The sequence below is a fragment of the Phoxinus phoxinus genome (assembly GCF_949152265.1).
Source record: "Phoxinus phoxinus genome assembly, chromosome: 2".
Classification (NCBI taxonomy): domain Eukaryota; kingdom Metazoa; phylum Chordata; class Actinopteri; order Cypriniformes; family Leuciscidae; genus Phoxinus; species Phoxinus phoxinus.
Window position 1 is genome coordinate 1,715,370 of NC_136877.1, and position 72,089 is coordinate 1,787,458.

The 72,089-nt window shown below is 40.7% G+C and overlaps 3 protein-coding genes and 1 long non-coding RNA gene across 6 annotated transcripts; 2 read left to right on the plus strand and 2 right to left on the minus strand.

Moving 5' to 3' along the window:
* Positions 1–9,151: 9,151 nt before the first annotated feature.
* On the plus strand, positions 9,152–21,480 carry LOC306994481 (polyunsaturated fatty acid 5-lipoxygenase-like; the record flags this gene model as incomplete). Its single annotated transcript, XM_079605004.1, has 14 exons — positions 9,152–9,273; positions 9,398–9,510; positions 13,411–13,571; positions 17,776–17,974; positions 18,107–18,185; positions 18,872–18,979; positions 19,092–19,201; positions 19,288–19,460; positions 19,639–19,773; positions 19,896–20,099; positions 20,360–20,446; positions 20,637–20,806; positions 20,931–21,043; positions 21,473–21,480. The coding sequence occupies 14 exons, from the start codon at positions 9,152–9,154 to the stop codon at positions 21,478–21,480; spliced, it is 1,782 nt and encodes a 593-aa protein (XP_079461130.1).
* A 3,426-nt stretch (positions 21,481–24,906) lies between these two features.
* Positions 24,907–27,061, plus strand: LOC306988431 (uncharacterized protein). The gene is made up of 2 exons (XM_079593433.1): positions 24,907–25,120; positions 25,693–27,061. Exons 1-2 carry the CDS (start codon positions 24,940–24,942, stop codon positions 26,958–26,960), a joined length of 1,449 nt encoding a protein of 482 aa, XP_079449559.1. The 5' UTR covers positions 24,907–24,939; the 3' UTR covers positions 26,961–27,061.
* A 516-nt stretch (positions 27,062–27,577) lies between these two features.
* LOC306988409 (uncharacterized protein) lies at positions 27,578–30,905 on the minus strand. 3 transcript variants are annotated; one of them, XR_013795394.1, is made up of 5 exons: positions 30,584–30,905; positions 29,639–30,072; positions 28,987–29,128; positions 28,394–28,469; positions 27,578–28,316 (listed from the first exon to the last, which is right to left on the minus strand). XR_013795394.1 is itself a non-coding variant. In XM_079593383.1 (4 exons), the coding sequence occupies exons 1-4, from the start codon at positions 30,896–30,898 to the stop codon at positions 27,690–27,692; spliced, it is 1,518 nt and encodes a 505-aa protein (XP_079449509.1). In that variant the 5' UTR covers positions 30,899–30,905; the 3' UTR covers positions 27,578–27,689. The 3 variants fall into 3 exon arrangements, 2 of the variants coding, with proteins under 2 accessions (XP_079449509.1, XP_079449510.1); XM_079593383.1 differs by lacking the exon at positions 28,394–28,469; XM_079593384.1 differs by having other exon boundaries at positions 27,578–28,469.
* A 13,637-nt stretch (positions 30,906–44,542) lies between these two features.
* Positions 44,543–47,381, minus strand: LOC306991228. The gene is made up of 4 exons (XR_013796057.1): positions 47,270–47,381; positions 46,831–46,991; positions 46,646–46,710; positions 44,543–44,767 (listed from the first exon to the last, which is right to left on the minus strand). It is a non-coding gene; the product is annotated as an uncharacterized lncRNA (long non-coding RNA).
* Positions 47,382–72,089: the final 24,708 nt, after the last annotated feature.

The following is a 72,089-nucleotide window of genomic DNA, read 5'->3' on the forward strand; positions in this document are numbered from 1 at the left end:
TGCTCAGCTGCAGATAAACAACTTTCTCCAAAATTTTGGAGAGCAAAGGGAGCTTGGAGATAGGCCGATAGTTAGAGAGCTCAAGTCGGTCCAGACCAGGTTTCTTTAACACTATAGGTGGCCTTGAGGTGGTCGTTTATGGCATCCTTGGAGCAGGTGAGGCGGCCAGCCCTCTTTTGGCCAAGGAGCTGCTTGGTCAACTTAAATGGGTTGGCCAAGAATGCAGCCCTCTTCCTGGCTCTCTCCTTCCGCCTCCTTCTGTGGAACTCTGCCCTCCGTAAGGTCAAGAGTTGTTTCCTTAGGATTGCTCTCAGATCCGCTAGGCCGGCTCTCTCGACTTCCCCCGCTGATTTGTATTGCCTCTTTAGCAGCCGGAGTTCGTCCCTGAGGCACTGAATTTTCCTTACTCTGTGACTTGGAGCATATGCAGATGAAGCAGGCTTGGGTGCCTCGGTTCCAAATCGCTCAGCTGCGATATTCACTATAAGGGTGGTCATCGTTCTCAATCGGTGGTCCACGTCACCCTTGACTGTCCCTTCCAGGACCTGGCTAACATCTTCATCAAATTGTTGCCACTCAACTCTCTTGTGGGATTTGGGCCACTGGATCTTTAGTTGGACCGCAGGGGCACAGCCAGTTGTTATGGCTGCAGCTTGCTGGCTTTGGAGGCCATGTGCATTGTCAGGAGATGCTGTCTCTTGGGTTATAGTGGCAGATGAGCTGCTGGCAGCAGGTATTGGCGACACTAGGAGGCTCTGGGCACTGTGGGTTGACTCCGGGCCTGGCTCCTCCTGCGTCTTATCAGAAGTTGCTTCTGTGCGTTGTGTCGTCATTGCTGCTGTCAAGCATCTCATTCTGCCTTGATGGATTTTTAAACCCCTCTCGTTCTTGTAGATCCTACCGCATATGCACTGTATTGTCGATGTCGTTATTCCTTTATTCTGTGTCGTTGTCCTTGAGTCCGTCCTGTTGGGGTGCTCATCCTCCCCCCCTCTCGGGCACCCCTGGGGGTATTTTTCTTTTGTGGGTTTTGTAGCTTGCTGTTGGGTTCTTCCTTACGGAAGAAGTGGTTTGGGCTGCCAACCCTCTCCACCCCGGGTTGCCGTCTCTCCGGCCGTCATCTGTCTCTCCAGATGTCACCACATATTCATTTAGCTAAAGTATTTGTAACAATACTGTACCGTGCTGGTTTTACCCCGTGTGTACCTCCTTGCCACCTCATACATTAATATGATTTTTAAACTAACAAACCACCTTTATGATTTATTTTCACACAAAATCTGTTTCTCCAATTTTCAAACATATATTTTTCTGCAATCATACACTATGAGAGTAGTGAAAAGCAAATGTTTCTTAGGGTGTGCCTTGTAACCTACTATACTAAGGTACTATTCATTTAGATTTGACCTCATTTAGATAATTTATAGTATATTAACTTTTATTATGTATAATGTTAATATGGTCTCATTAAAATATTAGAAATATGATGCATGTTATACACACAGTGATATAAATAAGTATGGACACCCATGCTAAAGTTGCCTAAAAAGAGGAATAAAAAAAATCATCTTTTGGAAATTGATCTTAATGCCTTAATTAAAAAATAATAATAGGAAAACTCCAACTTTTAAGGACACCAATTGTCTTCGTGAATTAATAATGTATTGTAAATAAAAAAATGTTCTTCCTTAAAATACAGGGTGCATAAGGCAGGACACCCCTATGTTAAATTCCCATAGAGGCAGGCAAATTTTATTTTTAAAGGCCAGTTATTTCATGGATGCAGGATACTATGATCCTGATAAAGTTCCCTTAGCCTCTGGAATTAAAATAGCCGTACATCATCACACACACTTCACCATACCTAGAGATTGGCATCATCACACACACTTCACCATACCTAGAGATTGACATAATCACAAACTTCACCATAGCTAGAGATTGGCATCCTCGCTCACACACACTTCACCATACCTAGAGATTGGCATCATCACACACACCCCTATGTTAAATTCCCATAGAGGCAGGCATATTTTTTTTTTTAAAGGCCAGTTATTTCATGGATGCAGGATACTATGATCCTGATAAAGTTCAATGCAGCGGCCCGTGAAAAACTCTGAAAGTGCTGAAAATATTTAGGCAAAATTTTAACTGAATTCTTGATATCCACAGATTAGTAGCCTCTCTGCAAATGGGATGTCTGAAGTGATTAAAGGGCACCTATTATGGAATTTTGAAATTTACCTTTCATGTAGTGTGTAAAATGGAAGATCTTTTTCACCACCTAAATCTACCTAATTACCTAAATCACCACCAAGACTTATCAAAATTAGACAAGATAAGAAACTGAATCCAGATTTAATTTTTAATGATCTGATCGCTATAAATTGGGACAGATACCAACTTATACCTAATGTTCAAGACGCATGGGATTTCCTCTATACCGAGTTTATTGAAGTTCTGGATAATCCTCCATGCTCCTTGGAAATCTGTCCTGTTCAAGGGTAAACACCTCCCTTGGATTGACCCTGAACTTATTAGTCTCTTTAGGCAGAGGGATAAAGCATGGTCAATTTTTCAGCGTACAAGGTCTAATGTAGATTGGGAAATATACAGGCAGCTGAGAAATATGAGTAAGACTAAAACCCGTAATGTAAAATCCAACTACTATAAGGATAGCTTCAGTAATGATTTTAAGAATCCAAAACAATTCTGGAAAAAAATTAAAACTATTACTAATACATCAGAAAAACATTGTATTAACCAAATACGAGTTTCAAATACAATTCTACATGACTCTTTATCTATTGCTGAAGCATTTAATCATTATTTCTCTTCTGTTTGTTCTACCTTAATACCCGAATCTGATCTGGGTACTGTTTTTTTAAATAATACTTTGCCCAACCACAGTTCTTTTTATTTTAGGAAAATTCAACCAGATGAAGTGCAGAATGTCATAAATGAATTAAAAGGGAACAGTGGTGCTGGACTGGATGGTTTAGATAATAAGTTGATCAAACTAGCATCCCATATACTTATGTATCTGTCACAGGTCGAGGTGGGCCAAGCCAGACTGCACCCACCCCTGGACCAGGATCACCCTGAGGAGCGCGTCAAAGGAGGAGGCAGGAGACAGGAATAAAAGAATAACAACTTTATTTAATGTCTAAAAGCAATTGGAAAATCCTAATCTAAAATCCTCTTCTTTCCTTTCCCCAGGAATCCAAAGCAACACCGTGGTAAGTTATGGACAGGTAGGTATCGCAGGTGAGTAGGTAGGACAGGGCTCACTTCCTTCTGGCGCTGGTGCCAGACTCACAGTGGTGAGTGACGAACAGGTGGGTATCCCAGGTGAGTAGACGGTCGGAGCTCACTTCCTTCTGGCGCTGGTGCCAGACTCACAGTGGTAAAGGACGAACAGGTGGGTATCCCAGGTGAGTAGACGGTCGCGGCTCACTTCCTTCTGGCGCTGGTGCCAGACTCACAGTGGCAAGTGACGAACACCACACAAGGGGCCTCCAGGCCACAGCAACCTCAGGGTCGTCGGCGGAGCAGAACTCTTTTTGAGCAGGCCGGATCAGGACCTCCAGCAGAGATGTACGGTTCTCACGTAGGTTGTAAAGGGCGGGCACATCACACCATACAGGTGGGTTTCAGGGCTGCAACAGACTCAAGTCACAAGCTGAGCGGGGCTTTCGCTGGGGCAGACAGCATAACACTTCAAGCAGAGGTAAACCGTTCTCACGTGTGTTGCAGGGACAGAGTCACAAGCTGAGCGGGCCTTCACTGGAACAGACAGAATCAATACTTCAAATGGAGGTGAACAAGCTCTCACATGGGTGTCAGGAGACAGAGTCACAAGCTGAGCGGGGCCTTCACTAGGGCAGACAGCATAACACTTCAAGCAGGGGTAAACCGTTCTCACGTGTGTTGCAGGGGCAGAGTCACAAGCTGAGCGGGCCTTCACTGGAACAGACGGAATCAACACTTCAAATAGAGTTGAACAGCTCTCACATGGGTGATCCAATGATCGTCAGAGTTGGAACAGATGTTGTGAATAATTTCCTCACCACTACAAGCAGGCTTCACTTCGCTATTTCCAATGGTCAAGGAGGAGGCGAGAGATCGACAAGGAATCAGTATATTTCACTCAGTGCGATGTATACCTCGTGATCCGAGCACTCCAAACCAGTATCCAATTTAGTGTAGAAAACGTGCGTTTATGAGATTCAATTTGTCAATCACTCATCTCACTCTTTTCCAGTCCAGGCGACGAATTCCACTCTTCAAAACTGCCCTCGGATCCCACAAGCGACACTCCTCTTCTTTCACGATGATCCTTCAGCTGCAACACTCTACAAACATTTCCCAACGGGAGAGAACCACACCAGATCGACGGGGGAAGACAAAGAAACAACAAGCCAACACGGAGAGAGAACGCTCAGCCTTCTCTTCCCCTTGTGTTTTATCCTCTCCAAACACTGGCGCCACCTCAATCAGACACTCGGAGTGAAGTCCCCACACCTGTTGCCAATCTGCCGTTTAGTTGTCATGACAACAGACACACACACCGGCCCGGGGACAGTGTTACACTAAAAGTGCCCCGGCGGGAACACTTCTCCGGTGGGAATAGTTCCGGGGATTATTTGTCACCCCGTGACATATCCATTTACTGATTTATTCAATCGCTCTTTGTCTTCATGTGAGCTACCAGCTATCTGGAAGTGCGCACGCATCACTCCAATACATAAAGGAGGAGATGTACTAGATCCTAACAATTACAGACCCATATCTATTATATGTTCTATTGCTAAAGTGTTTGAAAAACTAATTTATAATCAACTCTCACATTTTCTTAGTGCAAACAATATATTATCACCATTTCAATCTGGCTTTAGATCTAACCACTCTACTTCTACTGCCCTTCTTAAATTCACCAGTGATGCCTTCTCTGCTGCAGATAATGGCAAACTTACAGGTGCAATATTTATTGACTTGACTAAAGCCTTTGACCTTGTTGATCACTATCTTCTTTTAGACAAGCTCTATGCTACTGGCCTGTCTAAAAACGCAGTATTGTGGTTTAGTGCATACCTCCATAATAGAAAACAATGTGTAATCATACATGGAAATAAATCTAATCTGCTAACTCAGCAAAGAGGTGTGCCCCAGGGCTTAACTTTGGGACCACTCCTTTTTTCGATTTACGTTAATAACTTACCATCAATTCTTAATAACTGTTGTGCTCAACTTTATGCCGATGACACCGTTTTATATACATCTAAACATGATCTTCCTCAAATTCAAGCGTGTCTTTAGTATGATTTAAAAATTTTACAGGATTGGCTTTTTCATAACAAATGATTGCTTAACAAAACTAAAACATATCTCATGATTTTTGGTACTAGACAAAAACTAAAATCTGAAACCAATTCTTGTGTAATAACTTGTTCTGACGGTACTCCTCTGCCTCAAGTTGAAAAATTTAAATATCTTGGTGTATGGCTAGATTCTGAGCTTTCTTTCAAAATTCATATTGGTCATATCTTACGTAAAGTCAATTATGGAATTAATGTTTTATATCGGTCTCGTAACTGCTTCACTTATAGTGTTCGCAGGAAACTCGCCTCTCAACTTATACTTCCGATTTTTGACTATTGTGATGTTGTTTACCAAAACTCTGTAAAATCAGACCTTTCCCGTCTTAAAACAGCTTATAACAGACACTGCAGATTTGTCCTTGGATGCCCTTTTCTCACGCATCATTGCACAATGTATTATGCCCTGAATTGGCCATCTTTAAATATAAGAAGACAAAAGCACTGGCTTCAACTAATATTCAAATGTATCCATTTCAATTACCTGTTTTATTTAAAACAGTATTTTGTTCCTATTACTTCAAATTATCATTTGAGGCACTCTGTTCAGCTTTATTTTTCTGTCCCCCGAGCCAAGAAGACAGTTGGCAAAAGAGCTTTTATGTTTAAAGCCACTTTAGACTGGAATAACTTACCTTCCGATATTAGATCCATCACTTAATTTGGGATGTTTAAGCATACCTTGTCTTCTTACTTTGTGATTGACTGCTCTTGTAATGTATGATGCTGACTCAATGTGAATTCTTTTTTAATTTTTATTTTTATTTAAATTAATTGTATTATGATTTTGTGATCCAAATACACACATATACATATATATATATATATATATATATATATATATATATATATATATATATATATATATATATATATATATATACACTTTATACATTCAATTTCAAATGTATTTCTGCCAATTTGATGTAGTGGTTGTAAAGTTCGGTATATTTCGGTTAATATTATTGTCTTTTTTTTGTGTGTGTGTTTGTGGTTCTGTATGTATTTGTTTGTCTAGTATGTATAATTGTACTTTTGTTCTTTTGTGATGGTCGTGATGTACTTTAGGACCCCCTTGAAAACGAGATGATGCATCTCAAGGGGTTTATCCTAATAAAATAAATTTACTCAACATAGATCTAAGTGAACAAAAACATCCTGCAAAGTTTGAAATATGAAAGTTCACCGTATATAAAGTTATTGTCTTTCAAAAGTAAGAGTCGACTCTGAGTCATTTTTATGAATCGTTAGAAGACCGAAGCTTTTTCTTTGACTAGATGACGTCAACTTGTCAAGTTATTTGAATACGATACGCCCACTTATTGCGCTCCAAGGCCAGGGGAAAACTTGAAAACATCATGGCGACGAGAACCTGTGTTCTGAAGTGCGACTCAAAAGCCAACTTTTTTAATCTGCCCAAGGAGGAGCATTTGAAGACTAAGTGGCTACAATTCATATATACAACTATACCACAGAAGTATAGTCCGAGCCTTGTGCTTTGTTCGCGCCATTTTGAAGACGATTGCTTTACCAACTTAAATGCAATCAAACTTGGATCCGCGAGCCGGCTGATATTGAAGGAAGGTTCAGTTCCAAGTGTATTTGCATCAGCTTCCTCCTCCATATCACAACCTAGTGTTATTAGGGGCCAAGCACTGAAGGTGCGGGCACCTATTGTATTTGTTCCCGTTCTTATTCTTCTTTTTCCGACTGGGCGTCTATGGCAGCCTATAGAACCGTTTGCGGGAAACTTATGAAAATTGGCACAGTGATAGAGGACAGCCCGAACTATCACCATAGCAAATTTGGAGTCTCCAACTCATTCCCTCTAGCGCCACCAGCTGTCCAAAGTTTCACTCATGTTTATGCTAATAACTTTTGAACCACAAGGGCTAGAAACAAAATTCTTTTTTCCTCTGATTCCTGGCCTCATGACGATTCGACTGCACCATATGATGTCATTTTCCGTCATAATAGTTTTCCCGCCATTTTGAATTTTCCGAAAAACCTACTTTTTCGAACTCCTCCTAGGCCGTTGCTCCGAATTTCACGAAAAATTAACCAGATCATCTCCAGACCTTGACAACCAAAAGTTATGGAATTCAAGTTGATTCGAATTACCGTTCTCGAATACCGCGCAAATAAATTTTACGTAGCGCTTGCGAAAACAGACGTAAGGCCGTATCTCCACAACGCTTTATCGGATTCAGACCAAATTTGGTACATGTCATCACAAGCATGACCTGAGGCTACATGCTGCGTTTCGGCGCAGCGCCACCTACTGGTCCGGAGATATGAAGAATTTATGTTTTTGCTTATAACTTCTGAACGGTTTGTCCAAAAATCACAAAAGTGGTCTCGTTAGATTCAGGGCGTCGTGCTGAGTTGACTGATATCCAATTTTCCCATATCGGCCATTTTGGCTGTCGGCCATTTTGAATTATGTGCTAAAATGCTGTATTTTATGAACGCATGAACGTATTGTTACGAAACTCAGTATGGGTCATCAGTACAACGCCCTAAAGCCGTAATAACTTTTGAATAAATTTGCCTATAGTAATGACACTGATCTCAATAGATTCCTTGGGTTATGCTGAAAACATAGATACCAATTTTGCCATAGTCAGACAAACTTCCTGTCCGCCATCTTTATTTTCTTTTAAAACCTACTTTTTCGAACTCCTCCTAGACCAAATGTCCGATTTTCACCAAAATCGGATCGTGTCATCTCCAGACCGTGCCGAGTAAAAGTTATGGATTTCGTGTCGATAGACGAAACCGTTTTTGTATACCGCAGTGGCAAAGTTGAGGCATGATGCCAAAATGACTATTCAGGCTTTATATCTGCAATGCCTTGACATATTGACACCAAACTTTGTAAGTGTCATTGTCACTTCACTCTGACCACATCACATCAGTTTCGTAACTGCGCCACCTATTGGTCGAAAGTGATAATCATATTTTTAGTTATTGTATGTGATTTTTCAACCATTTTGCCAAAATTCATCTTTAAATGTCTTCAATTGCTCCTTGCTGCAGTTGGTCTCTCACTTCCAGCCACTTTGGCATGTCTTGTCGTCTTGCTTGCGCTTGGCCCCGGTGATTGCTGCTTGCAGCTATATTTAATAATTGTTGCTTTTATGTTTTATGTAGCATGCTTGATAATTATTTTGTTTGTTGTGTAAGCACAGTTTAGCTTCGAGGTCTTCAATGACAATTGTATTGAGATATGTGAAGTGTTTGTCGTTGTTTTCGGAGTTGTCTTAAAGAATAGAGTAATACCTCGTAGTAACGTAACTGCATTTTTTTTTTTTTTTTTTTTTTTAAACGTTATGTTTATGCATCGGGCTAACGCAAACAAAGACTGATTGTGCTTTTACAATATGAACTCTGGGCTATGCTCGCTAACATAACATTAAATTCTTTATCTTATTTTATTTTTTTACTACGAACTACAAAGCAGTGGACTATAATCATTATTATAACACAATTTAATTGATAAAAGCATCATTTACTCCGTGTTAAACAATATAGTATACCAATCATATGACCAATCAACGCAGATTAGCGTCGCGCAAAGGAGGGGTTTGGAAAAATGAGTCGTTGAACGAATCATTTGGGAGTCAGTGAGCAAATCAGGTAAAAATAAATGCATATTATACGACAACAAAAGTGTTTTTTGTCATTACATGCATGTAAAACTTTTGTTGGGGATTCCCAAAACAACATTAGGGACATTTTAAATGTCAAAATAGGTGCCCTTTAAAAGGGCCATGGATACTTTAACCTACAAGTCCCTGTGCTTCCCTGAGACCATAAAAGATCGAGGAATGGAAGATGTGCCCAAGTACTATTATAGAGATGATGGCATGAGGATCTGGGATGCAATACACAGGTAGGTGTAGCAACCGTTCAGATCATGTACTAGTAGTGCAAAAGTACAAATTAGTCCACATACACTCCAATGAAAAGTTATTTACATTAATTTGTTTTCATTAATCTTTTTGATCTTCCTGTAGTTTTGTGTCTGCTGTGGTCGAAATCTACTATGACAGCGATGAGGTCGTTCAAAGAGACGTGGAGATTCAAGGATTTGTTAAGGATTGTCGCACTGGCATGAATAAATCTCACAGTGAGAACAGGTTTAACTTATCAAAGGCCTTGTTTACACCTGATCAATCGGATCACAAGAGGATGACGCTGTCACGACACACACACAAAAGGTTGATAGTCCAAGCGCAGTTTATTAAAGGGTAATCCGTACTCACAAGCAGTCCAGGCAAGGGTCGAAATCCAAAAGGCAATCCAAAAACACAAGACATAACCAAGCAACAGGAACGGAAGTGTGGGGACAATATACAAGGATTCCACACCAAGTGATCAAACAGACAGGGTATAAATAGGCAGATACTAACAAGGTGAGTGGGAACAGCTGAGTGTGATAATGAGTCCGACAAGGGTGATGGGGATTGTAGTCCAATAGTGACTGACACCTGTGGGGGGAAAGGACCTCTAGTGGCTACCCAGGGGACATCACCCAGACATTGTGACAGACGCTAAATACAGGTGTAAATGCGGTCTAAATGTTTTGAGCTTGTCCACTTTCGACCACTTCCATGGGTAGTTGAAAACGCATTTGACCGGATTGCTTTTTTGTCAATATCTTTCTCTATTTCACACGTCATCATTTTAAAGACAAATACAGAGTACAGTAATTATAGAATGGTTATTTTGTGAAAAAAGGGGGAAACCCCTAGCCTGGGTTTCCCCATACTGCCTTTGTGCAGCGCGATTTTATTCACGCTGAAAGGCAGTCTGGATACCATGGACCAGATTTTCACCTCATCTAGGGAACCAATCACAGAACGGGGAGGGAGCAGCATCTATGACGACATCTATGCGACACAACTAAGAAGTTTGTTTATATCTATGGATTCAACATGGCAGCAGACGCGAAGCTACCTTTTGATGCACGTCGCTGAACGTCATTGTTTACACAAAAATATCTTACCCATCGTCTTCTTCCTTGTCTAATTTCTGTCGCTCTACATACGTCATCTGGTATAATGGAAACGATTGGCTATGAGCTACGTACAGGCGCATTTGATAGACATTCTTAGCACCCAATAAACGGCGCCGGGCATTCGTAAACCACGCCTCAAATACGAGAAAATGAACATGTGGTTCCCAGACCCAAGTCTCAACGAGAATTGGGTCTGGCGTTAGCCAGGCTAGGAAACCCCCAAAAAGCTATTAAAGCTTTTAGAAGGGGGCCCAATAACAACATACAACATATAATATACAAACAAAAAACTCAATCCATAAACACAGATAAACAAATATATAAATACAACAAGACACAAACACTACAAACAAACAGACGATCCCAGCACAAGTATAACGCTTACAAAGTGTTCAAAAAGTGTATGTTAAAAGCAATTTTTCCTTAAAGGGATACTCCAGTTACTCGAGTAGTGTAACTCGACCTAGGACGGTGACACAAAACAAAATGTTGCGCTTTTCTAAGCGTGTAAAATGGATAACTATATTGTATGGCGGAATACCATAGCAAGTGCTTGGGAGCACTTCGACTTGGCGCAGTAATAATACCCGTATAATGTTTTTCTGTAAAGACTGTATTTTTTTCAGGTAGCTCGTAAAAGTATTACACCAATATGACATTACAATAATTTAAATGAGGCTCAAACAAGGTTTTATATAAGATGACAAGTGCTGACTGTGGAAGAAAATTTCTTACTTTAAAAAATAATCCAACGTATTTGGATATTTTTTTTTATTAACTGATCAATATGATATTTAAATTGTAGACATTCATCAATAAAGACTCCGAGAAATTTAGTGGTGTTTACGTGACTCTCAGTTCTTCATTAGTTCTTGAGTAGTGCATGCTTTGACTCGTTAGTTTGTGCTGAAGAAATTATTCATTTAAATATTACTACATGATTATTCAGGCTGTTATTGTAACGTGTTACTACACACATGGTTGTTCTGTATCGATAGATCACACTCTTTATTTTACAGGTTGTGAAAGTTTGCTGTGTTGGAGACAGTTTTTCGTTTTCATTGTTGCAATAATGAATGACACACTGTGGGTGTAAGTTAGTTGGAAACAGAAAACTTTTCAGTTATTTCTAAACAAAAATCAAAAACAAAAGGTATTAGGCAACACTGCTATTGTGTAAATGCATGGAATGAACTGTCATAACAAGTTCATTGCACATGGCATATAGCCGGAATAAGGAAATAATTTTTTTATGGTAACGCTTTAGATTACAGCCCGGAAAGTACTGCGTAATTAAGACGAATTTACAGCGTAACTTTCTGTAATTATAGTGTACCTATGAAGTACTTGCATGCAAGTATAAGGGAACAATATGTAAAGTTTGGGGAATACAGGGATAACAACCAGGAGATTTAAAAATATATTTATACTGCAAGTATTATAGAACTAAGGGGTACTTATTCTACTATCAAGGTTTCCGAGTCAGTGATATTAGATTGTGTGTATGTATTTTTATTGTACATAGCCTGTAACATGGAACAAGAGGGTAACAAGCACTACATTAAACAAGAGTATCTTTCACCAATATTTCAGCAAACGTTGCAATTGTTTTAGTTTTCAGTGCACTTTTGTTAAAAATATTACTGTATAAATGCATAGATGCACCCTGTAATTTTTTAAAAGCCTATAGTATTGGTACACCATTATTACAAAAATATATGCAGTGTATGTTCTTGCTAAATTGGTCCCAAATGTGATTGTTGTATCATAATAGTAGAATAAGGACCGCTTAGTTCTATAATACTTACAGTATAATTTTTTTTAATTCTTCTGGTTGTTTCCCCTTTATTATCCAAACTTTACATGTTGTTCCCTTATACCAGCCCGGTCTCACCCCAAAACGTCATATACTGACGGGTCTTGACCATACGTCAACATACGACGAAAAGGGTACCCCTATAACGTCAATATGAGACGCAGACATAAGCGCACCAGCAGCGCCTCCTAGCGATACCCTAACGCATACCTAAACCCAACCATACCCGAATCGTCACACATGGACGTTAAAGGGTACCCTTTTCGTCGTATGTTGCCGTATGGTCAAGACCCGTCAGTATGTGACGTTTTGGGGTGAGACTGTGTTAATTATACATAAGGTACACTATAATTAGGCCTACAGAAAGGTACACTGTTAAATCGCTTTAATTACACAGTAGTTTCCGGGCTGTAATCTAAAGCGTTACCTAATAGGTAAATACTATTCATTGTAAACATTAAAAAAAAGAGAAAAACCTAAAAAATAATAATAACTAGGCCTACATTACCGTCACCCGATTCACCGGGGTGAGGATTGGGGTTGATCCATTCATAAAGCAGCTGTTTTTTGTTTTGTTTCTTTTGATGTGCACAAATAAGCGACAGGTAAGATTTTCTTATTCCTGTTGTGTAGCCTACATCTTTAAAATGCAAATTACAGCGAAGCGCAACAGCTACGGGACTCGGCGCCGGTCAAAAATGAATTGATCTCTTCTTGTAAATACCACACGATCTTGGTTTTTAACAATAACAAAAAACTGATATTTTTACCCTTTGTTTTGACCCACATTTACTGTACATTGCGGGAGGGCATTTTGAACGTATTATATCCAAATTAAATTGTAGCCTATATACACTCTTATATTACTCTTTAATTTTATATCACATTATCCATTAATGCTATTATTAAGGAGGTGAATTTTAAATAGTAATTGGAAAACGTTATCAGAGATTGTCTGCACAGGAATACCTCTACATTTATCCCTGTCTCTAGTTCAGAAACTTGATATAGATCACATCTGCAGGTATGCACATGACATTTTTGATTGATGGACCAATTCCACATTATAATGACTTGACTTGACTTGACTTGTCTAATGTCACAGGAGGCGGAGAGTAGCGCCGGAAGTGAACTTCATATAAAGGTGCTCAAGAATAAACTGAGGATCCAGAGTTTGTACATCTTTCATTCAGGCAAAATGTTGACCTACAAGGTGACTGTTTCTACTAGTAAACAGATTATTGCTGAGAAAACGAACCGCATTTTCCTGACGCTGGTAAACTCAAAGAATCAGAGCAGTGAAAAAGTCCTGGTCAACAAATCCTATTTTGGTGTTTTTGGTGCTTTTGAAAAGGTAAGAATTTTAAAGACTTGATTATTTTTATTTTAAGTTATTATTATTTTATTTTTATTTTAAGTTATTATTATTTTTTATTTCCTTTATTATATAGGATACATTACTGGTCAAAAACTTGGAAACATTAGTTTTAATGTTTTTGAAAGAACTCTCTTATGCTCACGAAGGCTGCATTTATTTGATCAAATGTAATGTGAAATAGGCTATTATTACAATTTAAAATAATGGTTTTGTCTTTTAATATACTTTAAAAGTATAATTTATGGCTGTGATCATCCTTTTCAGCATCATTACTTCAATCTTCAGTGTCACAGGATCCTTCAGAAATCAGTAATAGGTTATGCTGATTATCAATTTTAGAAACAGTTGTGCTGCTTAATATTTTTTAATAGCGTGAAACTTTATTTCAGGATTCATTGTTGAACAGAAAAGTTAAAAGGAACAGCATTTGTTTAAAATAGAAAGCTTTTGTAATGATATGCCCGTTTTAATTCTATATTCGTGAATTTTTTTAATCAACACACAGTTTCATACATAAAAGCAACATTTCGAGCAAAAAAAATGAGAAAATCACGTGTTAAAGAGTAAAGACTACATCTGCATCGGATTCAGAAACGTCCTAAAGCTCGTCCTGGCTCGACATTTCATTCAGTAATTAAAAAGCCGTTTTGCTATTTAATGTTGATAATGATCGTTAAGTTAAGTGTAACTGTAGGCTATACACTCAATTTCATAATATTTAGAAGGAAACTGATTCGGATAAAAAAAAAACTATTCATATTTTAACATTAATGAACGATCTCTTAAAAAATATATAATTTCGCTAAACATTTCATTAACTTTCGTGTACATTTGTATTAAACATGGACCTTTATGTTCATTAAAAAGGCTTTTTATGCTATTGTATGCTCATTTTTTAAATGTAAGCAACTATTTTAACCTCAATGACGTCATTGCGGTGTGGGCGGTCGCCTGCGAAAACCCAGACCACTTCCGGCAAATTTAGATTTGCTCTAACTCAGTTACAACTGAGAGTTGTCTGGGTTTTCCCAGGCTAGCGCAAAGGCCCATTTCGCCTGGCGGTGTGCACGGCAGATTTTGTAACAGCGCGCGCGGCTCCGCATCCGAAGATGAATGACTTCGAGCCGAATCTGGCCGAGCACGACCTTCTCATCACACCAGCACCCAGTTTGCGCGTCTAAATTAGTTGCTTACATTTAAAAAATGAGCATACAATAGCATAAAAAGCCTTTTTAATGAACATAAAGGTCCATGTTTAATACAAATGTACACGAAAGTTAATGAAATGTTTAGCGAAATTATAATTTTTTTAAGAGATTGTTCATTTAGTTGTATACATACATGTATTCCCATATAGGCTAGCCTACAAATATTTTGATCTAATGGCACACGTAATAATCTCAGGGTTTACTGGGTTTTACACGATTATTTTTGTATTGGTGGTGGTATACTAAAATAAACATTGTCACGTGCTTATCTTTCTTCTTCTCACCGATTCCTGATGTTTTAGAGGGCAATTACTCGAGTCACCCCCTGTCGTTTCAAAGAATAGTACAACGGCGAGCGCGTCAAGTATAAACGCCTCGACCGTTTGGAGAGGTGCGCGCGCTGTCTGCGGAGACTCGCACTGCGGAGCTAGGCGAAAGTATAAACAAGGCTTTACGCGCAAATGATTTTATAGTACTTTTTGTGCATGTTTGACGCGAATTCGCGTCTGCCGCCCGAGTTGAAAAATCGGAATTTCTGCATCAATTCGCGCCGCGTTAACCAATCAGGAGCCTGCTTGCTTCACGTGGCATAAAGTGGCATAGGATTATGATCGCTCCGATGCGGGACAGCAGGTCATCAAACTGGGCGCGGGACAGGCGGAAGTACCGCTGAAAGCGGCCGTCATCCAGGCGCAGCTCCTGGAGCAAATGGTGAAAAACTCGCCAAACTGGGTTCGCCTCCGAAGGGTCTGGTGGACCCAAATTTGGCGACGATGATCCCTACGCCACCGTTCTGCTCTCCAGAGCAAATACAGAGCGGTGACTCTCTCGATAAATGATCTTATCAACATCACACATCTTGTAAAAAGATGGCCGCTAACAGGTTTCGAAACTTTTGAAACTTTCGCCTAATTTCGCTTCAAACTTTTGTTTTTATGCGCGTCAAAGTGTCTTTGCATTGACTTAACATTGAAATCACTCGCGCCTGACGCACTATTCGCGTCCGACTGCAAATATCCATTTAAAAAAAAAAAATACAGATTCAAGTTTTCAAGATGAAGAAGAAATTCGAAACTTCAAATTCAGTTTTCTAAAATTAAAAAAGTGGAAAATTCAGATCGTACAGAAAGAAGGTCACAGGAGTCCGTGTATCATCTGATCATTTCATTTTGGAATGGAATAACGAGAAATGAAAAGACGGATCATTTATTCATTTTTTTTGTTTAGTTTAATAGATGGAAAATTAGGTTTCGGCTCAATTTCTCAATTTTCGTCTGTGGTTTACAAATCAGTTTATGGCTTTGATATTTCGCTCGCACATGTGGGCGGATCTAGAAACGCCCGCACCGCAAACCACTACTAAACCTATCCTAACAACCAATGCGTGTCCTATGCATGTAAAAACTAATTTTCGCGTATAAATTGCACTATAAACACACTGCATGCTATAGAGACGCATTTTAATTAAATTAAATTATCAAGTACACTTTACAGTTCTTTTTTAGTGACTAGAACTCTTGTGTAAGTGAACTATACTAACTAAGCATTTGTCACCACCACATACTATTCTTATTTCACTTTAGCCTACTTGAAGAAAATGTGGAAACCGACTGCACATATTTTTTGAAGTCTCCATAGCTTAAAATGGCAGATTAAAACCATGTTGAGAACAATAGTATTTAAGATGTTTGCAGAACACATTATCTAAGGATCTTAGAAAGATGAGACAATATAAAACATTTTAATTCTGTATGATGCTGTTTGTAATATACTTGGATCAAAATTAAGCAACATTTCAAAGTGACTGACATGTAAAAGTAGACCAACAATAATACAGTATCTTACCTGAAGTTGTTGAAGTGTCCTGTTGCTTACTTTTTCATTCGAATTTAATTCATTGCAAATTGAAGTCCAATAATTTTCTTGTTTTCTGTTGCTGAATCATGCTGTTTGTCCTCAATAATTGGCTGGTTTGACACTATCTTGCTTTAAAAGGGTCCTTTCAAAGTCACTGCAATTCTTTGAAAGTTGTCTTTTACCTTTGTCCATTGTTTGGTTGGGTGATTTACTCCAGTTCCACACAATGTTAATGTTTCTTAAGGGTCCAACCCTGGTTTTTGAAGCAACCTCAGGTCTGCACCAAGTGCACAACATTACTCTAATCGGCTTCACAGAGAGTAGCTAGTTAGTCTTAATTAACCTTAGTCTGCACCTCCCTAGTCGGGTACTTAATCTCAAATAAAGCAATGGCTCGGAAAGCCATTTTTTAAGTCCGTATTAATTTACGTAGAATTAGCCTAGTCCTCATTTATTTTAAACTCTGTCTGGGAGACCGCCCTTATATGTATAAGGAATTTAGTACAACACTGTTAGTTAAATGGAATTACTCAAGTAATCTTACTATTACATCTTAAGTAAGATTAGTACATATAGAGTATGTTAACTAGAATGGACTTTAAACTAACTTGATATTTATTACTTAATTTACTTGGGAAGAGTTAGCTTTACTTTTAGCCGATTATTAATTTAACTGTATGTATGACTGAAAGTAATTGTCTTCAAATGCTATTGAGCTTTAAATATTGTCATATTTTGTATGATCCCATACAGTAGTGAAATACATAGTGTAATATCTTTTGGTAACTCCTAGCAAGCTGTTTAGCCTTAACACTTAGGAAAACAAAGATATAATAAAAAGAAGACACACCACGAGTTGTTCACTGTCAATGTCGTTCTTGTTCTGCCTTTACTTGTCATAACCAAGATACATGTACAGGGCTCCACCTTGTAACAGCATACATCAGCATACATCAGCATATATCACACATAGCAATATTTACATATGATTTAACATTTAATTGTCATAAATATCAAAAATCTAAAAGGTGTGCATCATTCTTGACACCTAGATGAACAATGTACAGTATATACATGCCAGTATATAATGTGTCTAATAAAAGTTGTCATTAAAGGAGTTCTCCTTCGACATCTGTGTGGAGAAGGACTTTGGAGACATTGTTCAGGTGAAACTTGAAAAGGCGGCACGCTTGGTCAATTTTCAGTGGTTTTGTCGGCATATCACAGTGAAAGCACCCTATGGAAAATGCTTTGAGTTCCCCTATCAGCGCTGGATTGAAGACACAAAGGAAGTCCTTATCCGAGAAGGCACTGGTACGTGCATTTTAAATGAAGCATTATTATTATTATTATTATTAAGTTCAGTTGTTATTGAATCATGTCTTAAATGCTGTTGTCTTTTCTATGTGTACAATGTGTGCTATATTTCTCTGTGCATTCATTTAGCTCGATTGCCTCAGGATGACAACGCATTGCTTGGAGAGAAAAGACGAGGAGAACTGGAATCTAGACAGGAAAAATTCAGGTTTGAAGAAACAATTACATTCTTGAACAATATTCATTTGTTGCAGTTTTTTTCTTTATTCCTCCATAGATACAGTTCAGTTCAGTGTGCTTGACACAATAATTTGTACAAATTTGACGAGTTGCCCAATTCGTACGAATGGCCTCTCCCTGACCCCGCCCCTAAACCTAACCATCACATGGGTTTAGACAAATCGTACGCGTGAGGTCGTAAGAATTCGTACGAATTAGCCACCTTTTAATCACTCGTACGAATTGGTCGTGAGATAGCGTTGCATATACAGTATGTTGTCATATACATAGGTCCATAGCAGCAGTGTGTGTGTGTGTGTGTGTGTGTGTGTGTGTGTGTGCTCTTGTTTATGTGATTTATGAGGACACAAATTTGTATAATGATATGTGTATTACAACTTAAACATGGTTTATGAGGACATTTCACGAGTCCTCGTAATTCAAATAGCTTAAAAAAACATTAAAAAAAATGTTTTATTAAAAATGTAAAAATGCAGAATGTTTCCAGTGATGGGCAGGTTTAGGGATAGGGGCAGTGTAAGGGGAGAGAATATACAGTTTGTACAGTACAAAAACCATTACGCCTATGGAATGTCCTCACAAGTATAGCAAAACAAAATTGTGTGTGTGTGTGTGTGTGTGTGTGTCACACTCACGTTATTTTTCTTGTTGAAGGTGGAATGTGTGGCGTAAAGGCTATCCTATGAGCCTGGAGGGTCTTCCTGCAGAACTTCAGTTCGATGCAGCAAAAACTACTGAGTTCAATTTAAATTTCCTGAAAGCGTAAGTTTGTCATGGCCACAGTCCTTGTTGATCTGAAGCTGAGATTTTCCTCAGTTCTCCAGAATGAAAATTCGTTCATGTCTATAATTATACAGTATGCACTCTTTTTCAGGATTGGGGGAACCGTTCTTGACAAATTTAATGCTTTAATTCATTCCTGGAAAGACATCGGTGATTTTGAAAATATATTGGCAAATTTTGATATCAAGAATACTCTACTAGGTTTGTTTCTTTATTTAAACAAACACTTTATATCCAAAACCACAATTGTTGTGAGAACTAAATTTTCCCGTTTGAAATCTGCACAGAGAAAGTGATGCAAGACTGGAGAAAGGATTACATGTTCGGCTATCAGTTTTTGAATGGCTGCAATCCTGTCATGATCAAGAAGTGCACGGAGATTCCAGACAAGTTTCCAGTCACACATGAGATGGTGAAGGGCTTTCTGAAGAGAGGTGTCACTCTACAAGAGGAATTAACGGTCAGAAACATTAAGACATAAATAACTTGAACAGTCGGTCAGTTATCATATTCAAGACTGACTTGCTTGAATTCTGACAACCTTCACATAATTTAGTTTACATAAATGACTCAAATCAATATTATTTTAACCCATGAACTATTAGTTCTAATCTTTGCACCTGTGTACACGTTTACAGGCAGGAAACATCTACATAGTGGATTATGAAATACTGGAGGCAGTGTCAACACCCAAATCCCAGCACTTTTTGACTGCACCGCTCTGCCTGCTGTACAAGAACAGATTGGACCAAATTGTGCCAATTGCCATTCAGGTATCTGTCATATATAATCAGTAACATATGAAAACATAAATTAAAAAATAAAATGCTTTAGCTGTGAATTTACTCACTGAAGTAAAAATGTTTTTTTTTGTTTTTTGTTTTTTCTAAATCAGCTCAGTCAAACCCCAGGGGAAAAGAGCCCAATCTTTCTCCCGAGTGATAATGAAGATGATTGGATGCTTGCCAAGATGTGGGTGAAATCTGCCGACTTCATTGTACACCAGTTGGTCACACACCTTCTCAAGACACATCTGATATCAGAGGTTTTTGAAGTGGCCATGTACAGACAGCTCTCTGCAGTCCATCCTGTATACAAGGTACAAGTCTCTCAATACACAGTCATGATATTTAGATTCAGGGCTAAACTGAAGATTGTGTTTTCACATATGTCAATGTATTGATGAAGGGTTACTGGTTCTGATATCCTTGCCTTTTTGTCATCCATGGTTTAATGTTAACCAAAAACCTCCAGGGAATGACCTGGAAACCACTTTTGCTGTAAACCACTTTTGCTGTTTCAGGTTATGCTTTTAAATCAGTTTTTATGATTTAATGCACGTTTTAATGCTTCTTACAGTTACTGAAACCTCATGTTCGGTTCACAATTGCAATCAATAAAGGGGCCCGTGAACAACTCATCAGTGAAAACGGGGTCTTCAACAAGGTAGCTTTACACCTTATTTAATATATACACACATGAACAGCATATTCCATCAAAGCGATTCTATTCATATTTGATTATTTAGTCTTTGTCAGACCTAAGTAGTTCCTAAATTTCAAAAAGTCAAAGAGTAGGCTAAATAAGTGCTGAAAATATTTAGGCAAAATATGAACTGAATTCTTGATATCCACAGATTAGTAGCCTCACTGTAAATGGGATGTCTGAAGTGATTCGAAGTGCCATGGAGACTTTAACCTACGAGTCCCTGTGCTTCCCTGAGACCATAGAAGATCGAGGAATGAAAGATGTGCCCAAGTACTATTATAGAGATGATGGCATGATGATCTGGGAGGCAATACACAAGTAGGTGTAGCAACAGTTCAGATCCTGTACTACTAGTGCAAAAGTACAAATTACTCCACATACACTCCAATGAAAAGTTATTTACATTAATTTGTTTTCATTAATCTTTTTGATCTTCCTGTAGTTTTGTGTCTGCTGTGGTCGAAATCTACTATGACAGCGATGAGGCCGTTCAAGAAGATGTGGAGATTCAAGGATTTGTTGAGGATTGTCGCACTGGCATGAATAAATCTCACAGTGAGAACAGGTTTAACTTATCAAAGACCTTGTTTACACCTGATCAATCGAATCACAAGAGGATAACGCTAAATACAGGTGTAAATGGGGTCTAAATGTTTTGAGCTTGTCCATTTTCGACCACTTCCATGGGTAGTCCAAAACGCATTTGACCGGATTGTTTTTATAGTGTGGACGCTCATGTCGTCGAATGCATTCGAACAATCACTAAAAAAAAAAAAAAACACTTCTCTCTGCCCTGCTTAAAAGTAAAAAATGTCCAATAATTTACTCAAGTAAATGTAACGGAGTAAATGTACATGCAATCTCATTATTCATTATATTATGCGGCAGTCAGAGCAGAAATAAAAGCTGCTGCTCTCTGTATGTTTTTCCGTCGTCTTTGGTCGTGTTCAAATGTAATTTAAGCAAGCTTATTTCGTCCATTAGATCGATAAATCTGATAAAGCCCATACATTTACCCAGCCATAGACACTCTCCTTGAAGAAATTAGGACAGAAGTGGTTGAAAGTGGATAAAAGAGACGTATTAAAACTCCAGGTGTAAACGGGAACGTGTCTCCATTAACTACTTGTGATCCAATCAACCAAAACCTCTTAATACCAGGAGTAAACAGGGCCAAAATATCAGTGTTGGTCTGTGCAAGCATGCATGATTGTTTGTATTCTTGTATATTCTATATGCATCTTTGTGTGTTTCAAGTCACCCTTAAATGTGTGCGCAAGTTAAATGCGTACTGCCATTGTTTTCAGAGTTTCCAGAGTCTCTGAAAACTCGAGAGGAGTTAGTCAAGTACCTGACCGTTGTGATATTCAACGCTTCAGCACAACATGCTGCCGTCAACTTTGGACAGGTAAGATTACACACTACATTACACACAACAAGAGCATCAAAAATTGCTAGGCAAAATTCTAGATAATATCTATAAGCTTATATCTATGTGTAAACTTTTATGTTCCAGTTTGACTGGTATGGCTGGATCCCCAACAGTCCAACCACCATGCGCAAGCCGCCTCCAGAACAGAAGGGCACAGTGGATATGCAGTATATCATGGACAGTCTGCCTGATCGTACATGTTCCAGCCTGGCTCTAGGAACATCTTGGGCCCTCAGTCAGTTCCAGACGAAAGAGGTTTGATGTCTGATTTGGATAGAGAACATGGCAGCAGTCTAATCTAAATCAATGTGAAAAAGAATTAACCTGTAACTAGCCAACTCTATCTCATGACCAATTAGTACAATTTGTCCTAAACCCCAGTGGCATTTTTGACATTTCTTCCAATCCTAACAGGCAAGCTTTTGCTCTTCTATAATGTCAGTAAATGGATGTCCTGTGTGTTTGGATAGATTTAAACTTAATGATCTAAAAGTTAGAGAAGTTGTATCTTGTTTCTGGAGCACATATAACAGTGACAATTAGTTTATGTTTTGATTAAGGTCACAGACGGGATAGTAAGAAAACAGGCCCAGTATTGTTATTATGTAGTAAAATTAGAAAGAGTTCTGTTCACTCACACTAATGTTATCAGCTCTCTGTAACAAATGTTCACCTTCAACTTAAAAACTTAGTAATTGGCTGTACAACTCAAATCAACTCATTATTTAAAAAAAATTGTTGAATCTTGTACAACTTATACAATTAAGCTGAAATTGGTTAAATTAATGGAAAAATATATGACTTATTGATCATATAATGTTTTACAGTGGTGTAATCAGCTCTGTTCAGCTGAATGTAAAAAGCATTTGCACTGATTCTGATCTCTGCTGATCTGCAGTTCTTAATCATGTTACCACATTATTTTACAAGTTCTTTAAAGAAACATGGCAAATAAAAATGCTCTGCAATGTCAGAATTCATTCCGAGAACAATATCATTCAGATTTCTCCTTTTCGAGGAAAATCGTGTTTTTAATGAAAATTCCCAATTCTTTGTTTGTTTTATAAGCTTGTCTGAGTGATTGACAGTAACCAAGGGGGTGGAGCTTAGAGAAGGGTCAGTTTACCTTGTAAAAAGAAAGAAAGATGTTGTTCTGTTTCTGAAGAACTTTCTTTTCCCCCCAGCTGTACTTAGGCGAGTATCCAGAAATGTGCTTCACAGAGCAACCAGTGAAGGAAGCCATCAAGACTTTCCGCAAGAACCTAGATGAGGTGAACAACACCATCAAGAGCCGGAATGAGGGATTAACATTTGATTATGGTTATTTGTCCCCAGACAAAATCCCCAACAGTGTTGCAATTTGAAAATATATTTAGCCAGGCCTATATATGTTTACGGCTAATGTGTGCTTGACATATAAGAGAAAAGAACAGCTCTACTTAAAATATTAAGTATTGTATTGTATTGTATTGTATTAAAACACAGATAATTCTGTCTTTTGAGTCGATTTATAGACATTATGTTTTATTAACTCTTCTTGTATTTTACTCTGTTAATGGGAAATAATGGATATTACTTTTTTAATGCCATCTGTGCATGTATGTATGTTATCTGAGGGGTGATTGTGGGTCTGGTTATTATGCTTTAAAGAGTTATTATATTGGTGTAAACTTGCATATTCATAACTCCATACAACGGTATTCATTTACTTATCTTTTGAATATTATTTATTAGTCAGATGATCTATTGTTTGTAGTATATTGTTTTGCTTATCATGCAAGATGTTTCATGAATGCTGTAAAGGAAATGTTTTCAGATGTTAATATCTCTGACAGCACTTCAAATATTTGTTACATTTAATTTTTTTCTGCTGAGAGCTCTCATATAAATAAAGCTTTAATAGAACAAAGAAAAATAAGGTTTTCCATTTTATCTTATATTGAGATTGTTTTCTTTGTGATCTTATGACAATTGTTTTCTTTTTAAATAACTTTTCTGTGAACAAATACAATAATTGAATTCACTGCTGGATGAGTGGCAGGAAACTTTGGTGTATTTATTTTTGTAACTTGAATAAAATAACAATGTTCTACACCTTGTGGAAAAGTACAATTAAGTGTATTTATTGCATACTTGAAAACAAACAAAACAATAAAAAACAAATTTAAAGGTTATTATTCAGGTTATATAATTGAATAGAGACTTTCATGGAGATATTAAATAGAATTGATTCATATTAAACATAATTAAGACACATAGTATTCTGTAGGAATACCCCTTCTTGAATATGTGTCTTTAAAAACACTACAATTTAAATAAGGTAGATTTATTTTTAACTTAAGAATTGTATTATTATTATTACTATATTTTAAAAGTATTTTTTTTAAAAATAAAAACCTTAACTGGTAGAGAATGATGCTAGCAACACCATAAGTAGCTCGATATGGGAAGATTTAGAATCAATATGTGGATTTGGAGTAGAATAAATGGAGCAAACAAATCCAGAACATAATGCAATGAGGCGTAGTCAAAAGGCAGACCTAAGAAGAAAACACAGCTATCAGTCAAACCAGGCAAACACAATGAAAACAGTAACCCAAGAGACGATATCCAGTAAACGGGCACAATGGTCATAATCATAATCATGAACAGAAGGCAATGGAATATGTTCGGTACTGCAGTGAAACTGGCAATATTTCATAGAGTATACATGGAAATGCCAGGGCTTAAATACATGAGACAAATAAGAAATGAGCAGGGAAGAACAGGGCCGGGTTTCCCGATAACGATGTATTATTATATATCTTAGCTCTTAAGAGCGCTCTCTACGTGCAAGGTTACGAACGCTCGTGGCAATTCCACGCGCGTTTCCCAAAAAGGCACTTAACATGAACGCGCGAGAACGCGTTTTACGTGCTACTTAAGAGTCGCTGTCCATTTGCGAAGTGCTGAAATATTCACGGGTTTCACGTGACGTCACACAGCAGTGTGGCCGCCATTTGTAGGACCGAATCCAAACATGCCGTCTATCTGCTGTGCTGTAAGCTGCGATAACAGCAAATCTCAAAGAAATGAGAAATTAACATTTTACAATATCCCCAAAAACCCTGAGCGTCGTCAGAGATGGATTGCTGCTATAAAGAGGGATCACTGGACACCTACAGAACACTCCAGACTCTGCAGTGAGCACTTTATTTCAGGTAAATAATGGCTAGGTTAGCGGTAGCGCTAGCTGTTCTAACATTAGCACTAGTTCCTTACCAATCAGCCTTTGCAGACAAATTGAATTAGTTAATGTGTAGCTAGCTAACATTTCCAGACAAAATAGGTAATCTGTGTCTCTGCTAACGTTAAAGGGATAGTTAACTTTAAAACGAAAATTCTGTCATCATATAACGTTACTCACCCTCATGTTGTTTCAAACCTGTATGAATTTCTTTCTTCTGCTGAACACAAAGGAAGATATTTTGAAAAATGTCAGTAACCAAACAGTTCCCAGGTCCCATTGACTTCTATAGTAAGAAAAAAATACTATAGAAGTCAATGGGACCTGGGAACTGTTTGGTTACTGACATTTTTCAAAATATCTTCCTTTGTGTTCAGCAGAAGAAAGAAATTCATACAGGTTTGAAACAACTTGAGGGTGAGTAAATGATGACAGAATTTTCATTTTAAAGTTAACTATCCCTTTAAGTTAACTATATCCACTGTTAGACAGTAACTAATTCTGAGTAGGTAATGTTAATTGGTGTCTCATCTTCTACCACTGCAGGCAAAAAAAGTGAAAATCCTCTGAACCCCGATTATGTGCCAAGTATTTTTGGCTACCTGTCACCTGAGCAACGGCAAAGAAGAATAAATTGCTATAAAAAATATGAGCAGACACAGGCTGTTAAAAGGAAGAGATGTACCAGTGATGTGTCAGTGTCACCCCATGATAACCTTACTGAGATTGAAATTGACAACACTGACAGCAGGCAGAGTGGGGAACACAGCTACTCTAAAGAACCTATCCATACTGAGAGCCGTGTAGCATGCACTGATGAAGCCTGTCGAGAAACTGTGAAGAAACTGACGGAAGAGTGTACCAGACTGAGCGCTGAGGTTCATCGGCTTAGGGACAGGGCAAGCAAGTTATCTTTCCAGCAGGAGGTGTTCAAAGAAAATGATGAGATGGTCCAGGACTTAACTGGACTTCCATCCTATTCCAAGATGATGGTCATCTTCACCTTCTTGTCAGGATTCCTAAAGGTGGGACCTGTGCTGACTCCTTTTCACTGCTTTTTAATGACTCTAATGAGAATGAGATTGAATTTACCTCTCCACTTTTTTACATATATATTTCACGTGTCAAAGCCAACTGTAAGCCGAATTTTTAACAGTACATTAAATGTCATGAACAGTAGGTTGTCTTCATTCATAGTGTGGCCCAGCAAGGAGCAGATTCTAATCAGTTTACCTATGTGTTTCAAAAACAGCAGTTACAGAAATTGTACTTCCATAATAGATTGTTTTGAAATTTTCATTGAGAAGCCCAAGAACATGAGAGCGCGAGCACAAACATATTCACAGTACAAACATCATAATACTGTTAAGTATTTGATCTCAATAACACCACAGGGAGTCATATCATTTGTTTCTACTGGTTGGGGGGGGCGAACAAGTGATAAGCATCTGACTGAAAACTGCGGCTACCTGGAAAACCTGTCACCTGGTGATGTCGTCTTGGGAGATCGAGGGTTTACCATAGGAGATGCTGTGGGCTTGTACAGTGCTCATCTCAAATTACCTGCCTTCACTAAAGGGAAACAGCAACTGCACCCAAGTGAACTTGAAACTACAAGGGGACTAGCAGCTGTTCGGATCCATGTGGAACGCGTCATTGGTCTTGTAAGAAACAAGTACACAATTTTGCAAAGCACAATACCCATCTCTCTTTGCCAGACTACAATTCCAGGAGAACTTACATCTCTGGACAAGATGGTCAAAGTCTGCTGTGCTTTGTGTAATATTTGCCCATCTGTTGTGCCCTCAGAATAGAGAGTAACATTGTGTTCCCAGTGTAACACATAATAATATGAATTGTTGTTTGTTTTTATACAATTATGTTTTATATTTGCAATAAAAAAACAGGTTTCAGTAAACTACATTGCTTTTATTCTATTCATTGTTAATTATTCATAATAATCAAATAATTCATAAAATAAGGTAAAATAATTACAACTTCATTAAAGGGATAGTTCACCTAAAAATGAAAATTCTGTCATCATTTACTCACCTTCAAGTTGTTTCAAACCTGTATGAGTTTCTTTCTTCTGTTGAACACAAAAGAATATATTTTGAAGAATGTCAGTAACCAGACAGTTGCTGGACCCCATTGACTTTCATAGTAGGAAAAAAAAAGATACTATGGAAGTCAATGGGACCTGGTAACTGTTTGGTTACTGACAATTTTCAAAATATCTTTCTTTGTGTTCATCAGAAGAAAGAAACTCATACAGCTTTGACACAACTTGAGGGTGAGTAAATGATGACAGAATTTTCATTTTTGGGTGAACTAAAATAATATTTGACGGTTACTGAAGTATATACATTTTTTTTTTTACCATGACTAGGCATGGTAAAAAAAAAAATGTATATACTTCAGTAACCGTCAAATATTATTTTAGTTTGTAATGCACAAGTTTCATGGAGATTATGTTGAAGGGACGCTGATGTAAATAAGGGGTGAAACTGATTAATCAAAAAACTTTTGTAAATATATACACGTCAAATAACTACACGTTTTCTTCTGCACTCCACACATTTCCATGTCTTCGGTACCCTGCTCAATTTAAGGCAAGACTTGTGAAAGTGCTTCCGCGTACATTGTCCAGATGTGCAGGTGATGTCATCTGTGTCAGAAGGTTTTCCACAGTAGCATCCCATTTCGGATGGCTGTTCAGTGGTTGTAGTGTGTGTAGTGTGTGTGGGAGTATGGCGTGGAGCTGTATACCATTTCCCCAGCAGTTCTGGTAGTACTCTAGTCTTGATGAATTCAACCACTTTGAGGTAAGCATTGTGGAAGAAAACAGGATCATACTTGATCCGCTGGATGAAAAACTCCTGCGGTGTCCATACAATAAAGTCACAGTAACTCACCATGGAAACATGCATCTGAACTTGCACTTGATACATGAACTTGTGGTCAGTCTTAAGCGCCATTGTCCCATCCTCTCTTATGCAGAGACAGAATGATGAATCTCTGCAGCTTTCGTTGAGTGAACGGTCCCTGCTGTTGAATGGGCATTTTATCTCCAGGACACCGTCACCATGGCAAGTGCATGTTACCATGCCGTCGGGTGATGCTCCAATCCAGGGTAGGTCTGGGTTGATGATGAATCCAGATGCTTTAACCTGGAATGTATACACAATATATAGATAAACAGTAAATAAATATTGATAGGCTGTACTTGTATTAATTGTTGAAAAACCTGGAAGTCTCCATGGTGATCTTGCATCATAGATGTATAGTGTGCCCTTGCTCTTTCCTCATTCACTTGACCCCATCTGACAAATTTAAATACAAACTGTATATTAAATTGTATTTGTCAGAATGACATTTACTGCCTATCAACATTTACCTTAATGTGTTGCACTCTGACCGCAAAACTGTCATAAATGCCTTTATGCTTCTAATTTGCTTGTAAACTGATTCTCCTCATTTACTTGTATTGAATGGCTAAAGAGGTTACATCATGGTAAGTAACCATGTTTAATTGTGCTTTATTCTATTTACCTTGTTGCCTCAGTGGAAAACTGAGAAGAGCGTGGATAGCAAATTCTTTTGATCAAGGATACCGGTCTGTTTGCTTTGGCTGCCTCGCAGAATACTGACCCTGTGACTCTCCCTGCCCTTTGATCAAACCATACCCTACTTTTACTTTGCTCCCTGGTCTCCTCCTCAACTACCAAACACTGGAGAAAGATTTGTTAGTTATTTAGTCAATTATCTAGATAGTCATGAATTTAAACTGCACAGGTAGAAATATTAGTTGTAATTAGTTGGTAACGTTTTTATACTTACCTGTTGATGTGTCAGATGTAGGTTATCAAAGACCTTGGCACTCTCAACCAGTAGCGTGGGCAAGTCCATCTCCAGCCAGGTGCTTGAATATATGTTTGACAAAGGAGTGGGCAAGTCCAGCTGCATCACCTTTGGCGTGTACCTGCAGTGGTGGAAGATGTATTCAGATATTTGACTTGAAAAAGTGATAGTCATCATTTACTCACCCTCAAGTTGTTCCAACCTTTTATACATTTCTTTCCTCTGCTGAACACAAAAGATGATATTTTAAATAATGCTGGTAACCAGACGGTTGACGGTAGCTACTGACTTCCATAGTATTTTTTTTCCCTACTATAAAAAGTCAATGAGTGCCATCATCTATTTGATTACAAACATTCTTTAAAATACATTTTTGTGTGCATATGCAAGATGTTGTAAGCATGATATTGTATATCAATTTATACAGGTTTGAAACAACTTGAGGGTGAGTAAATGATGACAGAATTTTCATATTTGAGTGAACTATCCCTTTAAAAAATACCATAGTAAAATATGTTGTGTCAGGTAAAACTGACACAAATCTCAGGTATATACTTCATTAAAGTATCATATGCATTATGTTATTGGATGCACTTATATTTTTATACAGTTATATTTCAACACGGTGTACCTGTGGGAGTGGCCCTCGATGACAGAAAGGATGGCACTTTTCTTTGGCTTTGACTCTTGCATTTCACTGTGATGAAGCATCTCAAAAAACACCCTGCACTCTTCATATGATGGTGTAATGTCAGGAAAACCAGGGCCTTGAACATGACGGGGCTCTTGTTTATGACAGAAACTGATGTTACGGATCTCTGCATATTGGACACCTCGGACAGACTCCATACTTGGCTGGGCCCATGCACAGGGCTTCTGGGTGCAAGCCTGCCCGTTATTGACATCAACAGAAGCCAAAACACAATACATTAGAGCTGCTGCATGAGAGCAAACCTCTCCTAAACCAGCCTTACAGGTGCAACGAGCCATGAGAACAGTCCCATCTTCCTGTACTGTTATCCAGGGGTGTGTTGGTGTTACACTGAGGCTTTGTGAATGCTTCACCTGGAAATTTAATAAAAGTAAAATTACTTTTAATTTTACATTATTATTGCATATTACAGGTTAGCTAGCTAAATTAAAACATGTAGTTTACAATTGGAACACGTATAACGTCATTCTAGACAGCTATCTATTTTTACATTACTAAACTTATGTATTGCTAAAATTACTAAATTTATATGTATGGCTGAATGATGTTGTTGTTACCTGCTTCAGTATGCTAAACTACTGCTCACTGTTTCTGCCTTAAATTAATACATTGTTTAAATTAATAGATTGTTTAAACATTTCTGAAATGCATAACTTGGACCCTTTTAAATTGTAATGTAGACCCATGCATTTTCTGTAAAGCTGCTTTGAAAATATATTGTCAAAAGCGCTTTACAAATAAATGAGAATTGAAAATAAAGGTGTCCAAACCTCACTAATAATACAGATGATGTGCTTTACCGACATTATTAGCAATTCAGTTCAGCAATGCAGCGATTACTCGTGTAACGTTAATATCACTTACCCGTCCTGTTATTAAGAACATTTTCTTCATCTCCAGATGATAGATTTTTGGATCATTAACCCATCCCGAAGTGAAGTAGAGGTAGGCTTCAGTGCTTTTAAATGCCTTGAGAGCTTCGCCGGTGTATGGAGAGGGATTGTGGACGAGGTAGATATAAATATCAGCAAACGTCAAATCTGGCAAGTTTTTACAAGACTTTAATGGAGTCAGCAGTTCGTTTGGCAGTAAATAAGGATCTATACCTAAAGTATCTATTTTATTTAAATACCGTTGCTTTTCGTCTGCAGTGAGGTGTGCTATTTTAGTGTGCGACATCTTTCCAATCACCATGGAGATACTACTCAATTTAACTCAAAGGTCCTAAAGATGGCGGCCACAACAAAAAAGTCACGTGACTGAAACCCATGAATAACCTTATATGGATTCCTATTCTGAACGTTTAACCTAATAATCGTCATCTGTTGTGGATTAGCAATCAAGACAAGTCTACATAAAGCACCTACAAGCGGAGGCACTGACAAAATGGCTGGGGAAAAAATAAAAAAATAGATACCTTTCAAAAAGATTACATTAAAGAGTGCCCTTACTTAACAGGGAGGACGATGAAGAGGTGGAGGAGGTGGAAGAGGAGGACGACGACTAAGATGGCATGGGACCACATGATGGCCAACCAAGAAATCGCCAATACATGGCTGGTTTTCCTGCACGTTATTGACAGATGTTTTTTGAATTCATCCAGTCTTTGAAGCATATTTTCCACATTACTTCTTTTATATATTTTGTTGTTAATTCATTTAATTTAGGTGTATATTTCTATCGTTTTCTTCCCTTTTTAATTATTTCATTTATAAATTCATGTAAAAAAAAAACGAGTAAAAGAAAGTGTACAATAAAGTACAATCAAAATATTATATTACTTACGTTGTAGTGTGTTAAATCTAGATAAAAGTGTAATCTGTCGGTTGTCCTGCAGGTGACCTCATAAATCTGTCTTCTTACGATGCACTTGGGGATGTACGATTACTCCAGAGCACTCGTAGTTCTACAGAGATTTTCAAGTGCTACTTAAGCTACGATGCTTTTGGGAAACAGACCATAATATTAAGATCAGTCGTACGATCGTTTTTACGATCAACTTAGGCTTACGATGCTTTTGGGAAACGCAGCCCAGGTCCATGACTATTACTCGGGAGAGGGCTCCCTCTGGTGGTCAGTTGAATAGGATTCAGCCTCAGCCATTACACACTCATGGGTTCCATTCCCAGGAAACACATAAGCTGATCATATGAATACCTGGGCTGTGTCCGAAACTGCATACTTCCCTACTTTAAAGTAAGTTTTTAATTGACCAGTAAAGTCGTTCTGGCTATTTTACGGTAATTTAGCGGGATTGCTGTGTGAAAGGGGCTAACGACTCTATTCTTTGTCCGGTAGAATCTGAATGCTGCGGATAACGACCCCACCGCGCCGCCGTACGACTCTCTCCTGGTGTTCGACTATGAAGGAGGCGGCTCAGACGCCGGTTCGATCAGCTCCCTCAACTCCTCCAGCTCAGGAGGAGACCAAGACTACGACTTCGACGATTAAGACTCTTTGTTTGTTTGTTTTTTTGGTTCATTTCTCTCTCTGCAAGAGATGGTTTAAAAGTGCAAAAATATGAGAATTTTTATACTTCGCTTTATGGTCTGGTGATTTGAATGTTTAAAGTTGGAACTGGAAAAATAGCACTGTTCACCTAGCCTGGGTTCCCCATGCTGCCTTGCGCGCAGCGCGATTTTATTCACGCTGCTAGGCAGCCTGGATTCCATGGACCAGATTTTCGAATCACAGAACAGGGAGGGAGCAGCAAGACGATGACGACGTCTATGCGACACACCGAAGCAGTTTGTTTATATCAACATGTGCACTGCAGATTTACCTTCTACCCTCATGTTTGTCTTGCACAAACGGCAATAGTCGCTGAACGCCATCGTGTACACATAAATCTATGAACCATCGTCTTCTTTCTCGTTGAATTTCTGTCGCTCTACATACGTCATCTGGTATAATTGAAACGACTGGCTATGAGCTACGTACAGGCGCATTTGATAGACAATCGTAGTGCCCAATAAACGGCTCTGGGCATTCGTTAACCACGCCTCAAATACGAGAAATACGAGAAACAATGGCAGTACGCATTTAACTTGTGCACACATTTAAGGATGACTTGAAACACACAAAGATGCATATAGAATATACAAGAATACAAACAATCATGCATGCTTGCACAGACCAACACTGATATTTTGGCCCTGTTTAGCCCGCTGCTGATAAGCATCCAGAGCGTTCATCTAACCAACCTGATTCCGCTCAAGAGATCAGTGGATAGAGCCCGCCGGGCCCCGTCCTCGGACTGTTTGCTGTTGCCCTTTTCTAAAGAAGAGTCCTTCTGCCTTTTGTTTTGAGCGTCGTCTTTAACGACTGGATTTCTGTTATTTGTCTGAAGAAGGAATTACTTTTGTTTTGGACTTCTCTCACCATTAAAAGAGACTGTTATTGTATCTTCGCTTTTGGGTCTTATCTTTCATTATAACAGAATAATCTGGCCAACATGGACCCAGCAAATGAGAGCCCTATTCAAGCAGCTGTTGAGATGCAAGGTGCCATGCTCGGCAGACATAATGAGGAGCTGACCGCCGCCCGTCGCGCGGTTGAAACGATGGCTGCTCAACTCGCAGATCGGTCTCTACAGGTCCATCAGCTCAGAAGTGTTCCTTCCAGGTCGTCGGAAGCCCCAGAGCCCAGAGTAAACAATCCCCCGTGCTATGCTGGTGAGCCCACTCAGTGTCGGTCGTTTCTCACACAATGTGGGGTTGTTTTCTCCCTTCAACCTACTACTTATGCCAGGGAGCGAGCCCGGGTGGCTTACGTCATCTCTCTCTTGACCGAACGTGCTCGTGAATGGGGGACCGCCGCCTGGGAGGTAATTCCACGGTAATTCCACTTCCTGCTCAGCTACTGTTCGGACGCTCTTGCTTACTGCTCCGCGCTTTGCTCTATCGCTTTTATATTTTTTATATTTTATCTTCTTTTATCAACTAATTTTAACCTCAGCAAATCAGCACAGTGCTCAAACGCTTGGATTACTACAAAAAAGCTGAATTATTTTATTCGACCAGCCTCCCACTGAAAGCTTACATTCCGGGGAAGAGAAAACACAACTGCATAAGGATAAGAGAAAATGCCTCTTCTGGAATCTACTTGCTGCACTAACTGCCACAGACTTTTACAAAGGATTGCAGTTCTTGAAACAAAGTTATTTGCGGGACCACCAAACCAGACGGAACACACAACAGAGCTCCGTCATGGACGCCCTCAGCATACAGCAGGTGAGCCCCATGAATCTACTGCTCCTCAACAGGCTATACTGAGTGTAGAGAAACAAGCCGATCGACTTACAAATCGATGGCACACACAGGGAGCGAGACCCAAAGGCACTCGAGACATCAGATTGTCACGAGTATCACATATTGCCGCAGTAGCATCCTCTACCCCAGATACGGCTCTGACAAGGATTGCAAACACTGGTCTCCTACCACCGCCTATACATCTTGAGAACAGATTTGAAGTATTAATGAATGTAAATGAGGAATCTCCAAACGTGATGAATGTGATCGAACACAGACTGGATAAGCCAGTAGCTAACACTGATGCTAACTTGCGCTCAAGGTCGAGCAGACAGCGGCACTCAGCGCAGAGCACAGCCGAGCACACGACTCTGATAGTAGGAGACTCCATTATCCGAAACACTAGTAGCAGGGATACAACTACGTGCTGCCTTCCACAAGCAACAATTTCTGATGTAAACAGGGAACTTGAGAACATTCTGATGAAACATAAGACTGCAAATCGACTCATCATTCATGTGGGGAAAAATGATATTCATAAAGAGCAGTCAGAACTCCTTAAGAAGGATTTCAATGAACTTCTTGAAACACTTAAAAGACTGAAAGTACAAACATTCATCAGTGGCCCACTCCCAGCAAGAGGAACAAACAGGTTTTCACGGTTGCTTGGGCTTAATACATGGCTCCAAAAAACCTGCAATATAAAAGGAGTGAACTTCATTGACAACTTCAATCTTTTCTGGAGTCAGAGGCAACTGTTCCAACAGGACGGACACCACCCAAACAAACTTGGTTCAAGAGTGCTAAAGGACAATATCTACTTCTCCCTCAATCATCCTTCTGCAGTGTGTGCCAATCCACTCAACCTGAATGGCACACACACACCTGGACACAGTATGAATGACCACAGGACTTCACTCCAGCACCTGAATGGACATGCGGTTGACACGTCACACAAGGACAATGATAACACCACTCAGCCACAACAACTTCTGCTCACGGACACAATCTCAGCTGAGCCCTGCCCACAGACAGACTGTGACATACTAGAACTGCTCCAAGATTCAACACCCAAGGACGACTTCCTGGAAAACAGCCAGGGAAACCAGGACAGCATATTACAGCCTCCGATAACACCAGAACAACAGCCCCTCTCACCAGACACGCTATCTCTATCTCCAGCATCTCCACTTCTGTGCTTCTCAGAGAGAATGGAAAAACTGGTCTATGCTGGAACCAAACTATCCCACTCTTTTGCAAGCCCTCAGATATCAACCAAAAAACGGCAGGCCCCAAAACCACCAAAGCCTGCGGGCCCCGCTCGCCCTCCCCCTCCTCCTGCAAGAGTTCTTCGGGCTCTGCCACAACGACAGGGGTCACACCCTCCTCCTTCTGCTCGAGGTGAACCAAAAACAACTGATACCAGCTCTCATTGATATGTGCTGGGTCCCCGCTATGATAACAGTAACTTTCTCAAATGTTTACAGAACAAGCGGGAACCCTGTGTGCCTGTATCTTTCTCCATTGCTGTTCGATTACATGATAGAAAGTCTAAGGCCTTCAAAAGCCGTACAGCAAACCCATCTAATCTGGTGCCTATTACACGCCAAACTAAGACTGCTGTGCGGACAAAAAGTAAGACTGTAAAGTTAGCACTCTTAAACATCTGCTCACTTAAAAATAAATCACTTCTAGTCAATGACTTAATAACCACATACAACCTGGATTTTATGTTTCTAAATGAAACTTGGCTAGAAGACAACTGCAGTGCAACTGTCCTCAATGAAACATCCCCTCCTAACTTCACTTTTATGAGTGTCTGCAGAACGGGTAGGAGAGGTGGGGGAGTAGCCGCTCTTTTTAAAGATGTCTATCCATGTAAGCAAATATCATTTGGTAATTACCCGTCTTTTGAATATCTGGGTATTGTGTTAAAAGGTGCTCCACGCATTTTACTAATCATTGTTTACAGGCCTCCAAAATACTCTTCAGCCTTTGCTGAGGATTTTACAGAACTGTTGTCAACCATTTCCTCAGAGTTTGACTGTTTTGCTATTGCCGGAGATTTCAACATCCACATAGACAATGCAGAAAACAATATGGCAAAAGAAATCAAAACTGTTTTAAAAACTTTTGATCTGACTCAGCATGTACATGGACCGACACACAATCGTGGACACACTCTAGATTTACTTATCAGTAAGGGTCTAAACATTTCATCGATTGTTATTAAGGATGTAGCACTGTCTGATCATTTCTGTATTTTCTTTGATATATTGATCTCTCCTGCCATTGAAGCTAGATCTGTGTCTGTCAAGAAGAGATGCTTAAATGAGAACACTAGTGTACTATTTATGAAGGCTATATCTTTAACACCAAGCATATCTGCTGACTCTGTTGATTTTCTCCTTGATTCTTTTAACTCAAAAGTTAAAAGTGTAATTGATGATATTGCTCCTGTGAAGGTCAGGAAGAGTGGTAGACAAAAGGCACCATGGAGAAACTCAACAGCAGTGCAAAATATGAAAAGACAATGCAGAAAAGCAGAGCGCATGTGGCGGAAGACAAAACTTGTAGTCCATTATAACATCTACAAAGACACCATCCATGCTTTCAATATGGAACTAGGCAAAGCTAGACAGACTTTCTTCTCAAATATTATTAACAGCAACTTAAACAACACACGCACTCTTTTTGCTACTGTTGAGAGATTAACAAACCCCCCGAGCCAGATTCCCAGTGAAATGCTCTCAGACAGCAAGTGCAGTGAGTTCGCTTCTTTCTTCTCTGAGAAAATCAATAATATCAGAAAGGTGATCAGCACATCCCTGAGTTGCACTGGGGTCAGACAGATCAGACCACAACCTGAGAAAGTAGTTACTATGTCTGATTTCAAAGAAATTGATGGCAAAATTTTGGAAGAAACCGTACAGCACCTTAAAACATCAACCTGCGCCCTTGACGCTCTTCCCACATCTTTCTTCAAAAGTGTGTTAAACAGCTTAGAAGCAGATCTCCTAGAAGTGGTAAATGCCTCACTTCTCTCTGGAAGTTTTCCAAACTCCCTGAAAACTGCAGTTGTCAAACCCCTCCTAAAAAAGAGTAATCTTGATAAGACTATATTAAGCAATTATAGACCGATCTCAAATCTTCCTTTCATTGGCAAGATCATTGAAAAAGTTGTTTTCAATCAGCTGAACAAATTCTTAAGCTCGAATGGATACTTTGACAATTTTCAATCTGGTTTCCGATCGCATCACAGCACAGAGACAGCGCTCATAAAGATAATTAACGATATTCGCTTAAATACTGATACAGGCAAATTATCAGTGTTGGTACTGCTCGACCTCAGTGCTGCATTTGACACTGTTGATCACAACATACTTCTTGACAGGCTGGAAAACTGGGTGGGTCTTTCTGGGATAGTCCTAAAATGGTTCAGGTCATACTTAGAAGCGAGAGGTTATTATGTGAGTATAGGAGACCATAAGTCTGAGTGGACATCCATGACATGCGGAGTTCCTCAAGGCTCAATTCTTGCGCCACTCCTATTCAACCTGTACATGCTTCCAATGAGCCAAATAATGAGAAAGAACCAAATCTCTTACCACAGCTATGCAGACGACACACAGATCTATTTAGCCCTATCGCCAAACGATTACAGCCCCATTGACTCCCTGTTCCAATGCATTGATGAAGTAAACAGCTGGATGTGCCAAAACTTTCTTCAGTTAAACAAAGACAAAACTGAAGTCATTGCGTTTGGAAACAAAGATGAAGTTCTCAAGGTGAACGCATACCTTCACTCTAGAGGTCAAACAACTAAAAATCAAGTCAGGAATCTTGGTGTGTCTCTAGAGTCAGACCTTAGCTTTAGTAGTCATGTCAAAGCAATAACTAAATCGGCATACTATCATCTAAAAAATATTGCAAGAATTAGATGCTTTGTTTCCAGTCAAGACTTAGAGAAAATTGTGCATGCTTTCATCACCAGCAGGGTGGATTATTGTAATGGACTCCTCACTGGCCTTCCCAAAAAGACCATAAGACAGTTGCAGCTCGTACAGAACGCTGCCGCCAGGATCCTGAGCAGAACCAGAAAATATGAACATATCACACCAGTCCTCAGGTCTTTACACTGGCTCCCAGTCACATTTAGGATTGATTTTAAAGTATTATTACTGGTATATAAATCATTTAATGGCCTAGGACCTCAATACATTGCAGATATGCTCACTGAATATAAACCCAACAGATCACTGAGATCATTAGGATCACATCAACTAGAAATACCAAGGGTTCACTCAAAGCAAGGAGAGTCCGCTTTTAGCTATTATGCCAGCCGCAGCTGGAACCAGCTTCCAGAAGAGATCAGGTGTGCTCCTACAGTAGCCACATTCAAATCCAGACTCAAAACACATCTGTTTAACATTGCATTTACTGAATGAGCACTGTGCCACTGTTCGTCCGACTGTTTGCACTGTATTTTATTTTATTTTATTTTTATTTTTTTACTCTAAACTGTTTTAATTATTCTTATTTCTTTTGATTATTTTAATTTCTTCTATGTAAAGCACTTTGAATTACCATTGTGTATGAAATGTGCTATATAAATAAACTTGCCTTGCCTTGCCTTGCCTTGCTCCGCTCGTGGGGAGGAGGCTTCCCGCATCCTTTCCTCTCTTCGCCAGGGGAGACGGACTGTTGTGGATTATTCCATTGAGTTTCGCACCTTGTCGACCACTTGTGGATGGAATGAGCCAGCGCTAGTCGCGCGTTTCTTAGAGGGACTAAGTGCCAGCATCAAGGATGAAGTTATTGCTCGCGAACTTCCTACCCGTCTTGACTCGCTGATCGACCTGGCCATCCGTGTAGAGAAGCGTTTTTTTCGCCTCTCAATCAGCCGTGTCATCCGTCTCCACTACCCTTTCTGCCAACTCTGAGCTGGAGCCCATGCAACTCGGTGGTCTCCGCATTTCCACCAAGGAAAGGGAACGCCGCGTCAACAATCGCCTGTGCATGTATTGCGGGGCGGCCAACCATTATGTATCTGCTTGCCCAGTAAAAGCCAACGCTTGCCAGTAGAGGAGGGGTTACTGGCGAGCGCTACTTCTCTGATCTCTCCATCCAAGTCATGCACCATCATTCCCATTACCCTGCACTGGTCTGGTTCCTCCGTTTCTTGTAACGCTTTGATAGACTCTGGTGCCGAAGGGAATTTCCTTGACGAAGCTTGGGCGCGCAAACAAGGTATTCCCCTGAGGAGACGCGAGGAGACCACTCCCCTTTATGCCCTAGATGGTAGTTCCCTTCCTAGGGTTCATCTGCGGTCCATTCCCCTATCTCTCACTGTGTCAGGCAACCACCACGAGACTCTTTTCTCTTTTAGTTTTTCAATCTCCCTATTCCCCAGTAGTACTAGGACACCCCTGGCTAGTTAAACATAACCCCCACATTAACTGGTCTAATAGTAGTATTCTCTCATGGAATCTGTCTTGTCATGTCGAGTGTTTATTGTCTGCTAATCCTCCTGTGTCCACTGTCTCTTTGTTTCAGGAGGAGCCGGGTGATTTGACTGGGGTTCCGGAGGAATATCATGATTTGCGGGCGGTTTTCAGCCGGTCTCGGGCCACTTCTCTCCCCCCTCACCGTCCCTACGATTGCAGTATTGATCTCCGTCCCGGTACTACTCTGCCCCGCGGAGGGTTTTTCTCCTTGTCTGCTCCCGAGCGCGATGCGTTAAAGAAATATCTCTCTGAATCTCTCAACGCCGGTACTATAGTTGCTTCCTCTTGTCTGGCTGGCGCAGGTTTTTTCTTTGTTAAAAAGAAGGACGGCTCTTTGCGCCCTTGTATAGACTACAGGGGGCTCAATGACATAACCATTAAGAATCGCTATCCCTTACCGCTTATGTCATCTGCCTTTGAGTTGTTACAAGGGGCAAAGGTTTTCACTAAATTGGATCTGCGCAACGCCTACCATCTTCTCCGCATCAAAGAGGGGGACGAGTGGAAGACTGCGTTTAACACTCCGTTAGGTCACTTCGAATATCGGGTTCTTCCGTTCGGGCTGGTCAACGCCCCCACTGTTTTTCAAGCTTTAATCAATGACGTCCTCAGAGATATGCTCAATATTTTCGTCTTTGTGTATCTTGACGACATATTGATCTTCTCTCCCTCTCTCCAGGTTCACGTACAGCACGTACGCCGGGTCCTTCAGCGTCTCCTAGAGAATCGTCTTTTTGTTAAGGCTGAGAAATGTTCTTTTCACGCACGGTCGGTTACTTTTCTCGGTTCTGTAGTTTCGGCAGAGGGCATCAGTATGGACCCCACTAAAGTTCAGGCGGTCACTGATTGGCCAGTTCCTGACTCTCGTGTGGCGCTTCAGCGATTTCTTGGTTTTTCGAATTTCTATCGCTGTTTCATACGTAACTTTAGTCAAGTAGCTGCGCCCCTTACCGCCCTCACGTCAGTCAAGTCGTGCTTTAAATGGTCTAAGTCTGCCCAAGAGGCTTTTGATCATTTAAAGTCTTTGTTTACCTCCGCTCCTATTCTTGTGACGCCAGATGTTACGAGGCAATTTATAGTCGAGGTTGACGCGTCTGAGGTGGGGGTCGGAGCCATCCTTTCCCAGCGCTCTTCTACTGACGACAAGGTTCACCCTTGCGCTTTTTTTTCCCATCGACTCTCCCCCGCGGAACGCAATTACGATGTCGGTAATCGTGAACTGCTCGCCATCCGTTTGGCTTTGGGGGAATGGCGGCAGTGGTTAGAGGGGTCTACAGTTCCATTTGTTGTCTGGACGGACCATAAGAACCTAGAATACATCCGCTCCGCCAAGCGACTAAACGCACGTCAGGCTCGCTGGGCTTTGTTTTTCGGTCGTTTCGATTTCACTATTTCGTTTCGTCCAGGCTCTAAGAACATTAAACCCGACTCTCTCTCTCGCCTCTTTGATTCCACAGACGCTCCCCCGACCCCTGAAGGGGTCATTTCGTCTGGTCGAGTAATTGGTGGAGCTATCTGGGGAATCGAGAGATTAGTTAAACGCGCTCTGTCCCGTCGTTCCACGCAATGTTCCTAGGAATCTTCTGTTTGTACCCGTTACGGCGCGCTTAGCGGTGTGTTGTGTGTATATGTGAGTGTGTATGTAGTAGTTTTGAGTTTTCAAAGTTGTATGGACATTACTTTGTGTACGCTGGGCTGGGGACGCGCTGATTTTTCAACTTGATAAACTGATTGCTGTTTGATCACGATTTCTATGAGCCGTGCAGGGCTGGGGATAACCACTGGAGTTTAGTGTAGTGACGTTTTGGAGTTTTACTTGTGTATCGCCATTTGTCCTAGTGGGGGCGTACTGAGTAAATTTATTGAACTTCTTTAAATTCTTATTTACATAATGGTTATATTTTTCTAAATTGAAATGTCAAAGTGATGTTTTTCCATAAAGTTATATGTTGTGTTTTTTGTGTGTACGTTTTCTGAATCACATGTACGCATATTTGAGAAATTACTGTTTTTAACACAACATTTACACTGCAAGTGTTAATGCACAGATCTAATCTTCAGATTTTTTTTTCTGTTTATGTTAGGCCTATATTGTATCCAATATCGGTGTTTATATTAATCCCCGCCCAAAATGTAGGCTACCGTCGGAGATCCTGGTTGACCCTCTAGTTTCAAATGGCCGTGCTTTATAGCCAATATCATTTATTTACATAATTCACGTCGGGTGGTACCATGATTATATGCCAGCATGCCCTAGTGGAAAAAAACCTATACCAAAATGTATTTAAAATACATTTATTTCATACTCCGTCCATTAACATATTTACTGACATATCACTTGAGAATGGCTGATTTAAATATTATTATTATACTTTTTTTGGAGCACTTCTTAATTACACAATGCACATTTATTCTTTGTCACGGATACACCAGGTTCCATCTAAGCAAGGTATGCATTGTTTGAAATATAATTATAATTGAAATATAATAACAAACTGTTGGGACACTGTTTAGAAAGTCCATAGACCTGTGTCAACAGCCCTACAACCTAACGTCCCAATCACAACTGCCAATCATGTTAAAAACAGCTTCACTGTGAATTTAAAATTTCGTTTTAAACTTATGTTTTTACGCGAGTCAGTTGCACTCTTGATGCGCGAATGGACACAAAGTGGTCAAGCGTGTACTGATCCACTGGTCCGACACGAATGTCGCGTGGTGTCGCGACGCCTCCCCACATTTGTACGCTGATGGGCGTTCCTCTAGTTTACCGCCATAGCGGTAAACTAGAGGAACGCCCATCGCTAGTTTTGAGCCAGCGGCCAGTCTAGAACAAAGGACCCGCGAGACTTTCCCCCGTCTCCATGTGCTTGCTTCTATTGGATAGCCGCGTGGCGTTCAACGGAATTAATTTGCATAAAGATGGGCATCATTTTCTCAGCAATAATCTGTTTACAAGTAGAAACAGTCACCTTGTAGGTCAACATTTTTCCTGAATGAAAGATGTACAAACTCTGGATCCTCAGTTTATTCTTAAGCACCTTTATATGAAGTTCACTTCCGGCGCTACTCTCCGCCTCCTCTGACATTAGTCAAGTCAAGTCAAGTCTCAAGTCAAGTCATTATAATGTGGAATTGGTCCATCAATCAAAAATGTCATGTGCATACCTGCATATGTGATCTGCTATATCAAGTTTCTGAACTTATAGAAGATACAGGGATAAATGTAGAGGTATTCCTGTGCAGACAATCCCCTTTCTCTGATGAGGTTTTCCAATTACAATTACTATTTAAAATTCACCTCCTCAATAATAGCATTAATGGATAATGTGATATAAAATTGAAGAGTAATATAAGAGTGTATATAGGCTACAATTAAATTTGGATATAATACGTTCAAAATGCCCTCCCGCAATGTACAGTAAATGTGGGTCAAAACAAAGGGTAAAAATATCCGTTTTTTGTTGTTGTCAAAAACCAAGATCGTGTGGTAATTTAATTTTCAACTGAATCCCAGACACTCAATTTACAAGAAGAGATCAATTCATTTTTGACCGGCGCCGAGTCCCGTAGCTGTTGCGCTTCGCTGTAATTTGCATTTTAAAGATGTAGGCTACACTTTTATTACTGAAATACTGGAAAGTATTTAATACGACTGAGCACGTGAGGAACGCACTCCCGGGTTCGTATGATCACAAAACCTTCCGTGAATAAATCACCATCCGCAATGCATGAATTTTATCATGACTTGCCATATTTATTTTTACAGACGTCCACATGAGAAACAACTACCGTCCGAATTATCAACACCCATCTTTGTACGCTATTATTTATTCTCGTCAAAACAAAAACAAAAAAAACTTCTGTGTATTCATGTGTGCCTGTATAGACACTGGCTTTAGCCTACATGTTAAAAACAAACAAATAAAGAGATAAATAAATCTAGTTTGGTTACACTTACAGCTTATGAATAATCACATAGGCTAGGCTACTAATACCTGAATCATTAACTTTGTTTATATCCTATTTTGCGTTTAAGGTGAGACTCGAACCTGCGAAATTTGGGTTAAAAGTCTGATTCTCTAACACTAGGCCACAACTGCCCACAGTAACTCCAGAAATAATATGAAAGTGTAAATTCATACATTTACTAACAAACACCTGCTAGCATGTAAAGTTGTTATTCACTCATGAGTTCACGTGACTCTCAGTTCTTGAGTAGTGCATGCTTAGACTCATTAGTTTGTGCTGAAGAAATGATTAATTCAGATATTAGTACATGATTATTCAGGCTGTTATTGTAACGTGTTACTACACTTGTTCTGTATCGATAGACCACACTCTTTATTTTACAGGTTGTGAAAGTTTGCTGTGTTGGAGACAGCTTTTGGTATCACTGCGCAATGTGACGTCGTAGTGACGTCTTTTCCATGTAATTTTTGGACGTCCAATTTTCGTCCATTTATGGGGTGGTTTTGTAACGCCAGGCGACGTCTTTTTTCAACGTCTACCTCACGTCTAATGTTGACGTCGGCGGGACCTCCATGTAAGGGCTATTTATAGTCCAAAAGTGGTCGTTTGTGGACGTCTTTTCAACATAAAATTTTGACTTATTTAACACGTCATTTTTATACAACTTATATGTAGTCCTATGTTTCAAGAGGGTGGATGACATGTTTTCTGTATCATGTATTCATTTTCCTGTAACTTTGTTTGGCTCAGCAGTTTGAACTGGAAATGCATTACACCTTTGTATGTTTATCACCTGCTGCTGAGACAATCAAATGGAGTTTTTGGAAAATGATCTTGAACAGTATGCCACCTTCTGAAATAGAACTAGATAATTTTCCAAAAACTCCATTTGATTGTCTCAGCAGCAGGTGATAACTTGAGACACATAGTGTAATGCATTTCCAGTTCAAACTAGCTGCTGAGTCAAACTAAGCTACAGGAAAATCAACTGGCACAGAAAACATGTCCTCCACCATCTGGGAAACATGGGACTACTACATACATACAACAGTATAGTTATACACATTCAAATAAATCACAATTCAATATCGCTTTTTCAAACTTTATTAAAAAAAAAAAACAATATGCCCTGAATGGCATCAAACAAAGACAATGTATTGGACTACTTTAAACTATTTTAATTCTCATCACGGCATAGGCTCATCAGGGCATTGCGAATCCTCCACCTCCTATTCTCTGTGGCGCGTGCTTGAGGTGCTCAGACACGTTCCCCTTGATGAACTCCTCAGTGGCTGCATTATCGCTTTTCATGATCCCCTCTGCACAAGCAGAAATAGAAATGACTCAAATATATTCAAAGGCAATCTGCAGTCATACACTTACACATGTGTAAGCAAAAATATATTTCCTGTGCATCCACTACTGGATTAATGCAAAGCCATCTCCCACAACTGTTAACTGTAACAATTAGGCTGTCTACAAGACTAAGCAGACTGGATTTTTTTTTAGAAAGCTTACATTGTTTAATGTGTGCATTAGAATGTTAACAGTGTTTTAATCAGCCTGTTGTGCTTAGTGCAATTTACAAAAGCTGGTTCTGTGCTTGGAAACATATTGGACTCCATAGAAATTACTATTGAGAAAAGTTTTGCACAAAAAGTTTTTTTTATATTCTGGATAATACAACACAATTATATATTACAGTATATAATTGCATAACAACATATTACATGTTATACTTGTCAGAGAGCAGACTGTTCAGTTGGAGGCTGCTTCAGCTTCAAAGTAATAAGGACTGCCACAGGAAGTCATTCTTGTAATAAATGACTCACCTTTGTGCCATGAGAGGAGAACAATATTTTGAGAATTGTGACTATTTACCATCTTTTACTTTCAACTTTGCTTTTGTTTCTGTCTTAATGCTGTAACACCTCTTGTGGATGAATAGTCTATAATTGGCATTGCTTTTTTTTTTTTTTAAGTCAGAAGGGAAGGAAATGTTTTGTCCAAAGTTATTATTTATAGACTGGTCAACATGAAACTTGGGCTTACCTTGTATTGCTCTATAAATCTTTGTACCCTCTAAAGGGCGCTTCCCCCTTTTCCCCTTGCCCTTCAAATTAAATTGGGCCATGAGGCTGTTGGTAAAGAGGCTAAAGAAAAATACATTGCAATAAATTAATGTGAAGGATATACAGTGCTATGCATAAGTTTAGACACCCATGCTAAAGTTTCCTAAAAAGATGAATAAAAAAAATAATCTTTTGGAAATTGATCTTAATGCCTTAATAAAAAAAATGAGGAAAAGTCCAACCTTTAAGGACACCATTTTTCTTTGTGAATGAATATGTATAAATAAATGTTCTTCCTTAAAATACAGGGTGCATAAGCCAGGACACCCCTATGTTAAATTTCCATAGAGGCAGGCAGATTTTTATTTTTAAAGGCCAGTTATTTCATGGATGCAGGATACTATGATCCTGATAAAGTTCCCTTAGCCTCTGGAATTAAAATCACCCCACATCATCACACACACGTCACCCTTACCTAGATATTGGCTTGGGGTACTGTCCATAAGATCATCTCTCAATCCAAATCAAACCAGCTATTAGGCGAACTGAAATAAAACCATGCCAATCTCTAGGAATGGTGACGTGTGTGTGATGATGTGGGGTGATTTTAATTCCAGAGGCTAAGGGAACCATGAAATAACTGGCCTTTAAAAATATAAATCTGCCTGCCTCTATGGGAATTTAACATAGGGGTGTCCTGACTTATGCACCCTGTATTTTAAGGAAGAACATTTATTTATTTACAATACATTATTCGTTCACAAAGAAAAATGGTGTCCTTAAAGGTTGAACTTTTCCTCTTTTTTAATTAAGGCATTACGATCAATTTCCAAAAGATGATTTTGTTTATTCCTCTTTTTAGACAACTTTAGCATGGGTGTCTAAACTTAGGCATAACACTGTATGTAGGAACAACATTTCATATGCAATTAACCCTTTACACTACTTGATCAGTGTCGCCTAGGGTGGTCCTGCTTTCATCCCTCTACTTTTTCTTTGTCAAGCACAGTTGGTCTATCTCACAATGCATTTGGTTGTGAACTTGTATTTTCATTTAATTTTCACCTATTCGGACATGCTCAGATAGAAGCCAAATGAGAACATGCAAAAAAATATTGTAGATACCTGTCCAAAACTTTGTGGGCACAGTCCTTGGTGTTCCACCCACCAATTCTGGAAATTTGCAGCACCTGTTGGAATAAGTCCATAATAAACTTGACTGTCACTTCCCAGAGGGATCTAACAGTGTGCGAGTGCACTGTATTATTTTATTCTAGGCTATCCATTACTTTAAGACTTGTAAAACCTACCAGGGTATCAAAGGCCTGTGCATCAGAGAGGCTTTGCTCCTGTAAGTCAAAGTCCTCCATGGTGTCCATCCTCTCTAAATGGACAGCTGAAGAGGCAGGCTGCGTTTCCTTGAGGCGATGGCGGATGTCGACCAGTGGGCTCAGGACCTTTTTCTGGAACACTGAAATAAACACATTTGTTGATTACAATGCTCCAATTAGAATAGCAAGGGTAGCTAGCTCACAATTGTTTTTGTAATCAGCTTCAGTGTTTGTTATTAGTACAGCAGTGTTGGAGAAAGAAACAAAAGTCCAAAGAAATGTAATCATCTGACATGATAGAAACCAAGCCACGGCTATAATTGAAAAGTGGTTTCTGTGGACAGAGAGAACAGTGCAGGAAGAGAGAAGGTGGTACTATTAAAAATGCCTTCTCCACTGCCAATAGATCAATACTTACCACCGCAAGGCAATGGAAAGTTCCATCTCCCAGTCTCAGTCACTGCATCTGCACCACAAAAAAATCTGTTTTAGAATTTATCAAATAATGAAACTTAACAGATTTATTAGAAAAATCTGCAATATTATAATGATTAGAGGAACATCTATAAAACTTGCTGAACTGCAAAGTACTTAGATGAAAACTGCTTCCTTAATTGTGAAAAAGAAAAGAAAAAAAAAGCTAAATAATCATAATTGAGCGCAGTATAAACACAGCTGACAACTCACCTAGCCTGTCATGGCGGCTGAGATCACTGCGCTGTGCTCTTTCATCATGTCTGGACCTGGCCGAGGGACTGGGGGCATTGCTACGGGATCGGTCATTACATCTCACTCCTTAGAGCACATGAAAGACAAAAAAAATGGGTTACACACCTTAAAGTTTTCATTCTCCATCACCCAAAAGTTACAGGATTAGTTCAATATAAAGAAAAAAAATCCTTAGAATTTACTCACCAAGATGTCCATGTATGTCTTTCTTCAGTCAAAAAAGAAATTAAGGTTTTTCAGGAAAACTTTCCAGGATTTTTATCCATTTAATGGACTTCAATGACAACCAACTATTGAAATGTTCAATGAAGGTTTAAATGTCTGTTTCAATACAGCTTCAAAGTCTCTACACGATCCCAGTCGAGAAATAAGGGTCTTATTCAGCGTCATTTTCACACAAAAAACACTTTTTAACCACCAATGCCTGTCTTGTACATCTCAGAGATGCGCCATGCATTGCGTCATCACGTTGGTAAGGTCAGGCGTCAACATCATCTAAGTTATTTGTCTGTGAAATATGCCAATTCATTTTCTTCTCCAACTTCGAAATTATTCAACATCTTTGTTTTAATTTATTATTATTTGATTTTTTTCATAACCTTTCCAACATGATGATGTAATGCGTGACACATCTCAGAGATGGTACAAGACAGGCATGTGTGCTTAAAAAGAATAAATATAATCTTTTTTTTAGAAAATGGCAAATTGTTTAGCTAGATAAGACCCTTATTTCTCGACTGGGATCATGTAAAGACTTTGAAGCTGTATTGAAACAGACATTTGAACCTTCATTGAACATTTAAATAGTTGGTTGTCATTGAAGTCCCATTAAATGGATAAAAATCCTGGAATGTTTTCCTCAAAAACCTTAATTTTTTTTCGACTAATGACAGACAGACATGGACATCTTGGATGACATGGGGGTGAGTAAATTATCAGGTCATTTTTATTTGAAAGTGAACTAATCCTTTAAGTGTTGCAGTGTTATATAGCTTCTAGAGCATAACGTTATACAAGCACATTAGGAGTTTGTATGACCCTGTACCGTGGTAAAAAAAAAAAAAAAAAAAATCATAATATCTGACAATATTAGAAATTTGAATGTTATGGAAAAAGCCCCTAAAACAGCCAAAACGAGTTAGCTTGATTTAAAGGTAGCAGCTAACTGGCGTTAACGTTAGTTACGGTAGCAAAAAGCTAACGTTAGTCAGTCAGAACTCCATGCCATGCTGCTATCGGTAACGTATACGTGCAGTTGTGTCCCAAATTGTTCAAATAGACATGTTATCTTGTGTACAGCTAAAATAAGATCGAAACTGAACATGAACCATGAGCAGCAAGCTAATGTAAAACGAAAAAATGCGTGCTGTGCATGCTAACGCCCTTGACCATTCGCAGCTTTATTGTAAGACAATAACGCCAAAGACTATACGTACACATGGACATTGAAATAATTATGCTGACCGAACTTACCTTCAATTTCGAGGAAACGGGTTCATATTGTATAATATATACAGTCATGGCCAAAATTGTTGGCACCCCTGGTAAATATGATCAAAACTGGCTGTAAAAAATAAATCTGCATTGTTTATCCTTTTGATCTTTCATTCAAAAATTTGCCAAAATTCTAACCTTTCATTGAAGCAAGAGAATTGAAAGTGGGGCTAAATCACATTATGAAATAAATGTTTTTCTCCAAAACATGTTGGCCACAATTATTGACACCCTTTTATTAAATACTTTTTGCAACCTCCTTTTGCCAAGATAACAGCTCTGAGTTTTCTCCTATAATGCCGGATGAGTTTGGAGAACACCTGACAAGAGATCAGAGCCCATTCCTCCATACAGAATCTCTCCAGATCCTGCAGATTCCCAGATCCATGTTAGTGCTTCTTCTCTTCAGTTCAGCCCACTCATCTTCTATAGGGTTCAGGCCAGGGACTGGGATGGCCATTGCAGATCTTGGTTTTGTGCTCAGTGACCCATTTTTGTTTTGATTTTGATATTTGTTTTTGGATCACTGTCCTGTTGGAAGATCCAAACATGGCCCGTTATAAGATTTCTAGCACAGTCTGTTAGGTTTCGATTTTTTATCTGTTGGTATTTGATCCAATCCATGATGCCATGTATCTGAACAAGATGTCCAGGACCTCAGGCAGAAAATTAGGCCCACAGCAGTAAAGATACAGCAGAGTATTTCATTTTACACATGGGGTACTTTTTTATCCCTGTGTGCACCAAACCCATCTTAAGTGTTTGCTGCCAAAAAAGCTATTTTTGTGGTTCCTCTGTCCATAGAACTTTTGAAAAGTACCTGACAAAACTGGCACTTCAAACGGGACGGGTTCTATGGTCAGATGAAACAAAAAAATAGCTTTTTTGGCAGCAAACACGTAAGATTGGTTTGGTGCACACAGGGATAAAAAAGTACCCCATGTGTAAAATGAAATACTCTGCTGTATCTTTACTGCTGTGGGCCTAATTTTCTGCCTGAGGTCCTGGACATCTTGTTCAGATACATGGCATCATGGATTGGATCAAATACCAACAGATAAAAAATCGAAACCTAACAGACGGGGCTAGAAATCTTATAACGGGCCATGTTTGGATCTTCCAACAGGACAGTGATCCAAAAACAAATATCAAAATCAAAACAAAAATGGGTCACTGAGCACAAAACCAAGATCTGCAATGGCCATCCCAGTCCCTGGCCTGAACCCTATAGAAAATGAGTGGGCTGAACTGAAGAGAAGAAGCGCCAACATGGATCTGGGAATCTGAAGGATCTGGAGAGATTCTGTACGGAGGAATGGTCTCTGATCTCTTGTCAGGTGTTCTCCAAACTCATCCGGCATTATAGGAGAAGACTCAGAGCTGTTATCTTGGCAAAAGGAGGTTGCAAAAAGTATTTAATAAAAGGGTGTCAATAATTGTGGCCAACATGTTTTGGAGAAAAACATTTATTTCATAATGTGATTTAGTCCCACTTTCAATTCTCTTGCTTCAATGAAAGGTTAGAATTTTGGCAATTTTTTGAATGAAAGATCAAAAGGATAAACAATGCAGATTTATTTTTTACAGCCAGTTTTGATCATATTTACCAGGGGTGCCAACAATTTTGGCCATGACTGTATATTATACAATATAAAATAAAACAATTAATAACTTGATTATAGGCTACTTTAACTAAAATAAAAACTGTTAAATTCTCTTATTTCTCGACTCGTCTTGTTTTTTATAAAAAACAACAACAACAAAAACATATGGGGCCCTATCTTGCACCCAGCGCAATTGACTTTGAACACCGACGCATGTATCATTCCTATTTTGCACCCGCGCACAGCGGACTTTTCCCTCCACAGACGCACGTTGGTAAATTAGGAAATGAACTTGCGCTCGCGGGGGCGGTTCAGCGCAAAGAGAAGGCGTGTTCCGGCGCAAAACTTCCATGGTGCTATTTTCCAGTTTTAGAAAGCAATTGCGCCATTGACCAGGGAAAAAACAGTCTAAAGACAGTGGCGCGTTGCGCGTTAGTGATATGGTATTTTAAGGGCGCGTGCTTGGCCATAATGTTAACGCGCATCCACTTTGATTCTCTAATATAAACAGACTCAGCAGTTTTCATTTTTGCAAATCATACATTATTACAAGGAAAAATATTAACACACGAGGGAAATCATTGTTGTGTCCGTGAAGATGTGAGAAAAAGATCTATCTAGATAAAAAAAAAAAAAAATCTAGATTAGGCTACACATTTACTACCCAAATTATACGCCTGTTTAACCGAACCTAATTTGTGTGGTTTCTCCATCATCCCCAATGTCACTTCTCTGTGTTTTACAGCCCTGACGAGAACGTCGGTTTCCTCGGCTGTGAACCGCTCCTGGCGTGCGCCGGCAAATCCGCCGTTATAATAGCGATCCGCCATGGAACAAGCGCATCTGCTCTTAAAGGGAATGTGAGAGGGCGCTCTGATTGGTTTATTTCACGTTACGCCCAAACCACACCTATGAATAATGAAGCTACTTCAGACCAACCCCTTTTAGATTTGCGTTGGGCGCAAGAGTCATTTATCCCGCTGGGAAAATAGCAACAGCGCCGGGATCCGCCCACAAAGTTACTTGCGCTTTGCACTTTGACACTTGCGTTTCAGATCGTTAAAATAGGGCCCATGGTCTATCAAATAAATAAATAGTCATACAGATAAAAAATCTTGTTTCTTTATAAATAATCTGTATTCATATGTATTAATCATGTTGATAGGCTCTATTTGTAAAACAAATTTACTGCAACTGCCATAGACGTCTAAATAACGTCCAAAAAAACCCAGATTAGTCAAATGTTGAAAGTCAAAATGACGTCCAAGTTGGGTCATGGATGGACGTCCAAATAGTAGACCTAGTTTGGACGTCAAATAGATGTCCAGAATTGGTCGGACCGACGGACCCAATATAGACATGATCTGCACGTCTATCCGACGTCCAATGTGTATATCACAACTGCCATAGACCTCCAAATAACGTCCAAAAAAAAATAAGCCAGATTAGGTCAAATATTGAACGTCAAAATAACGTCCAAGTATGTTCATGGTTGGACGTCCAAATAGTGGACCTGGTTTGGATGTCGAATAGATGTCCAGAATTGGTCATGGACCGACGGACCCAATATAGACATGATCTGCACGTCTATCCGACGTCCAATGTTTAATGGGTCATCGTCGCAAGGATGAGTGACACACTGTGGGTGTAAGTTACACACTGTGGGTGTAAGTTAGTTGGAAACGGAAAACTTTCAGTTATTTCTTAACAAAATTCAAGATTTTCAAGAAAAACACAGAGGTATTAGGCAACGCTGTACAGTGTAAGTTATTGTGTAATCCAATGCATGGAATTAACTGTCATGTGAACCAACACTGACCCCCAGGCAAAATGAAGCAATGAGATGTATCAGTATGATTATACAACTTAAAAAAGTAGTCAAAACACAGAACATCTAACAGATCATAGGTTAAGGTGTTTATGTTTTACAATCAGCCTGTTCTCACGTAAATGCGTCTCTATTGCAGGCAGTGTGTTTATCGTGCAATTTTTACGCGAAAATTAGTTTTCGCATGCATTTGATACGCACTTCATTGCGTGTAATAGACACGCACCCCACACCACTACTATCTAACCAACCCATGCGTAGGAAAACGTAAAAACTAATTTTCGCGTATAAATTACACGATAAACACACATGCGTGCTATAGAGACGCATTTAGTGTGATCGGGTTGTTTACAATAGTATGGGCTTATTTTTAAACAAAATGTCAATCTTCATCTTTATATCAGAAGATAAAATACAATACAACAATCTTCAAGATATGTAGCACGCCCGCCGTCCGACTGGCGTTGCTGCAGTAAATGAATTCTGTTTGGTAAAACAATGAGACAGACAAGTTGTGCTGTTATCAGTAACGAGTCGCTCTTGTAATGGCGGCTTCTTCTCCGCGACTCATAGTTACCCTCATAGTCTCCGATCAGCACATTGTCTCCCCCTACTGTCCACTGAGGGTATTACGCATCACAAGTCCAGCATATTAACAGTAATTGAAACAATATCATAAACATAATAAAATAAATCAAATACATAAAGAAAAATTTCATTATTCCTGTGACTATACATACAGGGTGTCACACTCTCCCCGACAAAAGAAATGGCTCCAAACAACACTGACCCTTTAACTCTTTTAAACAGTTTACTTAATAACACAAACCTTCTCCTCACATTGTAACCAATTTCAAGATTTCTGTGTCATTGTGTAATATATGTGTGAGTCTTAACCCTGTTTTCTTGTAGGAACTAATTCTCTAGTATCCACTAAAGGCAGCATAAGGTGTTAAGGTAGGATAGGACCCTATCTGATAAGGAAATGTAGGTGAGACGTGAGCACAAGTCACACATACTGGCCCCTGTACCCTAGAGTAATACGGTAACTGCTGTGTCTGCATAAATTGAGCAGCCCCTATCTCCGTAGGCAGTTCATAATTGGGCTGACCCAATTAAGGCCAATTTATACTTCTGCGTTGGTGCGCGCAGTAGGTACGGCGTAGCATACGCATAGACGTGTACCATACGCCGTACCCTTCGCCGTACCCTGACGCGCACCTCCTCAAAAATGTAACTACACGTCGCGACGACGCGGACCGCAAGATCTGTGATTGGTCGGCTTGGTAGCATTGCGTTTCCTCCTACGCGTTTCCGGCGTGTTCTTCTGCACCGTCCGCCATTTTTAAATTCAGAAGTTCTGTAAATTCAGAAATTTCACTAAAATTGACTGTTTTTCCAACTCGATAAGCTCCAGCTCCAAAATGATCCGCTCTCTTTCAGTCGCCATTGCTTGTATTAGCCAAATCAAAACAGCCACGAGGAATCTATACACAGTGGAACATTAAAACCGGCCCCGCCAACTAGCGTTTCGGCGGTGTAACTGCAGAGCAACGCAGACATAAACGCAGAAGTATAAATGCTCACGACGGCGTCGCCTACGTGCGTAGCCTACGACGTACACTACGGCGTACACCCGACGCAGAAGTATAAATCAGCCTTTAGGGGTAAGTGAAGACCCTTGTGGGTTTTCTTTCTCTGCTTAATCTTCTCACATATCCATCTCCTGCGGCTTTTACCATTGGACTAACCATTTGTCTTTCTTCCAACACAGGTACCATGTCTCCCAGCTCATCATTCATCCCCTCAGATTCTGTTGCAGAAGGTAAGTCATTCAATGAGTGAGTTGCCACTGGCTCAGGAAAGTATTCTTCCTCTACTCCTAGAGTGATCTCTCCATGCCTCGCAGGTCCATCCTCACTATTTCTCCGTCTCCAACCTCCTCTTTCGTAAGTGTCAGGTATAGTCCTTCTCTGCTTAGATCTCTTCTGTTCAGAGGAGCGCAACCAGTAGTAAGCTCTCGGAGCGTCACTGTCATCTGAACATGAATCACTTGAATTTGCTTCTTCAGGTTCTCTTGCTGATTTTAACAATCTTTATTTCCTTCCCTTTGGTCTACATGACTCATCAGCTCCCGGAGGTGGCGGGTCTACAGGTAGGTCATTAACCAGGTGAAGCAGGTTCCGATGCAAGGTACGTATCATTGCTGGATTTTGGCCTCCACTGGACTCAGGGTACACTTTATAGACCGGTCCGTCTCCTATTCTTTCTTTGACCATGTGCACTGTTCTCTCCCAGTATGATCTTAGCTTTCCAGCCCCGCCCCGTTCACTTAGGTTACGAACCAGAACTCGATCTCCTGGTTGCAGCACCCCGAAGGTGCTGGTCATAGTATTTCTTGTCCCGTGCGCTTGCTTGTTTACTGTAGTCCGTGGCTAGTTTATATGCATCATCCATCCATTGTGCCCACTTCTCTGCATAATCTTGAGATGAGTATTGGTCATCCTCTGATCTTAGACCAAACAACAAGTCAACGGGCAGGCGCGGGTGACGTCCGTACAGAAGGAAGAATGGAGAGAACCCTGTCGCTTCATGCTTAGTGCAATTATAAGCGTGCACTACCTTCGGGAGGTGGTCTTTCCATCTATCCTTTTCCTTCTCTTCCAGCGTCCTCAACATTTGTAGCAGAGTGCGATTGAAACGTTCTGCTGGGTTTGCTTATGGGTGATAGGGTGTTGTTCTAGAGTTACTGACACCTGTTAACCGCTGCAAAGTCGCAAAGAGATGGTTCTCGAATTCACGGCCTTGGTCGTGATGAAGCCGGCAAGGAGAGCCAAATCTTGGGATATAGTCGTTAAATATCCTCTCAGCCGCCGTCCTTCCAGACTTGTCTCTTGTCGGGTACGCCTGGGCAAATCTGGTAAAATGGTCCACCAGCACCAGAATATATTCATATCCACCCCGACTCCGCTCCAGGTGCAAATAATCAATGGACACCAAGTCCAGTGGACAACTTGAGGTAAGACTTCCCATCGGAGCTCTGATCCGCACCACAGGTTTCTTTTGCTTCACGCATCGGCACTGCTGGGTGACATAGTGCTCGATCTCCTTTTTCATAAAAGGCTAGTAGAATCTGCTCCTTCCTAAGTCCAGAACTCGTTCCGTCCCTACATGACCCATGTCGTTGTGCAACTGTTTCAAGGCCAACTGCTTAAACTTAGCTGGAAGAACAAGTTGAGATCTGTGATTGGTCTTACGATAGAGCAGTCCCTCATCAAGATAAAGTTACCTCCACTCATACAATAGTCTCTTTAGGCCTCCTTTAGAAGTTTTCGTCATTTCAGATGTCAGTTCTCCACCACTCTCCTTTAGTTCTATCACATTACCAACAACAGGATCTTCCCTCTGGGCGACTTTCAACTCAGAGCGGTCAAGTGTCGTGAGACTCTCTCCAAACTGGCACTCTGCATTCTCTTGACGTGCATTAAGAGCCGCAACCCAGGCAACTTCATTCTCTTGGTCAGCCCGACTTCCTTCCCATGTAGCCCGGACCACCTCCTCTGTGAGAACTTCGGTACAGGCGGTCATAAACTCATTGATATCAAGGGGGCAACGAGAGAGCATGTCCGCGTCCGCATTCATTTTGCCTGGTCTGTAGCGAATGTCAAATCTGAAGTCTGCCAATTCTCCCCAAATGTCCAACAGCGTTGAGTTTAGCCGTTCTGAGGACATACGTCAACGGGTTGTTGTCTGTGAAGACTGTAAAGTGTGGCGCATAGAACAAATAATCGCGGAACTTCTCGCAGACAGCCCATTTAAGTGCCAGGAACTCCAGCTTTCCGGAGTGGAGTCTATAACTTCTCTCGGCAGGAGTCAACGTTCTGGAGCCATGGCCAATAACTCTGAGTCTGCCCTCTTGATATTGGTACAGCACAGCCCCGAGCCCCTGTTCGGACGCGTCTGTATGGAGCACAAATGGGAGTTCAAAGTTTGGGTAAGCAAGTACTGGGGCGGGGGGGGGGGGGGGGGTGAATGGGGGGGGTTGTAAGAGCCCCAATGAGTCTCTCCATCACACCTTGGTGCACACTCATCCACTCTACTTTCGCACGGGATGGTAACTGGTTCCCTCTTTTCTCAGTTTTACCAGACTTATTCTGCCCCCCAGAGGCTACTGATCCCCGAGACTGGAGGAGTTTGTACAGTGGCTTAGCGATCCGTGAAAAGTCCTGGATGAAGGTGCGGTAGTAACTGAAGAACCCCAATAATCGCCGCAACTCCCCGACAGTAGCGGGCTTTTGGTCTTTCAGGGAGAGGACTGCTTCTAGATCTTTTGGGTCGATGCGGACAACTAGCCTCCCCACATATCTGACCACTTTCTTGAAGAGCTCGCATTTTGCTGGCCTCAACTTTACTCCATGATGCCGCAGTACTCTGAGGACTCTTCTTGGCACCTGAACATGGTCACTGAACGTTTTACCAAAGCAAAGTATGTCGTCGAGATACGGGATATATAATTCATCTCTGAGCGAGTCCAGCATCCCCTCCATACTCCTCTGGAATGCCACTGGTGCATTAGCCAATCCGAAGGGTATGCGCACCCACTCATATAGCCCCCAAGTGGTTGTGAATGCCGTAAGGTGGCGATATCCCTCCGCCATGAATCCCTGATGGTAGGCCTTTCCCTGATCCAGGATTGAAAACCATCAGTAGCCTCCCAGGGTATCAATGAGGTCCTGGATCCGGGGAAGTGGATGTTGGTCTAGGACTGTCTTCTGGTTTAACAACCTGTAGTCTATGCACAGTCTTAGTGTGCCATCTTTCTTCCGAACGCACACCACCGGGGCTGCATATGGAGACTTCGACTTGACTACCCAACCTCGAGGTAGTAAGTCCTGAACGTATTCCTTCACCTCCTTATATAGGGGTTTTGGGATGGAGGCATAAGCTCGCTGAACAGGGATGTCGTCCTTTAGGTTAATCGTCATCTGTAAGCTTGAGATGCACCCAATATCATAATCTCCGCGAGCAAACACGTTGGATTCTTCATACAGCATGTCTTTGACTAATTTCTGCTGTTCTTCTTCCAGGTGACTTACATCGACCAGCGGGTGTCACAAGCTGTCTGCCCTGTGGACGTCCTCATGTTTTTGGGAACCTGGTTCTTCTCCTCTGCTCACTGCTAAGTCACCTCTGTTTACCACGTCTTGCTGCTCCGTTTCGATAATGCTTGATATTGGCTGAATACTTCCTAGAGGTGTACGTCGCCTGATAGTGACTTCACAAGCAGAAGGGTTTCCCAGGGGAATCCTAACATAGGGCCGGTCCGTCCCCTCTAATTCCAGCAGACCTTCTCCCACGTCTAGTTGAGTTAACAATGCACTCTCCTCACTGGACTCGAACAGTACTACTGGCTCTGAACATTCCAAGCCAACTGGAACTTCACACTTAATATGAGTCACCTGACCGGGTGGTACAACAACATCTCTAGGGCTAACTGTGACAATAGCCCCGGGGTTCACATGGGGTTGTTCCTGAATGAAGCTCACTATCGCGTTGGCTTGTTCGCCTTTGATGTCCAGGGCCATCTTTAGGAGTTCTGCAAAAGCACATAGACCCTGCTCAGTGTCATTCTTTCCTCTTATTATCTCCTCGACCACATTAAACCCCAGCATTGGCCGCTCTAACGGCATCTTCCCCACAAGGAAAGGCACTTGAATAGCCAAACTTGGATCATCATTCCCGGGCAGGTTCACTGTCAATTCTACCCATCCCTCGAATGGCAATGGTTCTCCATTAACAGCTGAGACATTGAAGTCGCCCTCGTCGACTATTTCTGACAGTGGTCGCAGAGCTTGATCCGGTAAGTATTTACTCTTTCAGTTCCAATCGATTATACTAACTTGTGCTCCTGTGTCCAGTAGAGTGGTTACTGCGAACCCATGAATGTGGCACTTGAGGGTGGCTTTCTTTCCAATGAGCTGGGCTACTCGGTCACAGGAACTTTGTCTTTGATTTAGTGGATCAGCCAACCTACCCATCCGAGCTTCTTTCTCCTTAGGCTGGGGCTGTGGTTGCTCGGTCACTGTTCGCCCCTCATCAGTGGCCGCTGGTCGTTTCCCGACCCCTTCTCCCTTCTTAGTCAGCCCACCGTACGATGCCCTTCCTCACCACACACAAAGCAATGACTGCAAGAGGTAACATCCTTGTTACTACATTTGGGACACATTTGTCGTCGTTGCCTTCGCTGCAGCTGGGAGTCGATGACTTTGCACTGACCTTCTGTTGTTTTCGTCTTTGCAAGTGATTCAACAGTCTTTGTAAGAGCTTCAATTTGTGCACTCAACCGACGAATCGTCTCAGTTTGGTCGTTTTGTCTACTGCAATCTGCGTCTTTACCTCGGCTGGACTAACACTGGACGCTGAGGGCATTCGACACTCGCTGCCGTGCAGCTTGTCCCAACCGACGTTGTCTTTCACTCTCGTCACTGGCTATCTGTGTTACTTGGCGCAGGAGTGCCTCATCTGTCACCAGGCGGTTCGTAAGCAGGGGTTTCAATTCAGTGCGGAACTGGTTGTACTTTGCACCCATGCCCTGATAAATCGTCCTCAGAAACACATTTTGAGTTGTTTGTTCATCATACTCCAGGTCTGTGACAGCTTGTTTGGACAGAAAAATTAGTTTCTGTTTCAGTCCAATCAGTCTATACAGGAATTGTTGAGGAGTTTCATTGTCATTCTGTTTTCCGCACATTAACTCCTGAAAGAGCTCAGAGCTACTTCTCTCATTCAGATGCGACTGAAGGAAACTCTTTAATTCTAGGATTGTCAGTCCCTCCTTGTTTACTAACATGTCCTTAAAGTTTCATGGCTTTATAACTCTCAAGACCCCTCTGATGATGTCATTTTCACTGTGGTTAGCTGCCAGTCCCTCATCTATTTGCTTAGTTACACTTGTGTAACTTATATAAGAAGTACTGTCACCAATCTGCCCTCCTTGAACACTCTCTGTGCTGAAATGGCAGTAGCTGAAGGTCACGTAGGGAGATCATACTTTCCCTTTTTCCACTGCTGGGCTCACCAGCTACATTCACAGGTAAGCTACCGCTACTTTTGGGAGATTCTGCTTTACTTTGGTTAACCTCAATCTTGTATTGTGCTAATTTTCGCCCTAACTCTTCATAGCAGTCTACCAATCGGTTATACTCCATCGGCTGTGTCTGTGTGTCAGTGGTGTGTGTAAGTTGTTGTGGTGGTGTAAGTGACACAGTGTCATGCAAAACCGTTTTTACATTCTGTTTCTGGATTATCACATCGACATTGTCTTTTAACAGTAACAATTGAGACAACCCTCCATCTTCTAACTCCAGCAGAAAATCACTGTTCATGTACTCAACAATGTACTCAAAGCAACACTCCTCATCAGTTATATCCAACCTGTGCTTTCCTGGTGCTGCAGTTGGCTCCAGACAATCCACCAGGCTGATCAGTTCATCATGGGTGAGTTGATGAAGTCTTTTCTTGATTTCCCAAACTGTTGATTTTCTCTCGCTCGAAGTCATCTTATCGACAATCCAGCTGCTGATGGGTTCACACTTGGCTGGTACCACACTGCACTACTCCGCCTCAGCCAGGAAAGCCTTTCACCACCGTGCTTTGGTTCTCCTGCCACCGTTGAGCTGCCCTTCATGGTCCTCACGCTGATCACCCGTCACTCAGCCCTTCTGTGGTTCATTTGAATTGGATCCGCATACCAGCAGGTGGCGCTAGATCCCGGACGAGCCCCCAAAATCTGTAACACGCCCGCCGTCCGACTGGCGTTGCTGCAGTAAATGAATTCTGTTTGGTAAAACAATGAGACAGACAAGTTGTGCTGTTATCAGTAACGAGTCGCTCTTGTAATGGCGGCTTCTTCTCCGCGACTCATAGTTACCCTCATAGTCTCCGATCAGCACATTGTCTCCCCTTACTGTCCACTGAGAGTATTACGCATCACAAGTCCAGCATATTAAATGTAATTGAAACAATATCATAAACATAATAAAATAAATCAAATACTTAAAGAAAAATAGAATTATTCATGTGACTATACATACAGGGTGTCACAGTAGGCCTAAATCTTCAAGTGTGTAATGGATTGTAACCTTAAACAGTCTTTTTGTGGTGGAACAAGCAATGCTATATAGAAATAGTTAGCATCTTAATTTAATCTTTGTTTTATTATTTTATTAGTTCATTAACTAATTGTTAACTCAGCTAATTTAATGTAAAGAGCTGTGTACTATAATTACTAATTAAATAAATGTCAACTAGCCTAAATGCATTGTTGCCGTAGACTAAATTTTTCTATTAATTTAAGCAATAGTCGACTAATCTCACGTTTATATCAATTTATGCTTAAATAGTGAGTGCATGGAGGAATATAGCCTATTCCGTGCACAAGCGCATATGTGGCGGGGGGGATCGGACATATGAGGGGTAGTTACAAGGGGGTTTCCTAAAGGATTAAATAAATTAACAAGATTGCACAATTTCACACTCCGACTATGCCACCTTGGAAATTTCACCCAAAGAATTAACATTAGCCCCTACAAAAGGCATACACAGGTTCGTATCACCAATATGAGTCAGAGACACGGGTCAACATACCAAAATATACTTTATTGACAATTCTTAAAAGAGAACAATCATACAAACAATTGTATTTCAAAAAGAAATCAATAAAGAAAAACAACTTATACAAAATTACTTATCAAATAAACAAATCTAATGCAATGGGAAAGAGCAAATAAAATAAAACTAAAGAAAACCACAAAGAAAAAATTATTAGAATTAAAGAAAAAGGCAATAGACAATTCAGATACTTAGGAACGATCCTAAAAGTCAAAGAGTTCACTACAAATTAAAAAAAACATAAGTTGGAAACAAAAGCCAAAAACAATAAACTGAAAACCAAAATTATTTTGGAAACAGAACAGCACTGCAGCTGTGAATGATGGGTGTTGAACTTAGCAATAATTCGGACGGTAGTTGTTCCTCATGTGGACGTCTGTAAAAATAAATGTGCATGGCACGTCATGATAAAACCACATAAAACTCATGCATTGCGGATGGTGATTTATTCACGGAAGGTTTTGTGATCATACAAACCCGGGAACGAATTCCTCACGTGCTCAGTGCACAATTGTCTGTTGTAAATAAACTGTCAAATGCTTGAATAATAAGAATAAATTAATATTTAATAATAATATTCCTATTTATTATTTGATTGCTTAAATGCTCTGTATAAAAATTGACACGCTGTAGTTCTACCAGAAAGATTCAGGAGAATAAATACTGTGACTAAACATTTATTAACCCTTTAGGCGCCAGAGGTTGTTTCCTAAAACGTTCGATTTTGACATCATAATTTCAAAAGGTTATATCTTAAAAGTGATAAAAGATTGAGACTTTCTGTAAATTAGAGAAATATTAAGGATGACCCAAAGTTTATGTAGGGATTAGATTTTCCCATCTAATTTGCATATTATTACGTCATATGGTGGCGGCCATCTTGGATTATAGAATTTTCATGAAAAGTCAAAAGTTTAAATGATAAAATGCAGCACTTCTTTCCCCCCAAAATGTCCCTCACCTTCTGTATGCTATATTGCACAATACTGAATGCTCAGGTAAATAGTAAGTAGTAAACATCCTGGTGGTGTTGGGGAGGATGGAGGGAAGAGACCATTCTGGTGGAGGTTGGGAGGATGGAGGGAAGGGACCATCCTGGTGGAGGTTGGGAGGATGGAGGGAAGAGACCATCCTGGTGGAGGTTGGGAGGATGGAGGGAAGGGACCATCCTGGTGGAGGTTGGGAGGATGGAGGGAAGGGACCATCCTGGTGGTGGTAGGGTGGATGGAGGGAAGAGACCATCCTGGTGGAGGTGGGGAGGATGGAGGGAAGAGACCATCCTGGTGGAGGTTGGGAGGATGGAGGGAAGAGACCATCCTGGTGGTGTTGGGGAGGATGGAGGGAAGAGACCATCCTGGTGGTGGTGGGGAGGATGGAGGGAAGAGACTATCCTGGTGGAGGTGGGGAGGATGGAGGGAAGAGACCATCCTGGTGGTGTTGGGAAGGATGAAGGGAAGAGACCATCCTGGTGGAGGTGGGGAGGATGAAGGGAAGAGATCATCCTGGTGGAGGTGGGGAGGATGGAGGGAAGAGACCATCCTGGTGGTGGTGGGGAGGATGGAGGGAAGAGACCATCCTGGTGGAGGTGGGGAGGATGAAGGGAAGAGACCATCCTGGTGGAGGTGGGGAGGATGGAGGGAAGAGTCCATCCTGGGGGAGGTGGGGAGGATGGAGGGAAGAGACCATCCTGGTGGAGGTGGGGAGGATGGAGGTGAAGGGAAGCGTCAGCATCTGCGATTTTTCCATCTAATTTGCATATTATTACGTCATATGGTGGCGGCCATCTTGGATTATAGAATTTTCATGAAAAGTCAAAAGTTTAAATGATAAAATGCAGCACTTCTTTCCCCCCAAAATGTCCCTCACCTTCTGTATGCTATATTGCACAATACTGAATGCTCAGGTAAATAGTAAGTAGTAAACATCCTGGTGGTGTTGGGGAGGATGGAGGGAAGAGACCATTCTGGTGGAGGTTGGGAGGATGGAGGGAAGAGACCATCCTGGTGGAGGTTGGGAGGATGGAGGGAAGGGACCATCCTGGTGGAGGTGGGGAGGATGGAGGGAAGAGACTATCCTGGTGGAGGTGGGGAGGATGGAGGGAAGATACCATCCTGGTGGAGGTGGGGAGGATGGAGGGAAGAGACCATCCTGGTGGAGGTGGGGAGGATGAAGGGAAGAGACCATCCTGGTGGAGGTGGGGAGGATGGAGGGAAGAGACCATCCTGGTGGTGCTGCGGAGGATAAAGGGAAGAGACCATCCTGGTGGAGGTGGGGAGGATGGAGGGAAGAGACCATCCTGGTGGAGGTGGGGAGGATGAAGGGAAGAGACCATCCTGGTGGAGGTGGGGAGGATGGAGGGAAGAGACCATCCTGGTGGAGGTGGGGAGGATGAAGGGAAGAGACCATCCTGGTGGAGGTGGGGAGGATGGAGGGAAGAGACCATCCTGGTGGTGGTGGGGAGGATGGAGGGAAGAGACCATCCTGGTGGAGGTGGGGAGGATGAAGGGAAGAGACCATCCTGGTGGAGGTGGGGAGGATGGAGGGAAGAGACCATCCTGGTGGTGGTGGGGAGGATGGAGGGAAGAGACCATCCTGGTGGAGGTGGGGAGGATGAAGGGAAGAGACCATCCTGGTGGAGGTGGGGAGGATGGAGGGAAGAGACCATCCTGGTGGAGGTGGGGAGGATGAAGGGAAGAGACCATCCTGGTGGAGGTGGGGAGGATGGAGGGAAGAGACCATCCTGGTGGAGGTGGGGAGGATGAAGGGAAGAGACCATCCTGGTGGAGGTGGGGAGGATGGAGGGAAGAGACCATCCTGGTGGAGGTGGGGAGGATGGAGGTGAAGGGAAGCGTCAGCATCTGCGATCTCAGACGTGTGTAACGATCTTTTATGCCACAAGTATAAGAATATGTTTGGATAGATGAGAAGGTAATAAGCAGGCCCGGATTGGCTAATCGGGAGCACCGGGAGAATTCCCGGTGGGCCGGTCTGTTTTATTGGCCAAGAGGGCCGGTGTTGTCATGGCACTGGGTTGAATGCTTTAGGCTCCAGTCACAGCGCAGCCCCACTATTTTATTATTATTTTATCGCAGCCCCACAAAAAATAAAGTCAGTTGTTAGAGATGTGCGAACAAAAAATAAGAGATACAAAACATGGATAATAGGTGCAAAGGCGGCGCTGAAAAGGCCAGAATAATAAAAAATCTCTAGAAACTCAAGCGACCAAATAGCCTACGAGTCAGAGCGTGAGGTCTCCGATTTGTAGCCTATAACGTTGTGAAATAATTGCCTAATATTAACTCTAATTTGGTGCTGCAATGACTCGCATATCGCGACGATAACCGCCCTCATCATCTGAGCTGCTTCAGCACTCAAACACCGCTCGTCGGCAATGGCAAAATGTTTGAGATGACCGATCAAAGCAAGCGGGATTATGTTCACAGAAGCGCGAGCCGCGGCCGCGCGCGAATCCCAACGCGACGCTTCACAAGATAAGATGCAAGTGGCTAAACTAAACAGCTGTTTAACGATAGAAGTAATAGAAACCGACATAAATAATCAGTTTGCAAAGACTGTCAATCAAAGCTCAGCTTCGGGAAGGATACAGGTAGCCTAAAGATAAAGAGACTGAGAGAAGATCACGAGAGAAGGAGATGGAGAGTAGAGAGGAGAGCAGGTAGAGGAAGAGCCTATTGCATACTGTGCCCAGAATGAGAATAACTTTATTACAATGAATTCATATTTAACACAGATAGGTATACATAGCCTATGTTCTTTGACAATGCCAGTGGAAAAAATTATATGCCCCTGCCCTGAACCCCATAGCAAGATCACTTTTGGGACCTTTGTATTTATAAAACCCTGTGTAGGCTACGGCTATTGCACTGAATATAAAATTATATTTTTGAAAAATACAATGAATTACAAGGCTGTACAGAACAGTGCTATTGCAGACTTATATACTGAGGGTTTAATTACATTATTGTATTAGTCAGTCGGAAACTAAAGTGGGCCGGTCTAAGGCATGAAACTCCAGGGCTGAAAATGAGTCCCACTCCGGCCCTGGTAATAAGTGATGTAACAATTGAGTCTTCCCGGCAGAACTTATGCCAAAGCTTTCATTTCTCTCTATTTTATCTCCATGAATAGAATAGAGAATGAATAGTATTAAAATATTATTTAAAAAAAATGAAAAATGAATTTCCCTATTCAGTTTATGCCATGTGCAATGAACTGGTTATGCCAGTTTATTACATACATTTACACAATAACAGTGTTGCCTAATACCTCTGTGTTTTTCTTGAAAATTTTGTTTAGAAATAACTGAAAAATTTTCTGTTTCCAACTAACTTACACCCACAATGTGTCACTCATCCTTGCAACAATGAAAATTAAAAACTGTCTCCAATAAAAAAAAACTTTCACAACCTGTAAAATAAAGAGTGTGATCTATCGATACAGAACAACCATGTGTGTAGTAACACGTTACAATAACAGCCTGAATAATCATGTACTAATATCTGAATTAATATTTTCTTCAGCACAAACTAACAAGTCAAAGCATGCACTACTCAAGAACTAATGCAGAACTGAGAGTCACGTGAACTCATGAGTGAATAACAACTTCACATGCTAGCAGGTGTTTGTAGTAAATGTATGAATTTACACTTTCATATTCTGTCTTGAGTCACTGTGGGCAGTTGTGTTAGAGAGTCTGACTTTCAACCCGAAGGTTCAAATCTCACCAACTCAAAAAGGATTTAAACAGTGAAGTAGGCTAATTATTAATTCAGGTATTAGTAGCCTTCCTGATTATTCATGAACTGTTATTGTAAAGTGTAAAGAGTTTTGTGATCATACGAACCCGGGAACGCATTCCTCACGTGCTCAGTCGCATGATTTTCTGTTGTAAATAAACTGTCAAATGCTTGAATATTATGAATACATTCATATTTAATAATAATATTCATACTTATTATTTGATTGCTTAAATATGCTGTTTAAAAATAGGCAAATAGACACGCTGTAGTTCTACCAGAAAGACTCGGGAGAATAAATACTGTGACTAAACATTTATTAACAGCCCTGCAAGCAATCAAGTTCTTTGGCGTAGGCCCCGTTCATAGCTTGCAATCCGAGGGTCCGGACTCTGCATATCCTGAAGACGAAGGCAGGGGCGCTTTTCTTCCTTCTTTTTGTTCTTAGCAGCTCCCATTTGTTAAAGGGGGAGCAGTGGTGAAATATTAAATACTTTCCAGCACTTCAGTAATAAAAGTGAAGCCTACATTTAAAAATGCAAATTACAGCGAAGCGCAACAGCCACGGGGCTCGGCAGTGGTCAAACATGAATTGATCTCTTTTGTAAATTGTCAAGGGAGAAGCGCATTGAGAGTGATAAAGTTGCTCCCGCTGCTAGCTCATGGACAGCTAATGCTCACGCTCTCCGTCTCTGCGAGATTCGGAAGGGAATGATTCAGATTTCTATCGGCACAGCTACTAGAAGACTGACAGCTGTCAGACACGTCACATCTACAGTCATCAAGCTCAGTGTGAGCCTGCGCAGTTTGGTCAGCCATCAGGAAGAGAGTGCTTCAAATTGACTTAACTTTTCTCCGTTGAAATCTATGGGGTCACTGTGTCCACATTGAGATAAAGCCTTGATCAGAAGCCATAAGTAAGTCATTTGTAATTTTAACGATTGCAGTTTCTGTGCTATGATGTGGCCTGAATCCTGACTGAAATTTTTCACAGACATCATTTTCTTGCAAGAAAGAACACAATTGAGCGGACACAACTTTTTCTGGTGTTTTAGACATAAATGGAAGATTTGAAATGGGTCTGTAATTTGCTAGATTATTTGGATCTAATTGTGGTTTCTTAATGAGTGGCTTTATAACTGCCAGCTTGAATATTCTTGGAACATGACAAAGATAGAGACGAGTTAATAATATTGAGAAGAGGCTCTTCCACTACAGGTAACACTTCTTTCAGTAGATTAGTTGGTATTGGATCTAATAAACATATTGTTGGTTTAGATGCAATGATACAGGACATTTATTCCTGTATCTTCTATAAGTTCAGAAACTTGATATAGCAGATCACATATGCAGGTATGCACATGACATTTTTGATTGATGGACCAATTCCACATTATAATGACTTGACTTGACTTGTCTAATGTCACAGGAGGCGGAGAGTAGCGCCGGAAGTGAACTTCATATAAAGGTGCTCAAGAATAAACTGAGAATCCAGAGTTTGTACATCTTTCATTCAGACAAAATGTTGACCTACAAGGTGACTGTTTCTACTTGTAATTATATTTTACACACTTCTCATGTTATGAGATATTTGTTCGCTGAGAAAACGAACAGCATTTTCCTGACGCTGATAGACTCAAAGAATGAGATCAGTGAAAGAGTCCTGGTCAACAAATCCTATTTTGGTGGTTTTTGGGGTTTTGAAAAGGTAAGAACTTTAAAGACTTGATTATTTTTATTTTAAGTTATTATTATTATTTATTTCCTTTATTATATAGGATACATTACTGGTCAGAAGTTTGGAAACATTACTATTCTTAATGTTTTTGAAAGAACTCTCTTATGCTCACCAAGGCTGCATTTATTTGATCAAATGTAAACAGTGTGAAATGTGAAATATTATTACAATTTAAAATAATGGTTTTGTCTTTTAATATACTTTAAAAGTATAATTTATTCCTGTGATCAAAGCTGAATTTTCAGCATCATTACCTCAGTCATCAGTATCACATGATCCTTCAGAAATCATTCTAATAGGCTATGCTGATTTATTATCAATTTTAGAAACATTTGTGCCGCTTAATATTTTTTAATAATGTGATACTTTTTTCAGGATTCATTGTTGAATAGAAAAGTTAAAAAGAACAGCATTTATTTAAAATACAAAGCTTTTGCAATGATATGTCCACTTACATTTTTTAAATCAACACATGGATATGGGCAAGTTTCATTCAAAAAAGCAAAATGTTGAGCAAAAAACTGAGAAAATCACGTGTTAAAGATACATCTGCATCGGGTTCAGAAACAGTCTTCTGACCAAACGTCCTGTTTTCCCAGGACATGTACTGTTTTCACGTCCTGTCCTGGCCGTCCTGCCTGTTTTTTATAAAGTGATGAAAATGTCCTGGTTTTCATTATTTTTCATTGGGCCATTTAAGCGTGTACTTTAAATTGACTGGCACTTGCTTTTGCACACAAAACATATGAAACCGGCTTGTTTTAATCAGCGCATTCCTCAATCCTCAACGGCTCCAAGCAGAGATTGCATGTCAGAAAACAGGTGTGTGTGTGTGTGGGTGTGGGTGTGGGTGTGTGTGTTCATCTCAGCCTCATTGGTCTGTTACTGCTCATTAATGTCAGAATATTTGAAATGACCAATCAAATCAAAGTAGGCGGACTTTTTTTTTTAGCAGTGCGACTCGACGCTTCAGTTTACGGTCAAGTACGAGATAAGATGTAAGTAGCTAACAGCCTAAAAAAAAAAAAAAAGCCTAGAAAATTCCCGTGTTTTCGTTTCGGTCGGGTTCCGTGCATGACCTGCAAAGCTGGCAAATAAAGGTGCTCGCGACCTAGACGCCACATAAGGAATGTATAGGCTACAAGAGAACATCAGGAGGATGTTTTTTACTGAAATAGTGTTGGTGATTTTTTTTTTTTTTTTTTACCTATGGCCATGAAAAGAAATAGTGTCATGTAAAAGGTAAACTTTTTAAAAAAAATACTATTTTATTGTTGCGAGCCAAACGTTGAATGGAAAGGATGTATTACTTTGTGTATTAAAGTACAATAACATAGTTGCAAGGTTGTGAATGCATTTGTCAAGTATATTTTGACGCATTTACCCCATAAGGTAAATTTAATTTTTAAAGCCTATACAGCCTATAACCACGCCTCTCAACCCCCCCCCCCCCCCCCTCCTCTTTTCTGAAAACTAAAATATGGTCACCCTAGAAACAGTCCTAAAGCTCGTCCTGCGTCGACATTTCATTCAGTAACATTAGACCGTTGTGCTGTTTAATGTTGATAATGATCGCGTTATTTTCTACATTCATTCTAATATAGCTATTTGCAATAATCCTTTTTTTGCATATTTTTTTCGGGCAAAGTATTGACTCGGGTCTTCGTTCAAGTTTCATTTGTTTACTGAAAGTTCTTGCACACAAAACAGAAAATAAACAATAAATAAACTCTATAAAAACTGTGTTCTGACCATAGACAGCTTAACTGTGGAGAGAGTCAGCAGCATTAAATTCCTGGGGGTGCATATCACAGAGGATCTTACCTGGGCCACCAACACCATGTCACTCTCCAAAAAGGCACAACAGCGCCTACACTTTCTCCGCCGGCTGAAAAGAGCAAGCCTTCCTACACCTATCCTTAATACATTTTACAGGGGCACCATCGAGAGTGTGCTGACCAGCTGCATCACTGTCTGGTACGGAAACTGTAATGCTGCTGACCGCAAGACCCTCCAGCGGACAGTGAACACCGCTGCCAAGATCATTGGTGCCCCTCTCCCCTCCATCCAGGACATTTTTCTTATACGACGCTCCAGCAAAACCAACAGCATCGTTAAGGACTCCACCCATCCCTGCCACAGTCTCTTCCAGCTCCTACCATCAGGAAGCCGGTATCGGAGCATCAGAGCCCTCTCCGCCAGACTGCTCAACAGCTTTTTCCCCCAGGCCGTGAGGGCCCTGAACTCAAAAACACCCCGCCATCTTCTGAAACCCCATGCAAACTAGGGCTGTCACTTTTGTGAAAAAATCCTGTTCGATTTTTGAGACATAAGTGTTCATTGAATCGATTGTAAAATCGATTTTCCATGTCTAAAGACTTTTCCATTTTCCAACCAAATATAGGCAAATCCACGGACGACTAACAGGCATTAGGACGAGCGTAAAGAGGGCGCTTGAGATGTGCACAAGTCAGCAATATTTCTGATGATTTATTGGCGTGAAGTTTCGTGCACAATGACAAACAGGAGTGCAACATTCAGGGATTGAAATTAACACCCGCCAATCCGCCAAATGTGGGTAAAAATGAACTTTGGTGGGTAACGCTGTCAAATCACGAGCCAATTTGGCGTGTTTCTATGATTACTCACTTTGCCGGGGAAGTTCGTGTAGCCAAATCTGTGCGGATTTAGCGCAAATATGCAACTCGTGAGTCATCATGATATTGTAACAACCAACGGAGTTCAGGGGGGCAGAGACCAGCACACTCGGATAGCAGATAACACACAATACTTTATTAACTGTTAAAACACACAATCACATAAAACACATTACCCCCCTTTTAGTTGCTTATTGGTCCACAGGCAGATGAGCTCAACGTCTGGCGAGGAAGAGTCACAGGAAATCCCCTTTATCAATTTCGTCACTTGACAGACAACATCAGTCCCTCCAGTCTCTCTGTTTCGTACTGTTTCTGAGTGCATCGATCAGGAGCTCTCCTAGCCTGCAGTCGTTCCCTAACTCTCTGACACATTTACCCCCCACTAACTGTCTGTCTTCACCGCCGGAGACACTAATTATCCCGAGCGGCCGTTAGGCGTTTCCCCACAAGTGAGAGCTCCCCCGACTCTCTCTCCCGAGCAGTACTCAAAACGTCCTTAAATAATCCTCATCTCCTCCCACCTCAGCTGTATACGTTAATTTAATTAGGCAATACCCATTCATTGAGATGAAGGGGGGCGTGTACATTAATCACCCCTAAATTCCCATCATTTCCTTCTATTCATCACACTACCCCCCTCCCAAGCGAAAAAGACTCGTCCTCGAGTCAAGCAGATAATTCATAGTCCAAAAACCGGGCCGGTACCCTCCTGGCCCGCGGCAAACGTCCCTCAGTAAATCCATTATTTGTCCCAGACCAGGACTCACGGGCTACAGATCCACCAGGCGCAGCCACACCAGAGCGGTCACTAGAAGGGGCTGCAGACACATCCAATGTAGGGGCAGGTAACAGATTGGAAACAAAAGGCATCACAGCATCCAATCCAGGATCTGGATGCAGAACAGAGTCAGGAAGTAGAGCTGAATCAGCCAGCAGTGCAGGGTCAGGATGCGGTGCAGAATCAGTCAGCAGTGCAGGGTCAGGATGCGGTGCAGAATCAGTCAGCAGTGCAGGGTCAGGATGCGGTGCAGAATCAGTCAGGAGTGCAGGGTCAGGATGCGGTGCAGAATCAGTCAGCAGTGCAGGGTCAGGATGCGGTGCAGAATCAGTCAGCAGTGCAGGGTCAGGATGCGGTGCAGAATCAGTCAGCAGTGCAGGGTCAGGATGCGGTGCAGAATCAGTCAGCAGTGCAGGGTCAGGATGCGGTGCAGAATCAGCCAGCAGTGCAGGGTCAGGATGCGGTGCAGAATCAGTCAGCAGTGCAGGGTCAGGATGCGGTGCCGAATCAGTCAGGAGTGCAGGGTCAGGATGCGGTGCAGAATCAGTCAGCAGTGCAGGGTCAGGATGCGGTGCACTCCATTCCCCTCCAACACTCTGCGATTCCGGCCTTCCTGCAAATCAATTAAAAACGTATGGCTTAAGACGATTAAAATTCACAACTCGCTCAAGCCCTTTTTCTTTTGGCGCTATTCGATACAAGACATCCGTAACCCGCTCAATGACAACAAACGGTCCCACAAAATGCCTTTGTAACTTCGGACACAGCCCACGCTTGCGCACCTTATTTTTCACCCACACCCATTCCCCTTCTGTATAAAACTGATGGGAAACCTTTATATCAAAACATCGTTTCTGCCTCCCTGATGCTTTCAGTTGATGTACTTTCACAGCCTCTACTACCGTAGACAAGCTTTCAGCTACTTTCTCCACATAATCATTTGCTGACTCAAAATGTTCCGTCTCCCCCACAAATTTGGG

Coding starts and splice junctions, on each gene's coding strand:
- LOC306988431 (XM_079593433.1), top strand. CDS start 24,940: ATGCCGTCTATCTGCTGTGCTGTAAGCTGCGATAACAGCAAATCTCAA. Junction 25,121..25,692: donor CAGTGAGCACTTTATTTCAG/GTAAATAATGGC, acceptor CTACCACTGCAG/GCAAAAAAAGTGAAAATCCT.
- LOC306988409 (XM_079593383.1), bottom strand. CDS start 30,898: ATGTCGCACACTAAAATAGCACACCTCACTGCAGACGAAAAGCAACGG. Junction 30,073..30,583: donor TGTTCTTAATAACAGGACGG/GTAAGTGATATT, acceptor TTAAATTTCCAG/GTGAAGCATTCACAAAGCCT. Junction 28,317..28,986: donor TACATCTGACACATCAACAG/GTAAGTATAAAA, acceptor TATACATTCCAG/GTTAAAGCATCTGGATTCAT.